Source organism: Trematomus bernacchii, unplaced genomic scaffold, assembly GCF_902827165.1.
Source record: "Trematomus bernacchii unplaced genomic scaffold, fTreBer1.1, whole genome shotgun sequence".
NCBI classification, from domain to species: domain Eukaryota; kingdom Metazoa; phylum Chordata; class Actinopteri; order Perciformes; family Nototheniidae; genus Trematomus; species Trematomus bernacchii.
In genome coordinates, this window is record NW_022987592.1 from 269,843 (window position 1) to 330,790 (window position 60,948).

At 42.6% G+C, this 60,948-nt stretch overlaps 1 protein-coding gene across 2 annotated transcripts; it reads left to right on the forward strand.

Moving 5' to 3' along the window:
* The first annotated feature begins 41,772 nt into the window (after nucleotides 1-41,772).
* Nucleotides 41,773-42,943, forward strand: nppb (natriuretic peptide B). Of its 2 annotated transcripts, XM_034129201.1 has the most exons (3): nucleotides 41,773-41,939; nucleotides 42,469-42,742; nucleotides 42,851-42,943. In XM_034129201.1, exons 1-3 carry the CDS (start codon nucleotides 41,826-41,828, stop codon nucleotides 42,859-42,861), a joined length of 399 nt encoding a protein of 132 aa, XP_033985092.1. In that variant the 5' UTR covers nucleotides 41,773-41,825; the 3' UTR covers nucleotides 42,862-42,943. The 2 variants fall into 2 exon arrangements, with proteins under 2 accessions (XP_033985092.1, XP_033985091.1); XM_034129200.1 differs by lacking the exon at nucleotides 42,851-42,943 and having other exon boundaries at nucleotides 42,469-42,756.
* Nucleotides 42,944-60,948: the final 18,005 nt, after the last annotated feature.

Sequence of the window (60,948 nt, forward strand, 5' to 3'; positions counted from 1 at the left end):
AAGCCCCCCAACTGAATAGCCCTCGACCTGAACGCACTCCTTAGGCTCTTGGGCACAAAGGAGGGGTTCGGTCTGAGTGTCGCCCCGCTCCGGTCACCCCGGATCAACAAGCAACTCGGGTGCACCGATAGAGCGGTTAACGTGGACACTCTCTTGGCTGACGTTAAGGCAAGTAGCAATGCTGTCTTCCACGACAGTGCTTTCAGGGAGGAAAGCTCCAGAGGCTCAAATGGTTCTGTGACCAAAGCCTCGAGCACCAGCGGCAGGTCCCACTGTGGGGCGGAGGCGTGCACCACTGGGCACAGCCTCCTGACCCCCTGTAAAAACCGCAACATTAGTGGCTGACTAAAGGCTGACCTGCCGTCAAATCCCTCATGGCAGGACGAGATGGCTTCTGCATACACTTTCACTGTGGAATGAGCCAGCCCTCTGTCCACCAATAACAGTAAGTACGACAAAATAGATCCCAACTCACAAGATAGGGGCTCTATTTTCCGCTCCTCACACCATCGCTGGAATCCCAGCCACTTCGGCCTGTAACAGGCTGTGATGGATCCAGCTCTAGCTGCCTGGATAGACTGAATAACACTATCAGACAATCCACCCTGTCAGCCTGTCCCTCTCAGGAGCCAAGCCTGGAGAGGTTGGCCGAGAGTGGGTAACGCCCCGATTGCACCTGCCTCTTGAGACATCCCCCCCCAGAACTGGTGAAGCGCCCAGGGCTGGCCCACTTTCATCTGTGTCATCTCTGAGTACCACGGAGCCCCGACGTGATCCGGCGCTACTAGGATGATTGACAGACGTTCTCGCCTCACCCCAGGAGAGGGAGAATGAGACACAGCGGTGGAAAGGCGTAGAGCAGCTTTCTTGGCCATGGCTCGTGTGCAAACGCGTCCACCCCCAAGGGCGGGTCGTCGCTCAGAGCCATGGAGAACCACAGGGCACAGTGGCTGTTGCGCTATTGTGCTGTCCCGAACTGGACCCAGATCTAGAGCATTTCAAACCCTTAATTCGGGGGAGACATGTAATGGTCAGGAGCGACAAAAGCACCACAGTGTCATATATCAACAGGCAGGGCGGAGTCCGCTCCACCGCTTTGTTGACCACAGCGGAGAAACTTTGGTTATGGGCTTCAGAGGTGGTGTTATCTCTGAGAGCCCTCCACCTTCCGGGTCTGGAGAACAGGGGGGCCGCCCCTCGCATGGTAAAGACACTCTCCTGTGTCCCCACGCCGGCCACCTCTGCTCCTTAAAATGAAATAAAGGGGGGAGGTGCGCTAGTGACCAAGCTAGTGAGCATGCTAGCTAGTGAGCATGCTAGTATCGGCCGATACCGATCGCCGATCCGATCGAGTAGGCGGGGCCTATGGGGATCTTCCATTTAAAGTGATGTTTAAAACTCAGTTAATGGGGCTCATTCACTGGCGCTTCCACAAACCAACCAACCAACATAATTATTACATTCAAATGAAGTACATTATTCAAGTTTACATTAACTTGGGATAATAACACGGGAGAAATTAGCGGAAGCGCTCTCTTTTCCTCTCTCCCCCTCTCTCTCTCTCCTGACAGCCCGTCAGTATCTCCTGCAGCTCACTGATCCAGTAATGAGTGACCCGACAGTGAAGAATAAATATATTTATAACTAGTTTAGCTTGTTCCAGAGGTAGATCAAATAGCTAAGTGTGTTAGGTCTAACTCTTAATGTGTGTTCTGCTCCGCTCACCGGTCCGTCACAGCGGGTGGAGCTGCAGCATTTCTGCTTCACACACACGTTGCATACCGCTATTTTATTGTCATTTTCGGACACTTAAAATACTGCCAGACTAGTGAAGCCATTTTGGCGAGCTTGTTTTGCCGCGCACAGAGAAAAATGTCATGTATTTTACATGCAACGATAGCCTAATCTAAAATGCTCTACTATGGCGTACCTTTCGTGTGGTGTGTGGCTCGTCAGCGCAGACTCTCGCATCGTTATTGTTGCACACTTTGCAGGAGGCTACTCTTGGGCTTCGATTGACCCTCGTCTTAGCCATGGCTTGTATTTGTCTTCTGCTAGCCAACGCTCGTTGAAACGGCAACCTCCTGGCATACTGTCATCTATCACTCTCATCAGAATGCCCAGGTCACACACGTAACAAAAACACTTGCCGGTCACACGCATTGCGCGGGAAGGCCGGAGCGGAGCTGTTTTATGTAAAAGCGAAGCAATTAAGCGCGCTCCGACTTGTTTATTTTCTTTTAATCTAAAAAGCGAAGTAAAGCATTTACAATTTCAAGCACTTTATCCCAAATTCAAGCACCATTCCCAAAATTCAAGCACTTTTCAAACCTTGAAAACACCTCGTACAATTTCAAGCATTTTCAAGGATTTCCAGCACCCGTACGCACCCTGATTATTAAAAGCATGTACTACATCATCACCTTGGTCCCATCATATACTCTGGGAAGAGAATATTTACTGTGCTTGAAAACTGGTATCACATCATCATGCGAGGTTGACTTTGTGACCTGGAGAACATTTCAGCTGCAACATTAGCTTGTTGATAAGCTTGGGATATGAGATCTTTTTGTAGCCATTCGTGGTGAAGGCATCTGTGCTATTATATATGCATTATTTTTGACCCAACATTTCTACAGGCATGGCAGAATATGGCACTATTTTTACATGAATATTCTAGCCATTGTCTATTTTTATACCACGAGCTGCAAAATGACCGCCTTACCCCACTGTGCAGGCGGGTACTTGTTTAGATATGCCTGGGGAGGCTCTGTTTTGCCGTGGTATCCTGGCACCAGCGGGCCGCAGAGGGGCGGCGTAGTTTCGGGCGACAAAAACTGCTGCTCCGGGGGCGAGGGCGGCGAGTCAGGCGGGAGTAAGCTAGTGTCCACAACAGTATGAGGTGTGATTTTTGCCAAAGAACAGACAACTAAGCTGACTGAGCGGAGAACGAACGTGTCAACGTGCGCCAACGTGCGCCAACGCCTCCATCAATTTTGAATGGGTTGACGTAGAATACAGGCAACGTCACAACGATGTCAGACGTCACGGCGACGTATCATAGGTGCGCTCAAAGTACGCGCTCAAAGTACGCGCTCAAAGTACGCGCTCAAAGTACGCGCTCAAAGTACGCGCTCACGTGGCGGCGGCGTAGCTTAGAAAGCGCTATCTTAGATATGCGTGTTGATAACGTACGTGTGGATATGCGCGTGAATAACGTACGTGTGGATAAGCGTGTGAATAACGTACGTCTCGCCTCCGTTAGCATTGTATAGCATTATCCTAGCATTATATTTTTCGAATGATTCCGCTCCTACAGTAGTTTGGAGAGTGTTACAGGTAAACGTTTTAATCGGCACAGTATTTTTCTATCAGAAGAGAGAGAGGGAATAATAATTAATAATCATTAGTATGAGAATATTTGCTGGTGTTGTAGTAGGCTACTCGAGACCGGTCTCCAGACCACTTTTTAACGGTATTGGTCTTGTCTCGGAATCGACTGCATTTGGTTTCGTATTGTCTCTGTATCGGACCTATCTATACTCGAGATGTTATGTCAAGACCGATCAAGACCACGGCTGTGGCTGGGGATGTGATGAGGGTCGGGAACCGAAAGCATGTTTTCAATTGCCAGTTTGTGGCTTGTATGTCTTGTGAACGCAACGCTGGCATGATGTGGCCTGCTAAACACACAGGACTAAAATAATACGTGTTTAATTCAGCCCAGATGCGGTGACTGCAGGCCAAATCCATTAATGCGGCATATATTGAAGTTGTTCAAAGTTGCACCGGTATGAAGTGCAGTGAGAACCACGCATCTCACGAGACCAGCGCGCTGCTGTTTACATTAGTGTGGACTGGACCGACTGAAACTGACGGCAAGGTTAATTATTGTGGAAGGATGGACCCCCATCCTGCAACAAAAAAGGCAGCGAAATGTGCTAAAATCAATGATTTATTCAGAATCCCCCGTATGGTACAGAATGACGAAGCAGGAAGTAAGTTAGCGAACATTATGAACCACATTTCTTTCTATATTGTAGCCTGATGTGCACATCGACTGTCAACAAAACAGTTGATCAGTCCAATGCTAAGTTAGTGGCAGGCCCTGTGTGGCTGGAGACTATAAGGCTACACAAAACCCAAACATGTCCTTAATGTTACTCAAGGCAAATATATGTAATATAACCGTTAGACTGCAGCTAACTGTGGGGCTAAAAACCCCTCATACTGTGAGGGAATAACTTGAGATGGTTATGTTGTCTGTGCAACAAAGGGGAGACAATAATTCTGGTATTAGGCCAGGCAAATACAGGGTCAACTAAGTGATAAAATAAGTGTTGTATAATATATGTTCTTGAATAATGTTATTTCATAAATAGTTGTTAATGTAATGATTACATGTTCTCCTTATTCAGTTCCACTATCAGATGATGCTGATGGCGATGACCCTGAGGGAGAGATGCAGACAAGACAAGTCAAGATTCAGGGTCCAGCACAAGGGAAATTGCAACTGGGGAGAAAGACAGCGAAAGAGTAGAGATGGCAAATCCGGATCCTTTTACGGACTCAGGGTCTTCTGAGTCAGTCATTGAAGAGATCCGGATCATACGATGTCATTTGAGTCATATGAGTCAGCATCACCAAGACCGTAGAAATCCTATCGGTGAAACCGAAAAGTTGTTGCATTTCACGAGCATATTATTATTCCATATATTTTGAATATATATATATTTGTATATATATATATATATATATATATATATATGTAATATCTGCATGTATATTTTCTATTTCGACATGTATATTTTATATTTTATATTTTATTTTATTTTTCTTTCTATTCTTGTATATTTTGTAGTTTTGTTTTATTGTAAAATGCCTTATGCTGCCGTAACAACAACAATTTCCCAATTTGGGATCAATAAAGTACTATCTATCTATCTATCTATTAAACTGACGTTATATTAACCTCCGCTACACAGTGTATTTTGCTTTAATAAAAAATGTTGATCACAAAAAAAAGGGTTATTTTGCGATTTGGCAAATCTGAGTCTGCTGTTGACTCGTGCATGAGGACGAGTCTGCTGGATCTCTGGATCTGCTGCTATATGGTTACGGCTCCGAGTCCGCACGAGTCTGCTCTGCTGTGTGTTGCACAGCGAGTCAGGATTTGCGAATCTGCAAATCTGCGAGTCTGCTGTTGATAGCGCGGGAGCCGGGTGCTGGAGGAGGGGCTATGCTCGTGCACATGACGAGTATGGATCTCTGGATCTGCTATGCTATTACGGTTAGGAGCCGTCGGCTCCTCTGAGTCCCCACGAGTCTGCAGGAAGTTTCACTGATCTGCGTCCCCTCCCCTGAGCCAAACGATAACTTCTGGCAGGCAGCTATCCTACTTGCTAAAGGGTAGGCAGATGGACTGGGGTACGTTGTAATGTGATTTTACATGTTATAAAGAGAGTAGCGAGTGACGCAATTTATAGTTTTAATTTGTACGTCACACCAAGTGTGGGACTCAAGGACTCGGGTTAATGGAGAGGGGAGACTCGTCACGACCAGCTCATTTCTAGGATCCGGGTTAATGATCCGGATGAATTAGGACTCGCCCATCTCTACGAAAGAGACGCACAGGAAGTTGACACAGAGAGGCCATTTCATTATTTTGCTCGCCCTCAGCCAACCACCCACAACAAACTTCCAAGAAAGCCATTCCCAAAGTATTCCACAGCAAGGATGGGACAAATAGAAAATGGTTAACTTACTGTGAATCATCACACTCTCTATATTGCTCGCTGTTTTTCATGTTTGCCAGGCCTGCCAGTGACAATGCTTTTGTTAAAGGAGGCATGCAGGCATGGAAGCATGTTCACCAAAGAATTGAAGAGCCTGAAAGAAGTGGGTTGCATCGAGATAGTGCAGATGCATATTTTCCTGAGAGCAAGCAGAGCTGAAGTGCACCAGATTGATGCATTTAACTCCAAAATAAAAAAACAAATCTTCCCGGGGGAGCATGCCCCCGGACCCCCCTATAGGATTTGAGAGGTCCACCCCCAAATAAAACATGTTTACATGGAAAGGCTCCCAAATACATATGCACACTTTTTTTAACAATATCCTATGTCCATATGTTTCTATTTGTGTCACGATCTGTCTGTGTTTTGTCTTGTCTTTTTCTGTCTTTGGTTTCCTGTTTTATTTTGAAAAGTGTTCATCCCCTGTCTTGCCTGTTGCTTTCTGTCTGTTTTCCCTCCTACCTGATTACCCGATTGTGTTCACCTGGTGCCCCTGTGTTTTCTCCTCCCTCCTCACCTGTGTCTTGTTTGTGTGATTAGTCTTGTGTGTATTTTAGTTCTGGTTTTTCTGTCTGTCATTGTTAGTTCCTTGTTTGTCTTTGACTGTGTCACGGGGTAGTGTTCTGTTTTCTACTTTGTTACCTTGGATTAAAGGAATTATCTTGGAAATCTGCATTTGGGTCCTGCCTGCTTCACTCAACCCTGACAGAAGGAACTAACCAGAAATGGGCCCAGCAGATCCATTTGAGGTGGATTTACTCAATTTTACCTTTTCTTTGGCTAGCTGCTATGGTAGGTGGAGGGGAGCGTCCAGTGTTCAGCAGAAAGAGGCTGCTCTGGTAGAGGCTCACCAGGTGGCAACAGTGGATCCATGTTTAGTTAAGTTCTTACCTGACTGGATTTTGGACTTCCGTTGCCGTTGGGGGTTCCGCTGAGGTTCCTGCCAACTCCACGTCCAGTATCGTTAGGGGTCCTGCCGACACCTGTTCCGCTGAGGGGCCTGCCAACCCCATGTCCTGTCCCGTTGGGGGCCCCGCCGACTAGTGCTCCGCCAGATTTCCTGCCAACACCAGATCCTGTCCTGTTGGGGGTCCCGCCGACACCTGCTCCGCCGGATTTCCTGCCAACACCAGATCCTGTCCTGTTGGGGGTCCCGCTGACACCATATCCTTCGAGCCCGGCCCCCTGAGTTCCCCAGCCGCGGCCTTCGCCCTCGAGCCCGGCCCCCTGAGTTCCCCAGCCGCGGTCTTCGCCCTCGAGCCCGGCCTCCTGACTCTTCCAGCCGCTGCCTTCGCTCTCATGCCCGGCCCCCTGAGTTCGCCCGCTGTGGCCTTCGCCCCTTTTTGAACTCTGCCTTGCCCCCGGGCCGTCCGCCCGAGATCCCCTCCTTGATCTCTGCCTTGCCCCCGGGACGTCCGCCCGAGACCCCTTCCGGGTCCTCCGCTGTGCCCCTGGGCTGTCAGCCCAAACCCGTCCTCCAGACCCCCTCCACCCACCCTTTTGGCCCTAGTTATGTGTCCCTCCTCCGGTCCCCCTCCACCCACCCTGCTGGACTTTTTTGGGACGTCTGGGATCCGTCCCTTGAGGGGGGGGTAATGTCACGATCTGTCTGTGTTGTGTTTTGTCTTGTCTTTTTCTGTCTTTGGTTTCCTGTTTTATTTTGAAAAGTGTTCCACCCTGTCTTGCCTGTTGCTTTCTGTCTGTGTTTCCTCCTGCCTGATTGCCCGATTGTGTTCACCTGGTGCCCCTGTGTTTTCTCCTCCCTCCTCACCTGTGTCTTGTTTGTGTGATTAGTCTTGTGTGTATTTTAGTTCTGGTTTTTCTGTCTGTCATTGTTAGTTCCTTGTTTGTCTGTGACTGTGTTCACGGGGTAGTGTTCTGTTTGTCACCGCTTTAACCTTGAAATAAAGGTATTTTCTTTGTTATCTGCATTTGGGTCCTGCCTGCTTCACTCAACCCTGACAATTTGGGTAGTAGATTTAAACTGTAGGGCTATCACTACGGGCAGCAACGTTGTAAATATTGACGATACATCCAGCAAAACGCCCCCAAAAAAAACTGGTAGTGGCCTGGCTGGGTGTATAATTCCCGGCCTGACCTATGGTCCCAGTCCGGCCCTGCTGACACATCACACACCCATACACTACACACATTACTGATTAACTGATATCACAATTGAGTTACTCTCTTTAAATAAATATACTGTAATTGGAAAATAATCATGTGTGGTGTCCTTGTGTTGTCCGTCCTTGAGCCAGGGCTCCCTATTGTTGTAGGTTATTCTTGGTTTTAGAATTAATTCAGTAATGGTGTGTGTGTAACACAGAAATAATACATCATTGGATAGTGTTTCTCAAATGAAGGGGGGAAATAATGAAATAAAGTAATGTATCAAGACTCAGTGCGAGTTATTACTTTATTCCTTTATTTTGCATTCTTCAACAATACACAGACATTGCAGCACATCGTTTCACGTCTTTGTACAGCCTTTCTCAGCAGTAGAGCAATGTGTTGGCGAACCTTTGTTTCCTCCTGACAGAAGCACTCACTTAAAGGTATACTCCCCCTTGTGGCCAAAGGGGGACACAACTCTTGTCTTCAGATGTATGCTTGAGTGCTGGAAAATGTAGCACAGTGACTATTTTGTCAACTAAACATCATAAAAACAATACATATTTTAGTAAACGGGACATTATAATCTCTGCACATTAACTCTATATTTGCCTCTGCCATGGTGCCAAAATGATAAAATAAACAATATAGGGGTTGCTTCTTCTCTGAACTTCTATGTATACTGCATCCCTCCAAATCAAATAAACCATAAACAAATACATAAAGTCGTGTTCACTGCAGCGATCTATTTCACACACAAAACTATATGAAAACTTGGTGATATACAGTGGCGTTTTCTCCTGGAGACCAAGGGAAGACAGGCTTCTCCTGTTTTTTCAGCCTTTGTTGTCATTTTGATAATTAAAAATATATATTCTTGTCTGTGGCTGTTTTAGCGTTCAGGGCATACAAGAGGTGTAACATTATTTTAATACCAAAACTATATTGAAATAGAGTCTCGCTTGAACAGCAACTAAGTAGCTGTAACATTACTGGGTTATTTGGTGATAACTACCAAAGTAAAGTAACTTCAGATGCAGACGTCACGTAGCTTCTCAGACGAGAGGGGTGGCGACGTGAGTGTAACGCTACTTCTCTCGCGGCATAGTTCACGGCATGGTAGGCGACGATCGACACGATTGGCTGCTCAGTTAGTTAGTTCTTTGGCACAAATCACACCTCATACAACAGAGGGTAACGTGATGTCCCCATCTGACCTGTTGCTATTGTCTGCAGTAGATGCAGTGTTGCTGGCGTTTAGTTATGGTTGCGAACCATTTTCGTATACATGATTATCCACAGATGTGTTAGCACCAGAGGTGGGACCAAGTCATTGTTTTGCAAGTCCGAGTCAAGTCTCAAGTCTTTGCGCTCAAGTCCGAGTCAAGTCTCAAGTCAGAATGGGCAAGTTCAAGTCAAGTCCAAGTCAAGTCCAAGTCCTAAACTTTGACAAAACGAGTCTTAAACAAGTCCTTGCTTTTCAACAAATGTAATGACACCCATCAACAGAATAATACTTAATGATCAAACTGCTCTTTATTAGTCACATTAATAATTTAATAATCCATTTTCTCTCTGCTGGTAAAGTAACGTGTTTTTCTTCTATTTTAAGAGGGATAAGTAAGGTAAGGCTACCGTGACGGTTTGATTCAGAAGGAGTTTAATGTATAAGATCCCTGATGTTAAGGTAACCAGAATGATTATTTCCACTGTGTACAACATGTTATAAGGGACCCACGATCTATCTTTATGCAAGGGATAATGTGCAGTGAGGCGTCTCTAAGGGGAAAAGAACACCTGAATCTAGATCCCTCTGCAGGTGGTACTTTAACTATATTTTGATGATAATACTTTTCTACTTTTACTTGTAACATTTTGAATGCAGGACTTTTTATTGTAACAGAGTATTCCTACACTCTGGTACTTTTACTCAAGTACAAGATCTGAACTTCTCCCACCTCTGACAATAAATCCTGAGTGGTTACCAAAAAAAACCCTGCTCTGAAGGTTATTTTCATTTTACAAATCCTGCACTCAGCTTTGCTTTCTCCAATATCATTGAAATGCAGCCAGATGCTGCTTATTTTTCGGTTTTCGCTCATTTCATGACTTTTTCCGACACGCTTGCATTTAAATCCGTCTCCCCGTCGCTCTGTGTAGCTGGCCTGTACCACTACACCTGCTGTCTTTGGAGCGTCTGCCCCCCACCCTTCTTTTACATAATGGTACGATCCTAGTGTGTCCTCGCATATGATTGGCCGCATGGTGGCTCAGCAAAATAAAGTCCCGCCCCTGCCTGCATGGATTCACAGCAAGAGTATGAGCGGCTGAAGATTCTGCTCTCCCCGACTGGAGTCTGCTCTTCTAGCGGCATCTCGCGATCGGCGTGTTGGAGACCCCTGAATTAAAGTATCAAGTCACCTGAAGTCAGAAGGCTCAAGTCCAAGTCAAGTCCCGAGTCATTGGTGTTCAAGTCCAAGTCGAGTCGCAAGTGTTTTGTGATTTTGGTGACTCGAGTCTGACTCGAGTCCAAGTCATGTGACTCGAGTCCACACCTCTGGTTAGCACTATGGAAATGATGCACGCGCAGCGGAGCAGGGGCCTCATTTATAAAGGGATATACGCTCAAAAAATGGCGTACGCCAGTTTCTATGCAATGTTTGCGATTTATAAAATACTAACTTGACGGGAAAATGTGCGGTCCTCCACGCAAACTCTAACCCATGCGTACGCACTAAGCACACAAACGGGAGAGACGAGAAACTGCGACACCGTTGGCAGAAGGAAGAATGGAGAGAAATATGTGGAAATAATACCATAAATAAAATGTTACCTCTCATTTATCAAATATGAAGAATTCATTTTCAAACATTGATTAAAGCCAATCTTAAAATGATTAAACAAATGCCTGTTTGAGACTCCTCAGTGCACACAAAAACATAACTTGGAGAAATAAATAAATACGGATGTGTTATTTAAAACCACCTCGAATATGTTGTGTTTATAGGTGCGTTCACACCGGAGTACTTTGGTGTACTTTCCCCACAATAGTTCATCAGAACTACGATATATTTGCGTTCACACCAAAAAGCCCCAGGAACTAAAGTAGCTCAAATTAGTTTGTCCGACCCGCTTTTCAGTCCCTGCTAGAGAGCAGGGACTGTTGTGGGAGAAAATAGTTCGTACGTCTGATTGGCTGTGCGGAATGCAAACCACGCCCGTTTGACTCTGAATTTTTTTTTGGAAGCGGCCATTGTATTTGCTCGCAGCGTACCCGAAGAGATTACTTTTGTGAAAGCAGTTATTATAGCAACACTAAATAAATCATCGGAGCGGTGGAATTGATGAGGATGTCTCGGTGCTTCTGGCGATTTACTCGGAGGACGCGAAGCGCCGCATTCAGAAGCTTCTACTGAATGCAGTTTCCGTGGCTCAGCAAAGTTAGCAGACCTGGCAAAGTCATGTCGGGACGACTACCAAGGTAAAATAAAATACATGCACTACACTGTTTTAATCTGCACAATACTGGTCTTAGATGTACTTTTATTTGCTCAGTAGATCGAGCTAGCCATGCTAGAACTTGCTAACGTTAGGTCCAAGCTGGCTAACAACATCTAGCTAGCTAGCTATTCTCATCCATGCCCGCTATGAACACGTTTTGACTTGTGAATAAGTGTGCAATGTTCTGTAATTTGCTTCACTAACTCATGGCACTAATCGTGTGTTTCAGGCGAGGTGTTTCTCTCAGGATTAGAAACTAGTTTTCCCCTCCGGGATAAAACGATAATATAACGTTAGCAATTAGCATGCTAGCTGGACATAATGCTACCTCTGTATTCTTACCTCTCACAATACATTAGTTGCTATAATTTCAAGTAATTTGCAACATTCATTCTACATGTTAATGGTAAAAGCTTGAACAGTTGATTACCTGCATGCCACAAAGACTGATGTTCTAATATTTTTGCACATTTAAGTAGAAATGTAATTGAAATTCTATTTATTTTTCCTTTTTTTTGTATTGATTGTTATAATTGTACTCAGCCATGTTATGTTAGATGTCAATCCACTTACACTGTAACTACTCTGGCCTTGAAAGAAGAAGAAAGTGATATAACTATTAATAAGTAAAAGTAAATCGAAATATGTATTGCATCACCGCTGCTTAGAGTTCATGCACAAGTCATTTGCTTGATAATGAATTGATGCATTGTAGCAATAATTGTAGTCAATATCAAAGAGAGATGTAATTTCGATATTTCAGTCCAAGCTTGATTGGCCCAGCTACCTCAGTATATGTGATGTATAAATAAAAGGATTACATGAAAACGGTTTGATCTTCTATCTCAGAGTAAACTGGACTATTAATCAACATTTTGCCTCGTTGTTGCGATTAAACTGATCTTGTATCTTGCATATTTCACCTTAGGAAAGTGGGCACGCGATGACAGCTTCCTTGACACCATCATGGCGATGGACCGCCGTGCCATGGTCAGCAAGGAGAATGAGGACCTGCGTGCCAAGGAGATGCACGACGAACGGCTGCTGCATTCACACAAGGCCCAGGAATCAAGGTGGAGCAACACAATACCTTTCAGGCTGGGCTTCTGGCAGTGCTAAGCGAGCTGATTAAATCCAACAGGCCTTCAATACAAAAATTAAGAAAAACTTGTCGTCGTTGATAAACTGTACAATGACTTGTTGGGAGGCGTGTGGTGCAGTGGTCTGGTGCGTTGGTGTTCGGATCAGGGGAGCACAGGTTCAAACCCCACTGCAGTCAGGATGTCGTTGTGTCCCTGGGCAAGACACTTCACCCCAAATTGCCTACACCTGGGACAGTTAATTTTGTATTATTGTGATTATATATATATATGCCACTGTTATTAATACTGACACCTAACTTTGCACTAAGGTGTGTCTGCTGCTTGTTATTATATATATATATATATATCTATATATATATATCTATCTATATATATATATATATATATATATATCTATCTATGCCACTGTTATTATATTGTTTTGATACTACTGACACTTATTGATCTGCTGCTGATAAATAAAAGAGAACCTACATGCACGGCACTAGCATCATGACTGTCTTTGTTTAAACCAGCAGCAGTGCAGCGGTACACAGACTAATCTGTGTGTGTGTAACGTAGTTCTTCAGGTGTGTATGCTTAACATGTATGTATTTATCACAGTAAAGATGGTATACAACAGTTTTTAAAGAGCTTTCAACCTCATCCCATTGTCTTTAACACACATTTAACATAATAATATACTCATTAATATACAAATATACAGTATGAGTACTGTTTTGATACTGACATTTAATCTTTGCACTAAGGTGTGTCTGCACTATTGTAATTGTGTCTGTTGACTGGTAAATAAAAGAGAGAACCAAATGCACTGTACAAAAGATCAGCTTTATTGTCAATTTACAATTTCCATGCTGTTCAGATGCCTCTCCCCAACGTTGCTTCCAGGCGAATACAGAGGAGTTGAAAAGAGCCCTTGGACATTCGGAAATCTTTGATCCACTGCACATTGTTGTACGTTGGCACCACCTCCCACCAAGCCGATGTTCTATTGTTCACCCAGAGAGAGCGCGGGACACGACGCGTTCCGTAGTATTCGCATATCTGGAAACACATACAAAGACACAAATTAGCCCTACATAACTCCATAAATCCAACATTAGATAGTATTAATGTAATTTAATGAACGTACCATTGCTGTTCTTTGGGCGTGATAACGGTCATCATGCTCAGCTGTCCTACGGCGAAACATGTCCATAGCGTGTGCTTTTCGTGGTCCAATCCTTTTATTAAGGCTTCTTAACCGCCTTCGCCTCCGACTCAGCATTTCTATTGCATTTGAATGGTCGATCTGTATTTGTATTTGTGGTTATTGGCTTAAATAACTCAGTTACGAAGCTGTATAACACGACCACCAAAACGTCAACTCCATACCGTGCCTGAGGTCGGAAGGTAAACAGAAGCATACAGCGGAAGCGGAAGTTTTGGCGGATTGCAACTTTAAGGTGCATACCGCCACCTACTGTACTCGCCGTGAAGTTGCCAGTAAACCCAAAGCAGAAGAAGAAGAAGTGACGTCAGCGGCTCATTTGCCTAATCCACCCCCAGGAACTCATTTTGGTGTGAACGCGATCTGCTTTAGTTCATCAGAACTAAAGAGCTCTCATGAACTAAAGTTCTCATGAACTACTGTGGGAAAAGTACTTGGTGTGAACGCCCCTTATGTTATGAAATGTTTTCTCATAAATGATGCGGTAAGCAGGAGGACAGAATTACGTCTAAACTGACGGGGTTTTGCATTTCTATAGGTTGTAGATACGAGCATGGTTTTATATACTATCACGTTTAATCGTGTTTTATGCCGTTTGCCAAGACTTGATAAGTCGCTCGTAAAACACAGGAGGTATGGAAACTAAGAACACCATATGTGGTAAATTGTACAGCTAATATAAGACAACACATTAGTTGTATTTCCTTTAACTGGTGGATTATGGATATATAGTTGCTGATCGACAGCTGGAACACAAACCACCAAATACAACAACATAATTCAGATCCAGTCGTCATGACTCCACTCCGGAGGGATTCCCCGATCATTTCTTACAGTGTCTCATCAAGGGGGTGTCTCCTGTCCCCGGTACAAACACACTGCCTGAGGAAGGTTATGTGTATTTTTTTCGTCATTAACTTTTTTCGGACCACTTATTTATTTATTTTGGTGACGATCCGACCTCCATGCTGCTACTCTGGTTCAAACTGCATCCACCAAACAATATGATTTATCTCGAACTCCCCAAAATAACCAAAATCTGACACAGTGTGAGATGTCTTTTTTAGCTGTTCTGTCGTAATTTCCTGCGATCTTCTTCATGCAGTCAGTCAAAATGAATGAATGGGCGTTTCTTTGACTATTTATAGGCAAATATGGGCGTTACGTGAAGCCTGCAAAAGCTGCGCCGCATTTCGAGTCGATTGTGATTTATAAAGGGAAACAGGCGTAGGAAGTGCCGTACGCACTTCCCTCGCCGGTACGCAATGTTTTGTGAATCGGAAAATGTCGGAAAATGTCTGTACCAATTTTTTTGCTTTGTACTACGTAAGCAACCTTCCCACATCATACGCAAGGCGTTATAAATGAGGCCCCTGGTCACGCGCACCTGACACAATTTGTTGTTTGTATTTTTCGCTCCGTTCTCTTTTTTGAATAGAGGGTGCATAACATTCAACTGGGGATGCAATGCATGCCTATGCACCCCCGAAGATCCCGACGCGAAGCCTGAAGGGTAAACACCAGGTTTACTAATCTACCCGCACAATTTTTCTCTGGTGTCGGAATGTCTCGTGATGTTGGTACATTCTTAAAAAACAAAACACCATTTCATTTCGAGTTAAAATGTGTTGTAACGGCGTTACTGAGAATTGTAACGGGGAATATATTACCCATATTTCATTAGTAATGCGTTACATTACTTCGTTACAGCAAAAAGTAATATATTACTGTAACTCCGTTACTTTTGTAACGCGTTACACCCAACACTGCCATTGACACAGTGCTAACTGGGCTAACTAAGTTGCTAGCGTTTCCATATATCAACTCCAATGTCAGCAGATTGGATGTTCCGGTCCGAGCGAGCCGAAAAAAGCACTGTTAGACATGGGCGGAGCCTCTCTGGTGGTTGACTAATCAGAACAGAGTGGCCGAGCTGACCAATCGGAGCACACTGGGCTCACAGGGAGGGGGGGGCAGGAGCTCCAACAAGCCGTTTAGGACAGAGAGTGAATACACATGCTATACAGAGATGCTGTATGAGAAATCAATGTGAGTTTGGAAAATTGCACAGTATAAATCTTTTTTAGTATACCTCAACAATGGAATTATAATCAGTAGAAATGGCCATGACATGGGACCTTTAAGGAAAGGATAAACATAAGATCAGATGCTATAACAAAGCCCAGTGAAAGACAGAAGGCATGGAATCAAATAGAGGAACGGTTTAATCAGTGGCAAACGAGAGGATTGATTCCAGCAGATGATCAACCGGGACCAACGAAAGCCCATAGAAGAGCTGTAATTGAATATGAGAATGGAGAATACCTACAACAGGAAAATGCATGGATGAAAGCCGGACGACCCTCTTGGTATGGATCTGTTAAAAACGCTATGAACAAAGCTGAAAAAATAAAAACAAGAGTTACAAGTCTAGTACTCGATCTAAAAAATGTCAGTCTAGAAACCTCAAGCAGCATATATGTGGTTCAAGCAGCAGATCTACCAGTAAAGGAAGACACAGCAGAAAAAACAGAAGAGGCTCCAGTTATCCAAACTCCGAAGCAGTATCAAAGCCTGACCGAAGTGCCTCCTCCCTACATATCAAAGAACAACCCTTTTCACCAAGCTTCAATTCAAGCCCCAAATGTTGGAGTTCTAGGAGGAGAATTGGATTTGGATGGAGTCCCCACAGCTAGACGTGTCAAAGAATTGGAGTATGAGATGAAAATCCTATCCAGTAAAGTCGACCAGCTGATTGAGGAAAATAAACGCAACAAAGAAATGAATGATTTGGCGGCAGCAATGAGAGACCCCCAACTTCGGCAAGTGGGTTCAGAAGCGCTAGAAACACCCATGTCATTCCAGTCACTCAGGAGGAACCAGTCCAGAGGAGATTTAGGACCACTGACAGATCATACAAGTCCAGCCAGGCTATCTACGTCTGATCTCCAAAGAAAAGAAGAGAGACAAAGAGGAGAAGAAGAATGTTTCACATAAACACATTTATTCACAAACGCATAAAAAAGGACCAAATTTAAAGAACTTGAATTGACTTGATAAATAAGTAAAGACAAAACGTTTTATTACCCATGAATTAATCAGTTGGTAAATAATAATAGCAGGAAAGAGGAAACTATTAAAGTAAAATGAGAAAATAAACCTAAAACACACTGAAGGTACTGTGGGATAAAAGGGGGAGACACATACGACGCTGAAGTTGGCTTCCGATTCAGAGCTTCCGATTCGGCAGTTAAGGGGAAAGTTAAAGTGGACCTATCATGCTATATTTGAATAATATATTGTAGGGCCATACCTATATAAAACATGTCTGTGAAGTTTATTTTCAAAATAACAAACAGATCATGCATTTTAGCCATGCCTCATTTTGCTCTATTTTGCTCTCCTCCAGCCCTGTCTTTGCATGCGCTGCAGCTGACTGGCACGAGCGTCATGTTACCATGCTGTTACCATGCCACGGCAACCTCTCATTCCCCTGATAGGTGGAGAGTTGGCCATATAGGCGGAGCGCCTCGTTCCTGACGTCAGAGAATTTTAAAATCTGTATCAGTCTGTATCAGATCCGTTGCAGCCCCGTTTTTAGAGATTTGGGTATGGAGGAAAAGAGAGAGGGTTGTGTTTTCTGACACTTGGCGAGTTCCCTGGAACACCGGGGACACATATTCATGTATAAAAGACGTGCAAAAGTGCATTTTGCATGATAGGTCCCCTTTAAGGGAAATTTAATTTACAGCGCTGAGCGAACAATCCTCCGTGTTTGTACCTCTTAAATCGCTGCATAGCCGATTTATTTGGACTGGATTATCCCAGAGAGTCTAAACATTCTCTATAACACAGTTTTAGGTTTGTGAAACCTTTATTCTATTTGTGAAAATACTAAAAAGGGAGATTTCAGTGTTGTTTTCGCATCTAGACCACATTAGACCAGGTCCTGATCTAAAACCACTATACCTAGACTCATCAAATCTGGACTGGATTATCCCAGAGAGTCTAAAGATTCTTTATAACACCGTTTTAGATTTGTGAAACCTTTATTCTATTTGTGAAAATACAAAAAAGGGAGATTTTGCTATCTAGACCATATTAGACCAGGTCCTGATCTAAAACCCTAAACATCTAAAGATGTTTGGTTTTTGTGACCAGTTAGACTCATTAAGGCCATTGTTTCCCTTTATTATGCTATACTCTGCTATGACAAGTGCAACTACGGAAGTGGATTGGAGTCTTTCAGAGCCTCTCACAGTTCCAGATCATACCAGTGTAAAGCTATATGTACATTAGTAATCATAGTTTTTCTATGTCAAAAAAAGTATAAACAGCATGCAACAATATCAAAACTTGCTAAACATGCTCATATCTTTATTATATTTGTGTTGCAAAGGTCATGCCACAGTCTGACAAGCATAACTTGTTTAAGAATTCAAAATGCAGCCCCCACTTCAATCAATAAAGCATTCCAAATATATATATCATGTGCAGTGCTCATTAGTAGCCGTCATCCCATGCAGTTTAAATATACTGGGACCACAGCAAGGCAGTGTTACACTGGTGAGTACATGTGAAAGGATTTCAGGAGCCTTTTGCTTTATTTACATTATTTTAGTGGTTTGAGTAAGAGTACTTTTTAGAAATTCTAACAATGTATTTTTGAAAATGTATGAAACTAAAAAAAGTCTCCATACCTGTTAAATAACAAACTAACTTTCTACGAATAAATTCAAGATGTTTTTTAAGATAGACTGTATACATGTTCTGAAGCCACTGTGGCCTCAGGATGCTTCCGACACAACATTCAATAGCTTTAGCCAACGAGCTGCTGGGTCAGGTGAGGCTGCAGCAGCTCTGTGCCCTGATGTGAGCTACATAATCTGTCTTTTGGAGTATGTGGTGTTCTAAGACCAGTGGCGAGCCGTCAGGGCCCTCTAGGCCCTCTGTGAGGGCCTAAGATATTCCAAAAAATAATATTTAAAAACATTAAAAAAATATATATTTTTTTAAAATATATATTTTTTTAATATTATTTTTGTTATATTTTTAATTAGTTTTACCGAAAAAAAACTTGATTTAATAAAATAACATTTCCAAAGAAATAAATCCTTCGAATCTGCCTGTTCAGTCTCTGTTTGAATGTCAGTTACTATAGCGGGCCTCTCTGCGATTCACAGAGGGCCCGCTATAGTAACTGAACGAGAGAGTAATGTCAAATGACAGTACAATTGACCAATCATATCTTCCCTCTAAATGGGTGGGTTTTATTATCGCGGACTTTATGACGAGTTCCGCCCGCTGTGAAACTTTTCTTGTTTCCATAGCAACAACAACTTCCTGTCAACAGCGTGAACTCGCCTTCAAAATAAAAGCATGCCAAATTACACTTAAGACATACAACTGCAATGAAAGTAACAAACACAATGCAATATCATTTTCAATGTCAAAGAACACAAATTGGGTTCACAGGTGTTGTTTTGTGTGATAGAGGGTCGCTGTCATTGATGCGTTTTGCACCCTGGGCCGTTGTTTTGATATTCCGCTGAAGTATACGCTGTGACGTAATAACGTCTTTTTTTCGAAGGAATGGGTGGGGGTCAGAGGGCCTAGGTATAAAGCTCACGGCTCGCCACTGTCTAATGCCGCGTTTCCACTACACAGCCTCGCTCGGCCCCGCTCGGCCTCCTTTGGCCGCGCCCGGCCTCGTTAGGACCAGCTCACTTTGTGGCGCGTTTCCATTACAGTTTAGGAACCGGGTCAGTATCTATAGTAACACAGTGTAGGCGGAGCGACGCTGCTTAAAACTGCCGTGACGTCATCTTCAATGCGACACAACAATGGAGATGTGAAAGCGATCGTTTGCTTGTTTTTTGCTGTGTGGTTTATTATCACAAGAAATAGACAAGAGTTGTTTCGAAAGAGGCGACGTATAGCAAGACGAGGTATAGAAGAAGCTGACGCGAGAGTTCGGGCAGTCCTCCTACGCCGCAGAGACTACAGGACGACTCGAATCACTACTAACTACAATGCTACTTGGTAAGCTAACGTTCGCTAACTAGCAATGTGTTTAGGCTCACGCTCCCTATACGACCAAAGTATTTCAAGTATTTAATTAATTGTAGCTACCACTTTTACGTATTAAAATATGTATGCTTTTGTTTGTATATTTCAGAAGTTACCGACCGAGCTACCGAGTGGTGGAATGTGATTGTTCCATCTTTCACACACTCAGTGGGTGGAGAACTTCAGGATGCCTGAGGAAAACCTACGTGTAATACCTAAATATTCATTGTATTGTATTGAACATAAATACATCTTTTCTTTTTCACATACATGTGTTTGTCAAATTATTTAAACCAAAAAAATGTTATCAGAATTGACTATTTAGTAAATATTTGAATTTCAAGCACCAGTACTGCCCCCATAATAATAATCTAATAAATTAAGCAAATATCAAAGCAAACTATAAACATAAATACAAAAGTGTAAAACACAACAGAACTATATTCATAAATGCAAGTGTAAAAAATTGTTAACATGGATGGAGGCTAAAGTATCCACAGCATAAAATAATATGATTATGATGGTTTGTCTGAAAGACACAGCCTCAAGGTTCAAGGTTTTTTATTTTGTCATACGAACATAGCTAGTGTAGTTATGACAATGAACATCTTAGGTCACAGGCTCCTCCAACAGTGCAACACAATAACCCAGATCAACAGAAATATAGTGCAAGTAAATATTAAGCGCTGTGCACCGCTCTCTTTGTATAGGTGTTTTCTTTTGTTCTCTTCTCTTTGAAATATATAAGCAATGTGTTTGAGTCTAGCACAACGAGGGTATTACAATTGAGTAATTTTTCTACATGTATTTATCATGTATTCTTAATACCATTACAAAATATGTAATGTTATGTTTTAGAGGAGGACCTCAAGCTAGCAAACTCAATTTCAAACAGTATGCAGAGTTGTCCTGCTAAAGAGTTAAAATGTATTATTTAACCAAGTATTTATTCTCTTATTTGCTTTAATTGCAACAGATGATAAAGGTTTCACTGTGATAAGTATTCTCTTAAATCCATAAACCCCTGTACAGTGCTTTGTGGACGATGGTGTTTATGATATTTCTGACTGCAGAGGGACGCCTAGATGATGCCATCTTTCTGTGCGATCGCTGGTGGGTGCAATTATTTATCAACAAGCAATAAGATAAGACATGGCATTGATTCTGCTGGGCCAGTTGCCGTTCCTGCAGGGCCAGATCCTCTCCTCCTCGGTTTGTGCTGTTGATGCAGAGGACGTTGTTCGGAACTGTTCCTCCTCGCTAGTCCCAATGTAATCATCTAGAACAGAAACATGACTTGTAAATTCCACAAACTACTGCAGCACAATACTATAAATAGCAACAACAACTATAGAAAAGACAAACTGAACGTAAACAATGGCACATATGGTGTTAGCAAACAATAGCTCTCGCTAATGCTATCTGCCTAGCTAGCCTTCGGGGCTCCATCGGGGTTGTCGAACATGAATGTAAGGATAAAATAGACTTATTTGTTAGAAGTGAGCTTTAAAACAGATAGGGACACAAAGCAGGGACACAAAGCTTTCAAGCAAATAACAGCGTTAGCAAAAACGTACCATGCAGACTCCAGTAACGCCGTTGGAGAGTCCAGTGTCTGTGTAGAGACCTCCTGAAAGACTTTGATATTGCGAGTTGTCCCGTCGAGCACCCGCTGGACCTTATCATCTGCAATATAATGGACGTCGTCACTTCCTCGACCGACCATGGTGTGCTTTTCTTTGCCATTGTTGTAGCTCCTCTGTTAACAAAAATGCTGTTTGTAAAAATGGATTATCTCGCGCGCAGATTGTGACGATTCTCTCCGACCAATCAGCAGCCGAGAGCGTTGACGTCACAAACACAGCCCGGTTGTCTCGGCCCTGGCCCCACGATTTTATGAGGCCAGAAAAACTGAGAATTAGGACCAGCCGGCCGGTACTAGGCCAAGTGGAAACGCAACCACAAACGGGCCGCTGACGTCACAGCCCTCTTAAACCGGGCTGCGCGCTGTAGTGGAAACGCGCCATTTGTTAGCATGTTAGCCTAGCTCCTGCTGGGTGACAGACCCTGCAGTTTGTGATGGACTCTTACCGCTGATGCACTGGCAGAAAGAACATAATTGCGAGGCCTGGTCTCCTGAAAAGCAGGTGCAGCCTACAAACAAGAGCAGGGAGGAGGAGACACATGTTGGCACAGTCATGCATTACAATCATAAAGCAGAACAACAAAAACAGTTAGCCAAAAGCAAAGCAGCATGAGCAGAACACTGACCGTGTTGTGTCATGTCTATTTATACTGTTCATGCCAAGCGGCAAACTCTGGGGAAGAGCCGGGACGCCAATGCGGAAGTGCCACAAACTGCAGTTCATATATTGGCCGATAGGCGCTGACTGCAGAAAGGAGCAATTTCCATAGAGCCCCATGTTAAAATGCCCAATTTCACAGCCTAAAAAAACATGTTTCTACCTATGGATCCAATAAATATTATTATGAATATAGTTAGATTCCACCTTCATGATTATGGATCTGTGAGTGAATTGTTTTCTAACACGACCCTTTTATTTATATTAGGTCTTAAAGTTTTTGCATAAATTAGGGCGTGGTCACATTGAGTGACAGCTCTGTCAGGTGACTGCTGCTGTTAGCTTTTTGTCTCTCTGCTAGCTGCTCCGTCCGTGAAGCTACAGGGACTCTGCCTGCCCAGTTCATCCAGGGAACACAACTTGATCCCGGCCGTGTTTGTTTGTTCTTCATGCTTATATATCGGACTATTGTGACTCGCTCTGCGGTTAAAACAGACGGTGCATGAATGCCGTTTTGCGGTAAGTGAAATTCGAGTACTTTATTTATGTGTTTATGATTTTAATCAGCTACGTAATGAATGTGTTAGCGTGTAAGCGAGTGGTAGCTACATCGGTGCTAACGATGCTAATCGTATCCTCCAAGTTAACTTAAAACCATAGACTGTATATATAAAGGTTAAAATGAAATAGACAAGTGTTAAGCGTTAAGTGAGATAGTACTGTAGAACAAAAAGCTTCTGTTTGAGGTTGATAAAATAAGGTCATCCTTGTAACTTAGAGAGATATTTTATTATGTAGGTAGGAACTGTATGCATCGCTAAAGTTAATTTAAATTGGCTATGCTCAAGTATGTAGACAAGCTAACGTCGAAGTAGTGTATGTGAAATCAACCTCACAATAAGATGTGTGTATATTACAATTATTAATGTCATATTTCAAGATGATTACTTAGATATTACAATATGGTTGGTTGAGCTGGAGTTCATTATTGAGCTTACACGTTAACGTCACAGTCATCTGAAGAACGAACCCAAACGTTGTTGTTTTTATTAATTGCATTACCAAATTGGTATCAAATAAACAGTAACACAACAGCATTGGTAACACAACTTCCAAAGTTACAGTAAAATAAAAAGAACCCTGACTCGGACAATACACAATCCAACATGTTCAACAGAAGAGAATAAGTTATATTGTTTGTACACATGGTTCTTTACATATATATCTGTTTGTTTAAAGTTTCCAGGTGATGCAGACAGGATGGACCAGAGAGTGAGAGACAGAACTGGACTCCTCACAGCAGTGAACTTCAGCACAGGTACAAATACTCTTTTTTCATACTGTACAAAGAATCAAGAAAGATATTGGTTTAAATAAATGAAGTATTGACTTTAATACACTGATATACATTCCATTAAACAATACTAAATACTAGATCACCTACACATCAGTGAAGTTGAGGGTTTTTTCCATGCAAAGGGTTACATTTAGATGTTAACAAGCAATATGACTGTCAGCTTTCTAATTTAAGGTATTGAAGGCAAAGCTATTTAACGCATAGTGACAACTGCTATTTATCTCTCAATATTGTCTGTAAAAAACGTGGTAAAAGTTATGATTTCAGTGAGACAACAGAGCAAGCTTCTACAGTTGCACTAAGTTTTGATAACAGTTAAATATTATTTTGATAATAAAATATATTTCAATGTTGATGAATGTCATACTGTTCATTCATAATCTGATTGTCTTTGTAGCTCACTGTTGAAATAAAATAAAACATTACAATTACAAAATAATTATATCTACAGCCCCTAAACACACAAACACACCTCTTTCATAAATAACACAATAATAATATGTTTTATGTTTCCTGTAATTTTTGTTAGGAAAGGACATGCCTGAAAGACACGACTCAACATTTTCTCCTTCTCTGAGGGTCAAGAAGAACATCCAAGAGGAAAATTAAAAGCTGATGTTATGAGATTTTAAGACCAGTACAGGACATTCACTAAGAAACTACTTTTATTGTGAAGTCAGCTGATCGAATGCACCTATTTCCACATCTACACTCCATCAGCTGATTATTTCTATTTACCTCACTTTATGAGCTTCACAACATGTACCTTGTACCGCAGAGTTTGCAACGCAAATAAATGGGGCCAATCTTCAGTCGGATGTGAATGTGTAATCTAACATTTTCAGTAAGAATAATGGACAAAAGGAGTGCAAATACAAATTCAATTTATTGAAATCTGAACCAAAAGTTAATCAAACATGTTTTAAATAAAAAAGCACATATGGACAGAAGGTGTAAACCTATTAAATGTATAAGTAAACACATTTAGTCAAATAAAGTGACAGACAAGGCCTGTGCAGTTGGTATCAGCTATGCCCAGCATGGGCTCCTCCATCAGGCCTGGTTCTTCTCGCAGAGGAACGACCCTCAGTCCTCTCCAAACCAACAGACAGGACGTCCATCACACGGAGGTTTCTCCCTGAAGTCTCTGCAGCTCTCGGGACACCACGCTGTCTCAATCCGTCCACACTGAATATGAGAGGGGAAAATGAAAATAATAAATGCTTTAGACAATAAGAAATATAAAGTTGACTGTTGAGTTGCTCAGTTTTTTTAGATTGTCAATACTATTACTGTATAACTAATATCCCAGGTTAAGAGGCACCTTCAAATAAAGATTGGTCTTTAAATACATTTTGTCTTTTGAATTGTTTGTCTAAAGTCAAGGATCTAGAACTGGTACTTATAGTTTTAATGATACAGTCTGGTTATAATGCTGTTTGGAGGAGGCCTCACAGGTAAGAGCACTAACTAGCAACCATCACATGCACCTTAGCTTAACTTAAATGTATTAAACGTATAATTAAGTGATAGCAAAATATAAATAACTAATGTCATGCAAACATATTAATATTTGCTTGATTCGAGTGTTGCATTTAGCACATTGCATACAAACGTTAAGGGATTTTAAGATTCTGAAGTATTATGCTAAAAACTCAATAACTTAGATTATTATTTATAGTTTTGCTGAATAGTTTCATGTCCGCTTACCTTAGAAACGTAAAATGTGACGGCAGTGTGCTGATGGGGAAGCATGTTAGCTTAGCTTCTTAGCTTGAGCTAGCTCTGTTACTTCCCAGCTGGAGGCAGAAGGTCCCGCCTCGGCTCCGCCTCTTTGCCCTTATTTGGAGCAGGCTGGAGCAGGCGGGAGTTAGACTCAGACGTCACTGTCGAGCCGTTAGTGGCCGACTCGGCCTACTAAGGGCTTCTCGGCAACTCTGCAGAATCCTATGGGTGACGTCACGGACCCTACGTCCATTTATATATACAGTCTATGGTTCATGCTCACTGCTTGTAGCACTTCGGGATTTGAATTCGAATATGAAGTGCTTTATAAATGGAACCCATTATTATTATTATTATTATGAGAACACGCTGTGGTGTCTCATAGCAACGCGGTGCAAATTATTTATGACTGGATCATTTATTAATTGCTGTTAAAGCATAAACAGTTAGAATGCTTTAGTAAGTTTTGCTTTAACTTTAATAAAATGATCCTGTGAGGATAATAAGTTAATTTGAAGCAGACTCAGTCCAGTATGCAGCTGTGAGAGGGTCTCCATCCTTTACTGTACGGAGCAGAGGCCTGTTTTGCCTCAAAACATGGTTAATGAGGAATCAGCTCTGAAACACTGACACAATCTTCTGGTCCTTACAACCCACTGTCTATGTTTTAACCAAGCGGCAAACTCTGGGGCAGAGCCGGGACGCCAATAAGGAAGTGCCACAAACTGCAGTTCATCTATTGGCCGATAGGCGCAGTGGCGTTTTTATATGTACAAAAGTGGTGGGGCCCAAAAAAGTAGATGTCTATATATAAGCTTCTGCAGTGACGTGCAGTGAGGTTCATGGCTGGTGAGGCACTGGCACTGACTCTTCAGGTTTACAAATATTATATTTAGACCTAAACCAAAATATAATATTATTTTCAAAAGCTTTTTTTGTCTGATGCTTCGATTAATTTTAAACAGACAGTTCAACAAAAGGATATCCAAAAAATGTAATTTTATCATTTAAATATTGAATTGTTCTAAGTAAGATCCCATTTTCAATAAAATGGTGGTCTTACCTTGACTTGAAGATGAAGTCCATTTGCCTATCCTTCTGGACAAAAATCTCTATTACTTTTTTGTAAAAGTCCTCCTTATCTTCTTGTAGTTTCAAAAGTCTATCATAAATCTAATCGATAGATTTATGATTCAAAAATTATAAAAGTAGGGTAGACATGTGGATGTTATCCGGCTGAACAAAACGTGCATTTATCTAACAGGTACGTTTCCCACAGATCTTATTTCGAGCTATTTTCTAAAATCCTATGGAGAAATCTCATTGCTTTTTTGTCGAGGGAAGCCATGCGCAGCTTACTTCCGGGTTTTAGGACGCGTCACTGCAGCTCTCTCGTCTCCTCTTCACACACCACACTTTTCGCGGCACACGTACTTACAGCCAATCAGCTCTGAATTATGTGAGATGATGTATGGTGGGGATGGCAGCTCAGTGCCCCTATGATCAGGTTTTGTCCCACATGGCTCTAAACAGCTCAATAGGCACACACTGTAGACACTAATTAGAAGAACACAGACTAAAACAGCAATGTACAGACGAATCAGATGATTAAACATGATCTTAAAATATATTTTATATATATATATATTTTTTTTTTGCATTTTTTGTAATCATTTTTTGTAATACTTTCTGCTGACACTAGGTGGGGCTGTGCCACCTGCCCCTAATGACCAGTCGCCACTGGATAGGCGATGACTGCAGAAAGGAGGAATTTCCAAAGACCCCCATGTTAAAATGCCCAACTTTACAGCAGAAATAAACATGTTTCTACCCCTGGATGCAATAAAAATTATTCGGGATATAGTTAGATTCCACCTTAATGATTATTAATTGTTGAGTGAAATGTTTTATAACACGACCCTTTTATTTATATTAGGTCTTAACGTTTTTGCATAAATTAGGGCGTGGTCACTTTTGATGGACAGGTACGTGCCTCACTGTCAGCTAACAGCAACTTGTCCACTCTGCTAGGCTACAACGTTAGCTAGTTGTAGTTACTGTACTTGACCCTTTAGCCGTGTTCGTGGTGATTGTGCCTTTTATGGAATGTTGTTACAAATACCAGACAATTAAAATGTCGTGCTATGCGGTTGAATGTACTAACAGAACTTCCAAGAAGTCTACTCTCAGCTTTTTTTCGTTGAGTAAAATGATAATATTATACATGTTAGCAGGTGTTTGTGTGCTTGTTAGCTTAGCTTGTTATATAGCTTATTAGCCAGCTAAGGACGTACATGTAAACCTTTATACATGTATATATATATATACAGTGTAGTTTATGATTCAGCCTTGGGTAAGACTTTTATAGTCTATGGCTATGACGCCCATAATGCTAAACGGGAGCAAATGTTAAAAGGGGACCCAATTATCCCAGTGGTGGCCGCCGGAGTCCGCCGGCCGGAGCTAACGGAGCCGCAGGGAGCTAGCTAGCCCCCTGCAGCTCCGTTGTGTAATAATGACAAAAATACATTTCACAGTAATTATAATAAAAAATAAAAACGATTTCCTTAAAAAATTATGATTCGTCATCACGCTCGTGACCCCGCGGCGAGCTGGGGGTGTGTCACTGATGGCAGGCAAACATTTTTTACTTGACTTCTTTTCTAAAAAGAATATAATTCATAAGAAGAAAGAGGCTAGCAGCATCAAAACTGCAAGTGAAGCTGCTACTAGTACCACATCATCAGAAGAGCCGCCTAAAGATGTGGATAATGCTAGCACTAACGTTAACGTTAGCTGCGCTAGCAACATTCCCCTGGCTAGCTCCCTGTGGATAGACTGCAAAGCTGAGAAAACTGGGTTGCAAAGTTTGTTCATCCATTTCGGATTTATCAGTCTTCAATCAGTGTGTGTGTGTGTGTGTGTGTGTGTGTGTGTGTGTGTGTGTGTGTGTGTGTGGTGTGTGTGTGTGTGTGTGTGTGTGTGTGTGTGTGTGTGTGTGTGTGTGTGTGTGTGTGTGTGTGTGTGGTGTGTGAAGCAGCGCTGTCTGCTTATTTGCAATGTAGGCGAGGCCTAATCAGAATAATTTCAAGTCCAGATTCAATGTTGTTTGCATAAGTAGGCTATATTTTTCGTTTCGTTTATTTAATAAGTTAATTTCAGGACAACTTTGGGAATTTTGTTTGTTTGTTATGAGTTTTAAATAGATTTTGAAAGAGAGAGAGAGAGAGAGACAGAGAGAGAGAAGCAGAGAGAGAGAGAGGCAGAGGCAGAGAGAGAGAGAGAGAGAGAGAGAGGCAGAGAGAGAGAGAGAGGGGCAGAGAGAGAGAGGCAGAGAGAGAGAGGCAGAGAGAGAGAGGCAGCAGCGCTGTCTGCTTAGTTGCAATACTGTAGCTTATGCAATTTAGGCCTATAAATTGTTTATGTAACTTATGTGCCAGTGTGTCCATGGTTTTGAGTCTGTGTGTGTGTGTGTTGAGCGCAGCGCCGTCTGCTTTTTGCAGTACAGTAACTAAAATAGGACTAAGCATACCGGTAGTTTCTGTGGACCTGTCTGCCCGTTTTGTGAGTGCACTGCGCGCTTGCGTGGCATTGTTTGGGATGACCTAATTAAAATAGCGTCCCCCCAGTAAAAAAATCCCCACTACACCACTGCACATCATGTAGACAGCCAGTCACCCTGTGTGAGGCAGGCCACTTAACAGGCCAGGCCATCGGGAAACCCCCGGTCCTCCCGATGGCCAGTCCGGGACTGGGTACAGGAGGCGTAGAGCGAGGGATCATTGTCCACAAGTCAATCGATCGCAGATGGCGTCGTGATCACGGACGAAAAAAAAAAAAAAAAAAAAAACGGGTCGCGAAATATACTTGGGCGGCCGTTAATATACCTGGGCGGCCTGCCCAAGTAAAGTCTATGTGTGGGAAACCCTGCCATGATTGTCCATTGAATTTGGCTATTGTGTTCAGCCACAGCAGCTTTCCCTGTGACCACTCCCTTAGTTCCTAAGCCTATGGACTTGCAGCAGGGTAGACATCCATGAGTCAAGATTAGCATTTTTTGACAAATCATTTTTAATGCCTGGTCTCCTTTTTATTGCGAGATGCAGGGTGTACAGGAGGTTGTCCACTGTACAAGTGTTTGTCATTGACACTGTTTGCTGTCCAATTGTTCCCTCTCCTCCCCAATGTGGACAGCATCCCTTTTGCTTTTCTCTTGCATCTGACAATGTTTCAGACAGTTTAGACTTTTTTTCTCTGAGCAGTTGGAGTAGGGGGGCTGAAGTACTTCGACTTTCTTTTCTGGGTTTTACTTCGCTTCCTCCATGTCTCCTCTTATTTCCACAAGTGTCTCACAATAATGAGGATTTGACTGGCATGCTCCGTTTGCATCATCCTCTTTCCCTGCTTCCTCCTGTGCTTGTGTGACCACCTCTTTGATAGGAGCAAAGAAAGGGGATGATTTTGCGAGAGATCTGTGCATGTCTTCAAAATCAGCAGGTGTGTGGTCTTCATCTTCATTTTTTAAATTGATATTTTCAGACTTTTGTGTCCGTATGGCATCCTGCAGTGCTGAGATGTTTCTTACACCCATTAGTGTCAGTCTTTGATGAAAAAACATGTACCATACACCTTGAAATTGACAATACCTGGCCAAATACAGTAGCATTTTGAAGGACGGCAAAACAGTATAAAAACAATTGTTTTGTCTCCTTTCTGCACTGAACCTTGGACAACTTCATACTGATCAACTTCAGCATGTGAGCAGCACAGAGGTGTATTACTGTCAGCTGCACTGACCGCTGCCCTTGGCACACCTGAAAGCAAAGCTTGAGATATTCCTGAACACTGGTGATGTTAAATGCCTGAACTACTGCATGGATCATGGCCCAACTGAAATCAGTTTCGACTTTTTGGGGCTTGAAGTGTTTCGAAAACCACTTGTAGTAGTCGCGACCCAGGCAAGTCAACCAGTGCAGGATTGTTGCAGTACTCTGATCAGATGTTAGCATTTCTGCCACAGGAACCACAGTTTTTGTTGTTGACTGGCATGACATACAAAGTGCATAGTAAAGTACTGATTGACTGGATGGCTGAGGTTTTTACAAGAAACAACGCTGATTCTTTTGTAGGTCTTGCTAAATATGAAGCTGGGTCTCAGAATAGGAGTGAACAACAAAAGGAGACATTGCAACATACTGCATTGTACTGTGCTTGATTTTTGAGCTGGGATTTTCCACATCCTGCTTTTTTTGAATTTCCAAGCACATTTCCAAACACATCCCTATCCAAGCAAGTCTCAAGATTTTTTTCACTTGATATTTTCTGCAGAACTCTGACAGACTTTACATCGGTGTGGTTCCCTGCCAAAAGTTTGTCTTCATCTGCTCTTGCAAGTTTTTTTGTGTGGACAAACATGGGAGAAAATTCTCCAAGTTGCCTTTGAGGTCTTCACGCTCAGGTTGACGACAATGTCGCGTGTGTTGTTCCTCACAACTATGGCAGACCTTGCCCTGCACTGTGACATGTACATTTATATCACCTGTTGTAAGATTAGGATCTTCTGCAATTGTAAGAAAATAAGTGGTACAACCTGTGAATTTACACACAGCCTTACCCCGCCAAAAGTTCCCTTTAGCTTTCCGACTCTTTATAGATTTGATTTTATTGCTTTTGAATGAAAGGACACAAAGTTTGTTGACAGTGACTATTTTACGGCTGATAATGTCAGTCCAACCTTTCTTCAACACTCTGTATGCTTCCCTATCATCAGGTTGAATTGCAGACCATTCCGGCCCGTCCACACAGCAGCGTTAAAAAAATCTTCCAACGCTTCTGCCCATTCACTTTGAATGGGGTGACGTCACTTTGCCTCACTTTTCGCCGAATTGCATTGTGGGAAGCAAAGCGGAGATTTCCAGGCATCTCAGGATTCAAAGTTGAGCAATGTTCAACGTTTGAAGCTGAGGTGGAAGCGTCAGCCAATCAAATCCCGTTTATGCAAATCTGACAGTTCAAGCGCGAGCCAATCAAACCGCGTGTATGCTGGGAGAGACATACCGCAGGTCATTTCCTCATATTCCAAAAAATGGAGGAGAAATTAGCGGTAGGGAATCACCCGGTGCTTTATGACCAGTCCCTATTTACCTACCGGGATATAAACCGGAGGAGCCAGGCATGGAGGGAGGTGGCAGAGACAGTGGTAGGTTTTCGCCTGTTTGGGGAGTTTATATCCAGTTTACTTCGGGCTTTTTTGCTTTGTATGTCGGGGGCGGGAGATTCATGTGATTGGTTGTTGGTCGTGTTGCTCGCAAAAAATCCCCAAGCTTCAGATACGCCCACCTCCAAGATGTTTTTAACGCTGCTGTGTGGACGCTCCGTTACTCCCTCGTCAGGGTTACAGAAAAATATGGGGGACAAGATAGCAGTTATCTTCCAAAGGATAACCTCCTTTTTATGTTGTCCTTTTGTCCAGAGTCTGTTGCCTTGGCATCTGTGCTACAGGAAGGACAGTGCCATGGGGATATGGCAGCAATGTCCTCCACACTTTGGTAGCCAATGCAAACAGGATGAAACCAGTCCTTGCAGATGCTACACTGAGCATATGGCTCACTGGCATTATTTGGTTGTTTACAAACACAAAATAAGGTGTCATCTGGATACTCAATGCTATTTGCCTCAATGCAGTCAGCCATTTCATCTCCACTGGCTTTAGCCATCGTAATCACTTCATCCTCATGTGTCTTTTTTACCACGTCTTTCATGCATTGCAATGTTTTTTCCTCTGCTTTAGAAACATTCATGTATTCACCATCATCACCATTAACCCTGGTATCATTTGCACTGTTCCTACTCATAACACTTTGTTCATCTTCATTTTCTTTATCATGTTCAACTTTCTTCCACTGATGCAATCTGTCCTTGCACATAGTAATATTTCCAGCCCCACTATTTTCTGCCCCTTGGACTCTGTCCCTGGTCTGAGCATTGTCTTCAGAATCAACACTGTCTGCTTTGGGGCTTCTGTTTCTTGGGTCTCTGGTTATGTGATTATCACCACTTTCTGCAATGTTTTCTGCAGTACTGCGATCCATTGTGTCTTTTTCAACTATTTCTGTTTCATCTTGGCCCTTATCCTGATCTGCGTCCTTAATCTCAGACCTGGTGTCTCCGTTTTCCTCATCCTCAGTTTTTCTGGGTCCTTCCTTAACATTTATTTCCAAAGTGTCACTTTGTCACTGTCACTTTTCCACTCTTACTCCACAGTCACTCTCCCTCTTATTGACATTATTTTTCTTCTGCCTCAACAGTGCTCTTGTTCTGATACACTTTCTGTCACAGTTCCATAAAGTGTACAGCCACTTCTTTTTATTAACAGCCTTGTCATCAAATATTTTCCCAGCCAAGGTTTCCCACATGGGGCTGTTCCAAGGGATTTCTTTTTTAAGATGAACAAAAGCTGACAGTTCAGCAACTATCTTGTCCTCTCCTCCTGACTGTGTCCATACATCTGGACAGCCATGTCTTTGCCCTCTTCTTAACTTATCCATTTTTTAAACCTCACAAATCAAAGAAAAACATGAATTTCTTGTGATAGCTTCCAGTAGTAATGAATGCGTGCACCCAAACAGTTTGTTTTAGCAATTAATGAATCTGTAAATGTGTTTAATTAACAAAAATGTTTGTAAATAACACTTGTCAGGGTTCGATTTGCAAGGGGGATGAGGGGCTCTTAATATCCCTGCCTCAGATTAATTATTTAACGGCACGTTGTGTCATTTCCTTTTGAAATATGTTCTGTTAAATATTGAAGTTTATAAATAGGCTATGTGTTTTGGCACGCCTGGCCAAATGGTGCTTTCCATGGTACTTAAATGGGCAAGACAGTCTGGCTGTAGACCTCCACTGTCAGGCTCTTCTTTATCAGGCTCCACTGTCAGGCCGGAAAGTGCTGCAATAGCATTTTACCGCGCAGTTCCTTATTTCCGTCACACCAAGGGCTTCTTCGAGGCTGCAGCGGGATATTATTGAACGGATCGAGCCTGACAGTGGAGGTCTGCAGTCAGACCCCTCTTGAAATGGGGATTACATTATTGCATGTTTAGTTTAGTTTTGTAGCAGTGTTGCCCCTACCATTGTCTTGCAGGGGCGCTGCGCCCCGCCAATGGAGCCCCGCCAACGGAGCCCCGCCAACGGAGCCCAACGGAGTCCCGCGCCCCCCCAGAAATTCAAGGTGTTTAAAAATGTAAACACCTTGAACATTTTTTTTCCTTTTTTTGTTATTATTTGAATAAGCGGCAGCATTAGGGCAATATCTGTGAATTACTCTCACACCCTACACACTACTGAAACCACAATCAGGTCATCTACGATCTACGGAGGCCTGCTCCCACCTGTAGAGTGGCTCCACGCTGCGGGCTAGGGGCCTGCTTTCACCGGGCGTGTGCTGCCTGCGGAGGAGGATCTGCCGCGGCTGGGGCCTGCTCTCCACCTGTCCTGGTTCTGCTGTTACGGAGGCCTGCTCCCACCTGTCGTGTGTTCCAGTGTCGTGTGCTGCTTGCTGAGGAGACCTCTTACCCCGGGGATACCACGGAGAGACCGGTGCGCTTCCTCGCTGCTGCTTTCGCCTGTCCTTTGCTGCTGTGAGGAGGAGGATTTTTGCCCCGGGAACATCGCGGATATTGTGTGCTGATCTGGGAGGATGGCCCATATCGTGATTCTGCTGTGCCTGTTAACTGTTCTGGACTATGAGAAGATCTCTAGTCATCCTGAGAAGCCTACTGGATTCAGGTCTGTTCTGCCACCCGCAGTAGGCATCCCCTGCAAAGGGTCGGATGTGTTACACAAACAATTACCGGTTGCCTTGTCACAGACAATCTGCTCGACAAAATATGTTTGTCTTTTTTGTTTGCCTGCGATGATGGTACTTCAGGACTGCTTCTTAAGCTCAAATCACACTCTCGCAGACTTTTCCGGTGATTCTAAAGTAGATGACAATGTGTGTGTGTCGATTAAGAGGAAAAGATGCCTGTTTTTTTTGTTGTTATTACTGTCAGGAAATGTTCAACCTAACCCTGGTCCGCCCAGTAGTAGTAGTCAGATCGCTACTCCTGCTGATTTTAAAGCTAGATCTGGGTTGGGTTTCATCCACTTGAATGTGCGCAGTCTGTTAGGTAAACTAGATTTTGTCCGCATTTGGGCGAGCTCGACTGACGCTGATGTCATTGTGTTATCAGAAACATGGCTAAATAAATCTATTTTGGCCTCTGACATATCCTTAAATGGCTATAATGTGTATCGTACCGACCGGCCTAATAAAGGTGGTGGCGTTGCCATTTATGTTAAAAATAAGTTCAGTGTAACCACATTGATCTCCAAATCTGTCAGTAAGCAATTCGAATTTTTAGCCTTAAATATAGAAGTGGCAAAGGGGCAACAAGTCATGGTGGTGGGGTGTTACAGACCCCCCTCAGCTGTCAAGGACTCCTTGTCTTCACTAGCAAAACTTATATCACAACTAGACTACAAGGAAATAGTGCTACTTGGAGATTTTAACTGGGACTGGTTAACTGCAGTATCAGAGGATTTTAAAAACCTTTGTATCTCTCTGAATGTTACTCAGATTGTTGACAGTCCTACTCGCCCTAACGTTAAGTCCCCAAATAAATCCTCCCTAATTGATCTCATTCTAACTAATGTTCCCTATAAATACCCATCTGTGGGAGTATTTGCAAATGATGTGAGTGACCACTGTGTTGTAGCCACAATTAGGGACACTAAGGTCCAAAAGGCTAAACCCTGTATTATTATTAAGAGACACATAAAACATTTTGTGGAGCAGGGTTTTGTTCATGATCTGTTTGGGTTTGATTGGGGAAAAATCGATCTGTGTGCTGATGTTGAAACTGCATGGTCTTATTTTTATCTTGGTTTTATGGAAATTATAGATAGACATGCACCCCTACGTACTTTTAGAGTAAAGGGACGAGACAATCCTTGGTTTTCTGCTGAACTGTCCAGTCTCCTGCATGAGAGAAACAAGGCCTGGGCAAAGGCTAGGAAATCAGGCTCAGAGGTAGAATGGCTGCGTTTTAGGCAGCTAAGAAATAGCTTCACTTCACATGTCAAAAGTGCTAAGTCGAAGTACTATTTGTCAGTTACTACAGAAAACCTAAATAATCCTAGGAAATTTTGGAAAGCCATAAAATCGCTATCCACCGGTGAGATCCGAAATGAGCTACCTCCGTGCATTACCACAGCATCTGGCTCTATATCGGACAGGGCTACTATGTTAAATTGTTTTAATGAGCATTTTGTGTCCTGCGGTTCTATGTTTGATTCTGTGACTAACTCTGCTTCTGTGAACACCACAGTCGGTGACTCTGAACAATGTGGTCTGGAAAACCCTTTCAGTTTTACTCCTTTTACTGTTGATGTTGTTCGTGAAGCTTTAACCAAGTTAGATCCTAAGAAACCGGCTGGCCCGGACAACGTGGAACCTTTCTTTTTAAAGATAGCTGCAGATTTTATTGCTCCACCTCTCACTACTCTTTTTAACCTCTCCCTCAGCACAAACACAATTCCAAAACTGTGGAAGTCAGCGTATGTCCTGCCTTTGCTGAAAGGAGGGGAGGCAACTGTTTTAAATAATTATAGGCCCATCTCTAAATTGTCAGTTCTGGCTAAGGTTCTTGAACGCCTAGTGAGTGAACAGGTAAAGGTGTTTTTATGTACAAATGACATCCTGTCTAAACATCAGTCAGGCTTCAGAAAGCAACATAGCACCATCACTGCCACAATGAAAGTGGTGAATGATGTGGCGAGTTTTTTAGATAATAAGCAGAGTTGTGCAGCTCTATTTATTGACCTTTCCAAAGCGTTTGATACCGTCGATCATCGCATCTTAAAGCAGAGGCTACTCAGTATTGGCTTATCCAGCCATGCAGTGGGGTGGTTTGTGAACTACCTCTCTGAAAGGTCCCAATGTGTTCATTTTGATGGGCTGTCTTCTGAGTGGTTAAACATTACTAATGGTGTTCCTCAAGGTTCTGTTTTAGGTCCACTTTTATTCTCCATCTACATCAATAGTTTCGGTGAAAATGTCGATGGAGCAACCTTACATTTTTATGCGGACGATACCGTTATGTACTGTGCATGTCCCTCCATTAAGGAGGCTGTTGTTGAATTGCAAACTGCTTTTAACATTATTCAGACTCAGCTCTCTGAACTAAAGCTTCTTTTAAATGTGGATAAAACCAAGGTAATGCTCTTTTCAAAAGCCAAAAAGACACCAGAGCCTGTTTTAGATATTTTAACTACGCAAGGAATAAAACTTGAAGTGGTTGCCTGTTACAAATACCTTGGTATCTGGCTTGATGATTGTCTCACTTTTAAATGTCATGTCAATATCCTGCTTAAAAAACTGAGGGTTAGACTAGGTTTCTTCTACAGGAACAAGTCCTGTTTCTCGCTCGAGGCCAGAAAAAGGCTAGTCACTGTGACCTTTTTACCTGTGCTGGACTATGGTGATCTGATTTATATGAATGCACCTGCCCATTACCTGGTCAAGTTAGATGCTGCGTATCACAGTGCACTGAGATTTGTGACAAACTGTAAAGCATTAACTCATCACTGTACCCTGTATGCAAGGGCTGGTCTGCCTTCACTAACTGCACGGAGGCTCAGTCACTGGTACATTTTTATATATAAAGCCATGTTAGGGAAACTTCCATCCTCCATCTGGTCCCTGATCTCACGGTGAATTGTAAGTGGCTACTGCCTGAGATCGCATGCTGTGGTTTTATTAAATGTGCCAACTGCTAGGACTGTCTTAGGGAAAATAGCATTTAGATGCGCAGCTCCACTGTCCTGGAATAGTCTGCAATTAAAATGGAAACTGAGCAATCTGTTGCCACTAAATGTTTTTAAAGCTCGGTTAGATGCTACTGAATCGGAAGCTGTTGGTACCTGTGCATGTGGATAGTATGTAATTTGTAATCCCTGTAATGCTACTGTATGATGTCCTTTTGTTGTTCTGTTTATGTTTTTAATGTTTCATGTGGAACCTACTTGAGCAGGTCTCCCTTGAAAAAGAGGTCAATGATCTCAATGGGATACAACCTGAATAAATAAAGGTTTGAAATGAAATGAAATGATTTATTTTTTTATATATATATATTAGGGCTGTCAAGTTAACGCGTTAATAACGCGTTAACGCAAAAAAAGATTGGATCGGGAGGACCAATATATATATATATCTATATATATAGCACCAAATTGCAACCAATCTATATCTACTGTCACTTTTCACATTGAACATGTGCTCTTTTATTAAATAAACTAAACGCTTTTATTTTAAAGTAAATTCAGATTGAACATAGTAAAAAAATGTAAATTATAATGTCCGTCCAAAAAAGAAACATTACTTATAGTGAAAACCACCCTTGAATGATGGGATAGTAGACTAAAAGCTTTAGGAATCCAGACTATAACATATAATAAGTACCCTGTATCAAGATTGATGCAAAACAAGTGACATTTGACCTTTTTAGAGAGGTTTAGCAAAAGGAAAACCACCTTTGGGGTCATTTGGGTGGATTTGCCGTTTCTCTGGAACCCATTGGTCGATTTTGGTGATTGACACCTCTTTTGAACCGTTAGAGCCAATAGAATCGATGGGGACGCTCCACATACACACACACGTTACCATTGAGGAGTGAGACTTAAGGCCCCTACACACCAATCTGACACCAAAGAACACGTCCCGACGGACCCGACTGTTGTGTCTCCTGCGTCTTGACCAACAGTCGCACTAGAATCTTTTCGCTCAGGGCTCATTTAGACGCTTCTTGTGAGACTTGTGTTTTGTTTCGGTAAAAATGGTTCGTATCGTCAGTTAGCTGAGTTTCTTCCCGTTAAGTGAGTATGGAACATTAATAGTTTCATAAATGTTAAGAAGTCCTGAGACACAATTTTGTGAAGAAAAAAAAAGCTTAACAGGTTAACAGTAGGCCTATGTTAGCGTTTGCTAATGTTAATCTATCAAAACACACAGTCGATAGCGTTAATGTTAGCTATTAAGCTACCTGTTTAAGTATAATATGATACACCCAAGGCTATAAATTAGCTACTTACTTAAAACGGAGAGCCGTGGAGAACGTTCACCTCACGACAGTGGAGCTACGCAGGCAGTCCTTCCGAATGTAAAAGGGGAAAAGGGAGGGGAAAGTGGCGGGCTGCTTGTGTATGCACATGCGCAGACAGGACAGTATATGTGGCAATTGAATTGTACATATTTTTTTCTAATTACTTTTAAATGAATGAAATGAACTTGTTTTAAACAGTGACAATATATGTTAAGATGAATTAAAAAAGATAAGAAGGATGCAATAACACATTCAAATCTATTAAAAAAAAAAAAAAGGCTAGATTAAAACATGTAACATCTAAAAGGGGTCAGAATCAGTTTTTTCAGTGTATTGGACGTTGCAGGATATAAAATAACGTTACCAGTCAAATAAAACATACAAATAGACACACTCATTCATTCTGCCCCAGATCAAATTTAATACCTCCCCTCCTAAAATTCCAGACTTTTAAAGACATTTTTAGACCTTAAATATCAAAAAATAAATGTAAGACTTTTTAAGGATCCGCGGGGACCCTGGGCATAGTTTGGACTTCCAGATTGTAGAAAAGCTACAAAGTGCGCAGTGTGCACGTAGGTCTGTGTCATAATAAGCATAAATGAACATTTCTGAAAAGGGAGAAAACAATCAGATATGGTTGCACTTTTTACATTGTTTCGGGAACCATTAATGATATCAATTCCACCTCCCACGCAGGAATATAATGCCTGTAAAAACTAGATTGTATTAAGCTGGGTTTGAGGTTTGCCTAAAGTCTTTCTGCCTTGGCATACCAGTCAAAGTATGAGGACGAGATGAGAGCAGTTTAACAATTTATTTCCTTCACAACATTTGTTGACTGTCACAGTTAAAGATGATTTAGAGGCTAGAATATAAACACAAAAATAGCAATCAGGAAGAGCAAAACACTAGGGTACAATAAAATAAAATGTTGCTTTAACATAATTAGCATAAACCAAATATCAATAACTTTAAAACATATTAACGACTTACTCAAATAATGCATCAAACAGTCAACTGGTGAGGAGAGCACATGTGAATCGGCTGCTTCAGACTAGAGATGGGCGAGTCCTGATTCATCCGGATCATTAACCCGGATCCTAGAAATGAGCTGGTCGTGACGAGTCTCCCCTCTCCATTAACCCGAGTCCTTTGATCCTACACCTGGTGACGTACAAATTAAAACTATAAATTGCGTCACTCGCTACTCTCCTTATAACATGTAAAATCACATTACAACGTACCCCAGTCCATCTACCTAGCCTTTAGCAAGTAGGATAGCTGCCAGAAGTTATCGTTTGGCTCAGGGGAGTGGACGCGGATCAGTGAAACTTCCTGCAGACTCATGCGGACTCAGAGCCGTAACCGTAGCAGATCCAGAGATCCAGAGATCCAGGCAGACTCATCAAGCACGAGTCAACAGCAGACTCAGATTCGCAAATCCTAACTCACTGAATCAAGGGAACTTCCTTCACTTCCTGCAGACTCGTGGGGACTCAGAGCCGTAACCGTAGCAGATCCAGAGATCCAGACTCCTCATGCACGAGCATAGCCGCGGGAACTGGGAAGTCATTTAGGGGGTGCGGCCAATAGTGGGGAGAGATTTCAACAACAGTGATATGAAGTTTTTCAAATGTACACCATTCACAGCCCCGCCTCCAGCACCCCTACTTCCCGCGGCTATTGTGCACGAGTCAACAGCAGACTCAGAGATTCGCAAATCCTGACTCACTGTGCAAAACATAGCAGACTCGTGCGGACTCAGAGCCGTAACCATATAGCAGCAGATCCAGAGATCCAGCAGACTCGTCCTCATGCACGAGTCAACAGCAGACTCAGATTCGCCAAATCGCAAAATAACCCTTTTTTTTTGTGATCAACATTTTTTATTAAAGCAAAAGACACTGTGTAGCGGAGGTTAATGTAACGTCAGTTTAATATGCTCGTGAAATGCAACAAGTTTTCGGTTTCACCGATAGGATTTCTACGCTCTTGGTGATGCTGACTCATATGACTCAAAGGACTCGTATGATCCGGATCTCTTCAATGACTGACTCAGAAGACCCTGAGTCCGTAAAAGGATCCGGATTTGCCATCTCTACAAGGAACCTCTGTGGGGGTCCTTGGGGATAAAAGGGAGAGGAGGACAGGGACCAGAGACAAGAGGGATAAGAGAGAGTTTGATCGCCTCCGTTGTCTTTTATCTGTCTGAAGGAGGGGGCGGGGCTTTCCTAAAATGAAACTTTCCTATATGAAATAAATAGTAATTGTTTCAAATGTTTAACTCTCCCATAACAATGATTCTCTGATCCATGCATTCATCACATCCAGAATTGACTCCTGCAACAGTATCCTTATGGCTCATCTTCCAAAGTCGTAAATAAATGCAGATCATCCAGAGCTATTCTGCTCCTCTGCCGCCCAAAGACTTTCTCCGTGAACACCCCACCCACCCTGTCCTGCAGAACCTCTACTGGCTCCCTGTCCCTCAACACATCATTTTTAAAGTCCTTCCCCTCACTCACAAAGCTTGTTGGTATATACATGGAGTACTCAAACTTTTTTCTGAGGTCAAGCTATTGACTACAAATATTAAAACTATTAATACAGCGCAGTAAAAGTCCTGTATTCGAGTGTTTACTACAAGTGTTTACTACAAGAACCCACTAACACCAGAGAGAAATACAAAAAGATTCCTAGTTATTTCTCGTAATACGAATAGCAATTATTGCGTGCTATTATTTAATGTTGTATCCATTACGTGTAAGCTTCAATCAATTATTCATTTTTCTTTTTCTTTCTCCTCTTTTCCTGATTTGTGAATTGTTTTGTAGTTATTTGATGTATCTAAGTGTTTTGTTTTGTCATGTATGCCTTTGTTATATAATTTCTTTAAAATAAAAAAGGAGTGTGTAGGAGCATACCACAGGGTAGTATTTCTTATCACAGCAAAGACAAACTGCAATATCTATGTTATGTGAGGTTTCACATTGTCCTTGCTTCCTGCTACAGGGAGGTCAGAGTTCACAGTACGCCAGACCAGTGGTTCCCAACCTTTTTTTTCTCGTGTCCCCCTTCATCTGCCCCTGAGGAGCCTTTAGAGAGGCTCTGCGTTGTTCCTCCCAGTGAAGGCCAATCTCTCAAACCAGCAGGCCACAATCACGTACACACCTCCATTTAGAAACTCTGTCACACTGTCTGTGGGTTTACTACTTCCCGTGTGCAGGGGGGGGAGTGGGTTTCTGAGACAAAGTAGCAAATGGAAGCAGCTATGTCATAAGAATGCATCATATCTAAGGGACAATGCTTTAAAAGGAGCCGTTTCCGACAGCTCCTGTTATCAGAGGCAGGTGTCAGGAATGCCAGTCCAATTCTTGGCATACCTCTGTGTGCCAAGCTCCCGTATAAAAGTGAGAGCTACTGCTGCTGGCCCAGCATCCAAACAGCTTCCAGGAAAACAAGATCTTTCATCCATTGATACCATCAACAGGAACTCACAGGAAACATGTGTCTGTCTTCCATTCCCCTCTGTGGCTTCCTCCTCATCTTAAACCTACAGCTGTTCTGCACATCTCCCATCAGCCCCGGCCTCTCTGACGCTGACATAGACTTCTTTAAGGTGAGGCTCTGATTGGTCCTGAAAACTGGGGTGGTAGTTTGTATGAGATCAAGGGAACAGGGACAACACTTTCAACACTTGCAGAGACTGCATTTTATTTAACCGATTTATGTTTAGTTATAGATCGTAATGTATAAACATCATATCCTACATTATTTGGACCCTTGGGACCATATATGATATAATTGGACTTTGATGTGATCAGATATGAGTTACTGAAGTTAAATATGTGCTCTAAGCAAATAACTGAAAGTGTCATGATAACGTGACAAATAATGCTACGGTTGTAGAGTCAACCACATTGAATTAAGGGCTGAAAATGTGAATATTTGGCGATTACCCTGTAGATTAGAAGAATATCACAAATGCTTCTAATGGTCTTAACATCTGCTTCCGATTACTATGTCTAAAGGTGCTGACATCATTGTTTGAAGGCCCTTCCTTGAATGTATGTCCTTAATCCAAATTTGAAATGTTTCTGTCTAGTATGCAAGACATGGCATAACCTGTGTATATGTGGATGTTGCAGGAGCTCCTTAGCAGACTCGAGGAGTCCGTTTCCGAAGTGGAGCAGAGTGTCACTGCAGAGAGGAACCTGGAGAGCCTGAGCACAGAGGAGGCGGCAGACGGACAGCAGCCCCCCCCAACTCTGGATGAGGCAGCAATCAGGGAGTTTCTCTCAGCAAAGAACCTGAAGAGCGTCCGCAGCGACTCGACCAGGAAGTCGTCCAGCTGCTTCGGCCGGCGGATGGACCGGATCGGCTCCATGAGCTCTCTGGGCTGCAACACAGTCGGCAAATACAGTAAGTTACAGTGACCACATGTTTGTAATCATATTAAATAATAACATGTGTACCAATATTAAAATATAATAGTCCTAACAGAGCTGTTGTTATCTGTTTCTCTTGCAGATCCAAAGTAAAGAGAAAGTTTTACCAGCACAATCCTGGAACTGCAATGTCTCTACTAAAATATGATTTTATTTGAAAGCTATTTATTTACTCATATTTATTAAATATTGTTAGTTGCTAACGTGTATTTATTTAAATTGAATATAAGAATGTTCTTTATGTACTGTTTAATGTTTTAATACATGTTTACAACTGCACATCATTGAGCCTAGTGTTTCTAAAGCAGGGGTCTCCAACCTTTCTTCATTACATTACATGTCACTTGTTAGACGCTTTTATCCAAAGCGACTTACATACTCAATACTGTGGACAATCACCACAGGAGCAATTTGGGGTGAAGTGTCTTGCCCAGGGACACAACGACATGCTGACTGCAGTGGGGTTTGAACCTGTGACCCCCCTAATCCGAACACCAACGCCACACGCCTCCTCTTCATCTGAGAGCTACTTTGAAAAAATGAAAGTGGCCAAGAGCTTCTTGCATCACATCGCTTACATTTATTCACATAGCACTCATCAGTTGAATTAAGCTACTTTTCTACACGTGTGAAATTGCAATACCTAAAGCTTATCAAAAATCTTAACTTCACATCAAGGTCCAAGAAAACGACAATTTCTCACATATTATTATGGCCCACATAGTAAGTACATCACTGAACATTCACATAAATGTCCAAGAAAAAAAGAAACATTGTTCACTTCTTATTATGGCCCACGTAGTAAATACATCACCTTAACACTAGAACCGCCAGAGGTCGCTGTATACTGAGCTCAACGTGAGCTCAGTCATCCAAGATCTTGTATTCTCCAAGATGTTACACTATCTATAACTATCTATCTGTCTATCTCTCTCTCTCTATCTATCAATATATCTATCTATCTATCTCTCTCTCTCTCAATCTATCTCTCTATCTATAAGGAACCGCAGTAGACAAAAGGCGTTGTTATAGCAACACGTCATGTTTACGCTGCATTTTCTATGAGGTAAATATTACCCGCTGGTGGATATAGGTATAAATGGCAATTTTTTGGGCGATCTTTTCAATCTGACTTCATATTGACAATTTTTAACAACAGAGGGTGCTACATAACACACTCTCAGGAAAAGTCACGGACTGGGAGACTTTAATATTTTATTGAAAAAAAGTTACATAGGCCTACAATCAAAAAACATCTGCGGGTAAAATGTACCCGTTGGCGGTTCTAGTGTTAATCACCATCTTACAAGCATCTTATGGCACATGTGTAAAATAAGTGCATTCACTCTTTTTTACAGTTAGTGAGATGACTGGCACTGCATGTAGTCCACCATAGAGGTGTATGCTGGAGTGTACCCACTTAGGTTCACTCTAATAGTCATTTAAATTGTCATAAGTCAGTCTTGTTCTGAAGATTTCATGACATTCATGTCAGAAAAAGCTGCTTCACAAAGGTATGTAGAGCCAAATAAAGCAGACATGTTCAGTGCTGCTTGGTGAATGTTCTTATAGTTTTCTGGGTCTACAAGGCTCCAGAAATGTTGTGAGTTTTGCTGAGACTTAAGCTGAACATGATTTTGGAGATTTATAACCTCCATCTCCACAGGATTGACACTGAATAGTTCAGCCATCTTATTCTTCTTCTTCGTCTTGACATTAAATTATAAATCATAATAAATCAACTGTATAGGTCTAGCCTCCCTATATCTGTGTGTGAAATTGTTCCATCCTCAAAAACAAATAACTAATGCTTCTGCAGTCTAGCTGCAGCTTCTAGCAACGGTCTTCTGTTAAAAAAAGGACACTGAATGTCTTGAAGGTGGCATCACACACATGACTTGAGTCTGAACACAGCAGACAACAGGAGTATTTACAACAGCATATAAAAACAAAAATACTGCATGTGGGTGCACACTTACATTCTCTGTCTCACTGTTACATAAATCCCATGAATGTATGAGATTAAGTTAGCTTCATCATATCTCAATCAGAGATCAACATTTGTTTAAGTGAATAATAAAGTTTCTATCAGCCTGTTACTCATTATCTTCAGGGAGGGGGCGGGGTTTGGAGGAACAGACGAGACGGTGATCGCGGAAGCTTTCCTCCTGCCTTCACAAACTTTACACACGTATTTATCAACTGAAAATAGCAAGAGGACATTCATACTCGCAATCCAAGGCTTGATTAAATCCACCAAAAACCTGACATGATTGTAAAGCAAGTATTTTTTAAAACATAAATCCCTGTGTGTCTCTGAGCCGCAGCGACACAGCCTGATTCAGAGCGGATTGTTCTGGGACTGGTGTTGCATGTGTGGAGTCTATTTTTATATAACATTACAAGAGGGATTCTTATTATTACATTATATGCTTATTGTGCTCATGAGATTGCTATGACTATAAAATAAATAGACAAGATCACCAATCCCAAGGTGAAATGGATTGGATAGGAAAACAAAGGGAAAAGTCTCATAAGAAAGTTTTAGCCTGCAATAACAGAGTAGCAAGGTCAGGTGCAGACACTGGCAGAAAACAAAGAGTTATTCATAAACAGGACATCGCTCCGGCCTTGAGTTGCTCCCACACACAGCTAGGAAGCAGCATTATGAAGATTCCACTATATCTGCAGAAAGCTTCAGTAAAAACAAATTACGTATGATGGCGCCAGAGTAGGGAGGGACTTCCACAGGCCGGCCGAATGCTGATTGGAAGGTCGTGTTGCCAAGAGACTCTATCTGAGTCTGCGCACCAACCAGTCAGCCGCCTAGAGGAGGAGAGAGTCCAGCTTAGCCGCATGCTATCGCTGGCTCCTCCTCAGGCTCCGCTACGTGACCCCCTCGCATGCCATGCAGAGGAGGGAGCGTAGTACGACAGTGAAGCGGAGGGAGAGGCGCCGGCACGGGGGTCCCGTAGCTGCAGCGCCCTCCACCTCTACGGCCCATCCCGTGGCACCGGCATACCGGCAATCACGGGGAGGGGCTGCCCAACCGAGGCAGGCTCCGCAACAGCAGAGCACCCGGGTGGGGAACTCCATCTTCGCGGAGTTATCTGTCTATTTAATGCCCAGATCTCTGTCAACATTTTTAAAATAAAGATGGTGTTGATCTGTATCCAAGTCTGAGTGTCCTTTGTTTCCACAATACACTTGCACATGTTGATGACTGTACAAATTCCCCACTCGCCGCCCCAGCTATAGCTCCCGTTAGGGAGGAGGCTAGTGGGATTGCGCAGGTGAGAGTGATAAACCACAGGCAGCACTGTTATAGTGCGGTGCGGGTACAGGGACATTATGACCGACGTTTTTCTGTTAGAAAACATTCTATGCCTGAGGCTAAGACTCCAAATAATGCTGTTTACTATAGTGACAGGGGCTGCATTATAGCAACGCCCGCACTCGTAAAGAGGCGCGTGGCGGTGCGTTCAGGGGCCTTAGTAAAACACACTACGCCTGTAAGAACTCCGGTTAAATGCTGTTTTCCATAGTGAGGGAAATAGCATTATGACGGCCCCCCCCCTCGAGAGCGGGCCACGGTGCGTTCATGGACAGAAGGACCCCACCCGGAGGTGGTGAAGCAGATCTGGGCCCAGTTCGGGAGAGCAAAAGTGGACCTGTTCGCCAGCCGGCGCAACAGCCACTGTGCCCTGTGGTTCTCCATGGCCCTGAGCGACGACCCGGCCTTGGGGGTGGACGCGTTTGCACACGAGCCATGGCCAAGTAAGCTGCTATACGCCTTTCCACCGCTGCGTCTCATTCTCCCTCTCCTGGGGAGAGTGAGGCGAGAACGTCTGGCAGTCATTCTGGTAGCACCGAATCGCGTTGGGGCTCCGTGGTACTCAGAAATGACACAGATGAAGGTGGGCCAGCCCTGGGCGATCCCCCAGTTCTGGGGGGCGATGTCTCAAGGGGCAGGTGCAATCGGGGCGTTACCCACTCTGGGCCGTCCTCTTCAGGCTTGGCTCCTGAGAGGGACAGGCTGAGACAGGGTGGATTGTCTGACAGCGTTATTCAGTCTATCCAGGCAGCTAGAGCAGAATCCACCACAGCCTGTTACAGGCCAAAGTGGCTGAGATTCCAGCATTGGTGTGAGGAGCGGGGAATAGAGCCCCTATCTTGTGAGTTGGGCTCTATTTTATCCTTCTTACACTTACTGGTGGACAGAGGGCTGGCGCATTTCACAGTGAAAGTGTATGCAGCAGCCATCTCGTCCTGTCGTGAGGGTTTTTGGTGGCAGGTCAGCCTTTAATCAACCACTGATGTTGCGGTTTTTACAGGGGGTTAGGAGACTGCGCCCTGTAGTGCACGTCTTCACCCCACAGTGGGACCTGCCCCTAGTGCTCGAGGCTCTGGCCTCGGGACCATTGAGCCTCTGGAGCTCTCCCCTCTGAAAGCATTGTTGTGGAAAACAGCTTTGCTTCTTGCCTTAACGTCAGCCAAAAGAGTGTCCGAGTTAACTGCTCTGTCGGTGCACCCGAGTTGTTTACTAGTTCGGGGTGGCCGGAGCGGCGCGACACTTAGACCGAACCCCTCCTTTGTGTCTAAAGACCTAAGGAGTGCGTTCAGGTCGAGGGCTATTCAGTTAGGGGGTTTTAGTCTCCCCCTCCATGGGGGGCCAGGGAGGATAAACTGCACCTCCTCTGCCCGGTGCGTGCGCTAGCATGTTATGTGGAGCACACGGCTGCCCTTAGACGCACCGAACAGCTGTTCGTGTGCTTCGGGGGCGGGGTGATCGGGAAAGCTCTGTCCAAGAAACGCCTGGCAGGCTGGCTCTGCGAGTGCATTGCACATGCCTACGGTCAGGCAGAGAGAGCCTGCCCCACGGGGATGCATGCGCACTCCACACGGGCTGTAGCTGTGTCAACAGCCTTATTCAACAGTGTGGAGGATTTATGCACAGCGGCGTCTTGGTCGACGCCAGGCCCCTTTATAAGGTTTTATCTCTTGGACATGTCTGGCTCTTTCTCCTCGTCTGTGCTTGCTGGGGCAACACAGAATTTGTAGGGGAGGGGGGGGTTGTGGGTCAGTTGGCATCTGACCCCCTCCCCGGACGTGATGCGCCTTCACCTTTCCTGGGCCCTCTGAGGGTCCCGGGATGGGCAAGAGGCGCGCTGGCCCGTTACGGGCGGAGGGGCTGCCCCCCTCCTGCCGAGAGGCAGGGGGAGGATAGCCCCCCCACATTTGTTGTCCTCTCACACTCTGCACGGGGTCAGTGCTTGAGTGTGAGGCAGGGGCGCTGGCGCTCTCCCTGTTATCCTCAGGGATTCAGGAAGGCAGGTGCGTAGTAAGCCCATACGGGGCCGAGGGGGCTCTCCCCATCCGTCTAGGGGCGGGGGGGGGGAGGGTCCCCCGGCACTGTGTTTTGAGCACACTTTCTGCGAGGCAAGCGCAGCAGGGTGTGCTCTGTCAGCCGCAGCCCAGATTTTTCCTCGGTCACAACCGGGTTAAAGGAGAGGGGGGGGCAGCAGCTGCTGACCAGAAAAGCCGGTCAGGGGCAATAGGGTGGATTGGTGTTGGACGACAGTGCGCGTATACATCAGGGCTCCACCCACTGTACCCATAGAGTCCAGTAGAGGGCGGAGCCTGTGAGAGATATAACGGGGGGTTACGTATTGTAACCCTAGTTATATAAACACAGGCAGAGCCCTCTACTCAGGGCACTGTCTGTCCTGTTGCGCTCGCTGAAGAGAGGTATAGGATGGCAGTCAGGAGGCGAGGGCTCCTTTTATACGGTGTGATGCGCGCGCATTCAGGTAGGCCCGCCCTGGGCCGGCTACGTCTATAGAAGTCTCAGTGGGAGAATGCACGCGGGATAAGGTAGTACCCATAGAGTCCAGTAGAGGGCTCCGCCTGTGTTTATATAACTAGGGTTACAATACGTAACCCCCCGTTATGGTTGAAGCTCGGTGATTGGATGTTTTAGCCGCAATGCACGTTGGGATATGGTGTTAATGCGATATGAAATCCAAAAAACATTTCAGAGTTTAGGATGGCCCGAAGACACCTCACTACCCATAATCCTCAGCTATCGTTTGGGACTACAGTCCCGTTGCTTGACAAACCCCGTGATTAATCTTCAAGCTCTGGGATTGGATGTTGGAGTGGCAGTGTGCCAAGGTTCTGCCGAGCGTCAGACAGCTCTTTGAAATGGAATGAAACCCACGGCAGACTATCCAAAACTGGACTCGAACGGGACCAGCCCCCCCCCCCAGAATTACACATGCTGGCTATTGTGTTTCGCAACATGTTCTATGGCACGTTTCTACTGGGAATTGTAGTTTTAAAATACGTTTTTCCCACAATTAGAAGTTGCCAGTATTAAACTGTGTACATCCCTGGAGGTTTAGGGGATAGGAAACACATTGGTGTTATCAAATTTAAAACATATAATTAATAAATGGGTGAAAATTGCTTGTGTCCATAATGGGGAGCATTAATATATACCCACATGACAGCTCGTTGTTTCTTTGTAATTCTACTCCACTACAATTCAGAGGTTGACCTGGTATTTTTACTCCACTAAATTTATTTTAGTTACTTTGCAATTCTGATTAATGATGTGAAATATAAACAACCCTTAAATCAGACTTTAGTTACACCTGAGTAAAATTCAGGGAAGGTGATTGTCAAATGCCAACAATCAGGCGAGATATTTGATAGTTGGTGCTATCAAGATTTCAAGATTTTCTAAGGTTTATTGACATATCATATACACAACTACGGTGTAGTTATGCAATGAATGAAAAACTTGGGTCACAGGTTCCTCAACAGTGCATTACAAGACATCTATCAATATGTGTGTATACCTCCACCATTAAACTGTCATATTCTGCACATTTCTTATACTATCTACATACATAAGAGTATAATTAATATGTATACTATCAGTTAAAATAAGTGCTTCAACATAGTTAACATTGCAGGAAAGCAATATATTAGACGTTAAGTACTTTGTCAGGTTTAATATTTATCTGTAAATACCCCCAAAGTTTTTTTCTTATGTAAAAGAAGACCTTAACCTAAAGTATTCTTTAATGTTTAAATAAAGGTTAATTCGTTTTTCTGTTTTGCACATCCTCCTATTAATATCTTTGTACATCCGGCACTAAACTGTTTTATTGTAGAGATCACTACAGTATCTTCTTGATTTTTTATATTCTATATTTCTATCATTGATCTTCTACTTTCCCCCTATTTTGTATGTAAATATAACATATTCAACAAAAAAATTAAATAACGTGCTTTAACCTCTTAAGGACGACGGTCCCCCCATTGGACCCCTCCCACCGTTTTTTTTTCGAGACAATGTCTCAGGGCTTCTTAACATTTATGAAACTATTAATGTGTAGCACCAGATTAACGGGAAGAATCTCAGCTAACTGAATATGAACCATTTTTACCAAAACAAAACACAAGGGTAATACCAAGCCAACCTGGTCTCACCAGAATGCGTGACTCCACCACGACTCCTTAACACCGCAGTGTGTGGTGGAGTCACAAACTTTGCTACATTTAACTCACGGGAGGCTTCTTTTATTTTATTTGTATTCATAATAATTTTTATTTTTCGTCAGAATGCATTATGGTGCATTATTCACCGATTTTTGTACTCAAAAAACAGTGCATTGTGTGTAATACAACTGTGATTTTTATTAAATTAGTTAGTTTTTAACCTCTTAAGCCCTGAGCCTGTTTTTCAGGTCTCAGGCTCGAAAATGACATTCCCAGAACAAATTACCATATCTTCCCTTCTAAAAGGGTTAAATTAATAATCTTTATTCTCAAAGTAATGATAAACCTGTGAGTTGGATGTAGAAAAGTCAGAATCAATATAGATGTTTTTTATTTTAAAGAAAATTCAGATTTTACATAGTAAAAAACTGTAAATTATAATATTCTTTTTTACTTATAGTGAAAACCACCCTTGGATGATGGGTTAGTAGACTAAAAGCTTTATGAATCCAAAGTACAACATATAATAAGTACCCTGTATCAAGATTGATGCAAAACAAGTGAAATTTGACCTTTTTAGAGAGATTTATCCAAAAAAAACCACTTCTGGGGTCATTTGGGTGGATTTGACCTATCTCTGGCCCCCCTTGGTCGATTTTGATGAATGAAATCTCTTTATAACCGCTAGAGCCAATGTAATCGAGGGAAAGTTCTATACACACCAACACGTTAACAAATAAGGAGTGAGAGTGACGCGTTACCAAAACCGGAAGCTGCATACACTCTGGTGGCTACCATTAGCAGCTAACTTTTCCGCTCCGATTTTTACATAAAAAATGGAATTATGGATTATAAATAATTTCTTCAAAGGCACAGGTACATTATCAACCTATGGATCAACAGTTGTAGCATTTTTCTTTTTCGTTTTAATGCCATTGAACACATCTTTTGACCTAATTGACAGCTACGGTGAGACGATCTGCCGTAAAAGCTCCGTAAAGGTACGTGTTGTGATGTCTGTGTTTGCTTCCCCTGTCGCAAGTTCGGATCGCTCAGTGATGATACTATACCTAAATAATCAGTGGAGTCTCAGCTTTAATCGGCTCTATTGTATGTGCAGCTACGATGAGTAATAAGGGTATTTTTATCTTGAATTGTGTGCCGCAGTGCGTTAGAATTTTTTCGCTCAGGGGTCATTTAGACGCTTCTTATGAGACTTGTGTTTTGTTTTGGTAAAAATGGTTCATATCTTCAGTTAGCTGAGATTCTTCCCGTTAATCTGGTGCCAGACATTAATAGTTTCATAAATGTTAAGAAGCCCTGAGACATTATCTCGAAAAAAAATGGGGGGACCGCCATGCTTAAGAGGTTAAGGAAGGCCAGAGCTTCAGCTGTGTCAAATAGATTGTTCCCTTTAGTTAACGTTATTTAAAAGATAATTATATTCCTATTTGATCAAGTCCCCTTTATTGTATTACGGACCCAAAGAGCAATGTGAGCGTCCATTCCCATTGGATAACGGAGGATTTTACACCCGGAAGTAAGTATTCTCCTTACTGTCGATTGATTTTATTTACAGTGATATCTGCATTACTCATCAACTTGTTCAACAGATTATCCTTGTTAATTACACAACATTGATTGGTTTAAATTGTGTACAATGCTTTTGTATTTTCCCCTTTCGATTCGGAGAAACAAATATTTTTTCGGAGTGTCTGGATGGCAGAAGACACTACACTACCCAGAATCCTCAGCTATGGGACTACACCATGTGCTTAGAACGTGTCCTAAGTTCAGGTGTTTAATAGTCTTCTGGCCTGTGGGATGAAACTGTCCCTGAGTCTGGTGGTTTTAGTCCGGATGCTGCGGTACCGCCTGCCAGACGGCAGCAGACAGAACAGTTTGTGGCTGGGGTGATGGGGGTCTTTTATAATCCTGAGGGCTTTCTTTAAGGTTAACCTGGTATTTTTACTCCACTACATTTATTTTAGTTACTTTACAGATTTGGATTAATTATGTGAAATATAAACAACCCTTAAATCAGACTTTAGTTACACCTGAGTAAAATTCAGTGAATTCAGCCAACAATCAGGCGAGATATTTGGTAGTGGGTGCCTGAGAAGACTAAATATTTATCTGCAGATCCCTATAAAGCATATTCATTACTCGTTATTCTCTACTAATATTTAATTAAAAACTGTATATAATGCTATTTTGCACATCCCATTCAAGATTTCAAGATTTTCTAAGGTTTATTGACATATCATATACACAACTACGGTGTAGTTATGCAATGAATGAAAAACTTGGGTCACAGGTTCCTCAACAGTGCATTACAAGACATCTATCGATATCTGTGTACCTCCACCATTAAACATATTCTGCACATTTCTTATACTATCTACATACATCTTATAAGAGTATAATTAATATGTATAATATCAGTTAAAATAAGTGCTTCAACATAGTTAACATTGCAGGAAAGTTGATTGTCAAGTTCCAAAACAAACCATGCAATATATTAGACGTTAAGTACTTTGTCAGCTTTTTTCTTATTTAAAAGAAGACCTTAATCTAAAGTATTCTTTAATGTTTAAATAAAGCCTTATTAGTTTGTCTGTTTTGCACATCCTCCTATCAGGCACTAAACTGTTTTATTGTAGAGATCACTTACAGTATCTTCTTGATATTTTCTATTCTATATTATTTATATCATTGACCTTCCACTTTCCCACTATATTAAGAATATGTACTCTTAATATTTAAATGTTTTCATCAAATATAACACATTCAAAAGTGCTTTACAAAAATGAAAGACATTAAGAAAAAGGCATTTTAAAACAGTCATTAAAAAGCAACACAATCTACCTGCATTGCAATTACTCTAAACGTGTAATAACGTGCTTTAACCAGTAGGAGGTGCGGGTTAAAAAGCTGTCAAGTTTACAGTGTTAACAAAATAAAATATACTGCTGTTTCTGGTTTAGTTTACGACGGATATATTCTGTTATTGTTTTGATATTTGTAACACAAAAGCGATGTAAAAAACCCACAGCAACACAGAAAAGATGGTCTTAACATGACCCAGCGGTCTAGTAGTTAATAAAAAACAATAATATCAAAACAAATTATTACTACTAACTTTATTGTGAAATTAAAACAGAACGGTAAAAGAATAGTTTCCGGTCTATTCTGAGGCCCGATCTCTGTAGATAAATAAAGAACTGCGACAGATGTGTAATGTTTAATGCAGCCAAACCATTCATTACAATGCATTCATGTGATGACTTTCAAAGAGTAAAGCAAGCACTGCTGAATAAAGTATGATTTTATCTTTTACGAAACGTTTTTTTTCATATGGAGGTCAACCAATCACAGAGCTTGAGGCAAAGCGGAACAATAGCTGAGGATTCTGGGTAGTGTAGTGTCTTCGGCCATCCTAAACTCTGAACAAATATTTGTTTCTCCGAATCGAAGGGGAAAATTACAAAAGCATTGTACACAATTTAAACCAATCAATGTTGTGTAATTAACAAGGATAATCTGGTGTTTTTGAGTTGATGAGTAGTGCAGATATCACTGTAAAATCAATCGACAGTAAGGAGAATACTTACTTCCGGGTGTAAAATCCTCCGTTATCCAATGGGAATGGACGCTCACATTGCTCTCTGCGTCCGTAATACAATAAAGGGGACTTGATCAAATAGGAATATAATTATCTTTTAAATAACGTTAACTAAAGGGAACAATCTATTTGACACAGCTGAAGCTCTGGCCTTCCTTAAAAACTAACTAATTTAATAAAAATCACAGTTGTATTACACACAATGCACTGTTTTTTTAGAACAAAAATTCGTAACTAATGCACCATAATACATTCTGACGAAAAATAAAAATTATTATGAATACAAATAAAATAAAAAAAGCCTCCCGTGAGTTACTACAAGCTATAAAGTAGATTTTAAAAACGTTTTATAGAATAAAAGCTCACTGCTGGACGTTGTAGAAATGCGTGTGTGCACCACGACAAAGGAGCCTCATTCACTTTACATTGGGGTTGTTTGCGTGGTGCAGACACGTAAATGTAGCAAAGTTCGTGACTCCACCACGCACTGCGGTTTTAAGGAGTCGTGGTGGAGTCACGCATTCTGGTGAGACCAGGTTGTACCAAGCCTCTGAATTAGCACTAAGCGAAAGAATGCTAACGCACTTTAGCACACAACACAAGATAAAGATACCCTTATTACTTATCGTAGCTGCACATACAATATATCCGATTAAAGCTGAGACTCCACAGATTATTTAGTTATAGTATCATCACTGAGCGATCCGAACTTGCGACAGGGGAAGCAAACACAGACATCACAACACGTACCTTTACTGAGCTTTTACGGGAGATCGTCTCACCGTAGCTGTCAATCTGATCAAAAGACGTGTTCAATGGCATTAAAACGAAAGAAAAAAAAGGCTACAACTGTTGATCCATAGGTTAATAATGTATCTGTGCCTTTGAAAAAATTATTTATAATCCATAATTCCATTTTTATGTAAAAATCGGAGCGAAAAAGTTAGCTGCTAATGGTAGCCAGTGTATGCAGCTTCTGGTTTTGGTCACGCGTCACTCTCACTCCTTATTTGTTAACGTGTTGGTGTGTATAGAACTTTCCCTCGATTCCATTGGCTCAAATCCACCCAAATGACCCCAGAAGTGTTTTTTTAATTTGTTTTGCATCAATCTTGATACAGGGTACTTATTATATGTTGTACTTTGGATTCATAAAGCTTTTAGTCTACTAACCCATCATCCAAGGGTAGTTTTTACTATAACGGGCCGTCTCCACGGCAGCGTTAAAAAAATCTTGGAGGTGGGCTTATCTGAAGCTTGGGGATTTTTTTGCGATCAACCAATCACATGAATCTCCCGCCCGCGACATACGAAGCCAAAAAGCCCGAAGTAAACTGGATATAAACTCCCCAAAACAGGCGAAAACATACCACTGTCTCTGCCACCTCCCTCCATGCCTGGCTCCTCCGGTTTATATCCCGGTAGGTCTGGTCATAAAGCACCGGGTGATTGATTCGCTACCGCTAATTTCTCCTCCATTTTTTGGAATATGAGGAAATGATCTGCGGTATGTCTCTCCCAGCATACACGCCGTTTGATTGGCTAGAGCTTGAACTGTCATATTTGCGTACACGGGATTTGATTGGCTGACGCTTCCTCCTCAGCTTCAAAAGTTGAACATTGTTCAACTTTGGATCTTGAAAATCCTGAGAATCTCCGCTCGCCTGCCCACAATGCATTTCGGCGAAAGCGAAAAAAAGTGACGTCACCCCATTCAAAGTGAATGGGCAGAAGCGTTTCAAGATTTTTTAACGCTGCCGTGGAGACGGCCCGTAAGTAAAAAAGAATCTTTGGACGGACACTATAATTTACAGTTTTTTACTATGTAAAATCTGAATTTTCTTTAAAATAAAAAACATCTATATTGATTCTGACTTTTCTACATCCAACTCACAGGTTTATCATTACTTTGAGAATAAAGATTATTAATGTAACCCTTTTAGAAGGGAAGATATGGTCATTTGTTCTGGGAATGTCATTTTCGAGCCTGAGACCTGAAAAACAGGCTCAGTGCAGGTTAACCACTAGGCGGTGCGGGTTAAAAAACTGTCAAGTTTACAGTGTTAACACAATAAATTATACTTTCCAGTATAAGTTTCCAGCTTAGTTCATGACGGATGTATTTTGTTATCATTGGCTGAGATAAGTCTGGCCGTGTGTCACGACTCTTTTAAACATCACTGTTTCCGGAAATACATCCGCGGATGATCTGCGGAGGACCCATCAGTGTATCCTCGATTATAGCTCCTCCAGAGAGCCTCCTCGATCCTCGGTCCTCGAAGTGCATTTAGAGAAATTAGATGTCCTTCAACATGGCGCGCTGAAATCCATTTCCGGGTCATTACCAAAGGACCGAGGAGTCGAGGAGGGGAAATTTGTGAAATGAGAAAGGGCCATGGTCTGCGGCGGCGACTTTGCAAATGGTATAACTTCTGAAATACACATAAAAAAGCATACATATTTTAATACGTAAAAGTGGTAATGATCCGGATGAATCAGGACTCACCCATCTCTAGACCGTACTAAGTCCTGCCATGGAAAAGCGCCATTAGAGTAAACTTTCCCGGGAAGGCTGAGTAGTGTAATGCTTCTATAATTGGCACACACCCTCTGATCCCCCTTTTTGAAAAGGGGAACCACCACCCCGGTCTGCCACTCCTTCGGTACTGTTTCCGACTTCCACGCAACGTTGATGAGACCATGACAGTCCCTCAACACCCAGAGCCTTCAGCATTTCTGGGCGGATCTCATCGACCCCCGGGGCTTTGCCAGTGTGGAGTTGTTTGACTACCTCAGTGACCTCCCCCCGGGAGATTGGTGTTGATCCCCCGTCATACTCCAGCTCTGCCTCTACCATAGAGGTCGGAGTTGTCGGGTTCAGGAGTTCCTCAAAGTCTTCCTTCCAACGCCCTAACACCATATCAGTTGAGGTCAACAGCGTCCCATCCTTACTGTACACAGCTTGGATGGTTCCCTGCTTCCCGCTCCTGAGGTGTCGGACAGTTTTCCAGAACAACTTTGTTTGCCCAAGGGAGGCGACCCTCTCGTCCACTGGGGTAAACTCCAACAAAGAGGCACCTGCCCGGAGGCTTGTGAGTATCACCTTGGGCAACTCCGGAGAAGAATAGAGTCCAACCCCTATCCAGAAGTAAGGTTCCAGAGCCGACGCTGTGCGTAGAGGTGAGCCCAACCAGATCCAACTGGTAACGCTCCACCTCCCGCACAAGCTCCTTCCCCCCCAGAGAGGTGACGTTCCACGTCCCCAAAGCCAGCTTCTGTCGCCCGGGTCTGGTCCGTCGAGACCCTCTGCTTTCACTGCCACCCTTCTGGCAGCGCACCCGACCCCATCGCTGTTTCCCGCAGGTGGTGGGCCCCGGGATGGAGAAGTGGAGGTGTTGCCCACGTTGCCTTTTCGGGCTGTGCCCGGCCGGGCTCCGTGGCAAGCCCGGCCACCAGACGCTCACCGATGAGTCCTCCTTCTGGGCCTGGCTCCAGAAGGGGACCCCTGGCTTCCTCCGGGCCGGGTATCCTCACTTCTTGTGTCGTCTTTCATGAGGTCTTTGAACAAATCTTAGTCTGGCCCCTTGCCTGAGACCAATTTGCCATGGGAGACCCAACCAGGAACACAAGGTTCCAGACAACACAGCCCCCAGGTTCATCAGGGCAGACGAACCAGCACCTTACCGTGGTGGAGAGGTAAGGTGCTGGTTCTTCAGAGGTGAACTTCTGAAAAAACTACGGGTGATTGTATATATATTTTAACTGTCTTTTTTTTCCAAAAGTCGTAAATAAAGCAAGTGAAGTACATTTAATAAAGCCGTGGAGGGCGGGAGTTTATAAACCTGGTTAAAGACTAACCTCCCTTATAGTAGCCTACGCTCTAATAAGTAAAGCGAACGCGCCCGCAAGGAGAAAATACTTCACCTGGCCTCCTATTGGTTGAGGGATTTTGACAGGGTTGTTGCACAAAAAAATCCAAGAGCAGAGCAGAAATCTGAGAGCAGACATTTGACGAGCACACAGAAGCAGCCTGAGTTGCTTTTTTTTTTTTTGCTGGAGAAGGTTTTAAACTTGAAAACAGGAAATCTGTGAAAGCAGCAATATATCTGAGTGCAAGCGTACAGTTTGAGCAGAAGCAGAGCAAATCTAAGCGCAAGCAGGCGCTATTTGAGTGCGAGGACAGGGTTTGAGGGAAAGAAATACAAAATATGAACGTGAAATCAATCAATTATGCTCTCAAATTGAAAGAACACGCTCTTGAATAAAGGTAGGGAATAACCTCCATACACAAGTAGACCGGGTATGCAGGGCCGAGCGGCCTACGAAATGAGACGGTCTAGCCTACGGAACACTTCGTCTTTACGTCACGTGATACACGCTGTTCTGTTGTGCTGCTCCATTAGCCTGCTAGCAAATTAGCTTACAAGCTAACTCAGCTGAAAAGGATCCAGAAACGTTACTTTTACTTTTACCATTTTTTGGAGATCACCGACGGCGATGAAATAAAGAGAACCATGGCCAGGTAAATAAGATTAAGCTGTTCCTTTAGCCCCCAGTAATGTTATACATTAGTAAGTTAACAAGTGAATTATGTATAGCTGATGTAATTTAATCATATTATTTCATATTTAAAATAAGTCTTAATTTTTCTGTACTAATACAACTATATGTTTTTTTAAATGAACAAAAGCATGTTGTATAGATTGATTCTTAACAATATTAGTTTTCTAATCTTAATATATAGCTGTGGTTTATAACATTTTATATTCTCCTTCTTCCCCTAAACCAGCCCAGATGATGTCCTACCTACACCAGGTCAGCACTTCCAGGTCCAGCACCACCGTGACCCCCTGCTCTGCTGAAATACACAATTAAAAGCAACGTAATAAGTATATACAGTATATGCAAAATGACAAGTACTATAAGGCACACAGATGTAATTTGTTAATTTGAAGTAAAATTATGTAAGGCTAAAGTGACAGCAGTGATGATGTCTACAGTTCTACACTCATACCCGACCAGACCTAAATATGGAGTGTGGACTTCTACTTGGAGAGGTCCCAGTTCACCTCCTGCCCTGCCGTGGTGCCCTTGAGCAAGGCACCGGACACCCCCCTTCCCCCCCCACTCCCATTGCTCCCCGGGCGCTGTACAATAGCTGCCCACTGCTCCTAGTACTAGACTCCTTGTACTAGGATGGGTTAAAAGCAGAGGCCAAATTTCACTGTGTGTGCTGTGTGCTCTGCATGTGTGACCATTAAAGAGGGTTTCATCCCTCCCTATTCAAAAATACGTCTGTAGGACGGCAGTAAGCAGAGGTTTGGGTGGATGATGTCCCTGGTCGCCGTTTTGCTTTCTCCAGCACCTTGGGGTTTCCAGGTCGATGGAAGCTCTGTCCTGCTGATTTGCCGTGCACTTTTCAGATTAGGGGTCCTTCCCCAGCAGATCCATTTCTCTAGAATTGTCCTAATCACAGAGAAAAACAAGAGAAAAATAAAAAAGTTAATTAATCATATTAAACACAGGGTTGCAAAAGTATTATTGCAACATTTAAAGGTGGGGTAGGTAATTTTGGAGAAACCAGTTCGAGTGCGCTAGAATTTGAAAATACACAGCCGGAACAAATCTGCCACTTCCTTACAGAGCCCCTCCTCCAACACACACGAACGCGCACATGACCAATGAGGGCACGAGATAAGTTTGTGCACAGATGGAAGGCTGACAGGCAGGTAGGCAGCCGGGCCGGCTAAAATGATTGGTCGTGCTTTTTACAGTACCACGGCTTCCACAGATGACATTTTTTTATGGATTTTTTGTCAAAGCACTTAACCTGTTAAGCACTGAGCCTGTTTTTTAGGTCTCAGGCTCGAAAATGACATTCCCAGAACAAATGACCATATCTTCACTTCTAAAAGGGTTAAATTAATAATCTTTATTCTCAAAGTAATGATAAACCAGTGAGTTGGATGTAGAAAAGTCAGAATCAATATAGATGTTTTTTATTTTAAAGAAAATTCAGACTTTACATAGTAAAAAACTGTAAATTATAGTGTCCGTCCAAAAAATTAGTTAGCTGAAATTCTTCCCGTTAATCTGGTGCTACACATTAATAGTTTCATAAATGTTAAGAAGCCCTGAGACATTGTCTCGAAAAAAAAACGATGGGAGGGGTCCAATGGGGGGACCGTCGTCCTTAAGAGGTTAAGATATTCATTGCTATCGGGATGTTAAGAGCATTCCATGGAATATAACAAAAAGTGTATCTCGAGCCGGTTTCTCAAATTTACCTACCCCACCTTTAACTCAAAGCATTTCAGAAAAACAATCCCTAAAGGATTATTTAAAATGATGTACTGTTTTGTTTTGTTTTTAAATAAAGAGAAGAAATTACAGTCACACTTGCATCCCTTTGACAGCACTGCAAATACAAGAATCCAGCAAAAGGCTGCTGTCCATTTTTTATTGTTTTATTGTTATGGGATTAGGATGAATTAAAGGGGACCTATCATGCAAAATGCACTCTTGTACGTCTTTTATACATGAATATGTGTCCCCGGTGTGTCAGGGAACTCACCAAGTGTCAGAAAATACAACCCTCTCTCTTTTCCTCTATACCCAAATCTCTAAAAACGGGGCTGCAACGGATCTGATACAGACTGATCCAGATTTGAATTATTTTCTACGTCACAAAAGTGGTGCTCCGCTTAGTGACAGCAGATGACAAACACCCACCTCTCCGCCTCTTCCAAGGAATGAGGGGACCGTGCGGCAGAGTTTCAGTTAGATTTTTTTTCGCCGTTAAAGTTGAAATCTTCCGGACAAAATTAGAAAAGTGCCGGTCAAAGGTCTTCTTTGTTATTTATTGAGCTTTAACCTGTTAAGCCCTGAGCCTGTTTTTCAGGTCTCAGGATCGAAAATGACATTCCCAGAACAAATGACCATATCTTCCCTTCTAAAAGGGTTAAATTAATAATCTTTATTCTCAAAGTAATGATAAACCTGTGAGTTGGATGTAGAAAAGTCAGAATCAATATAGATGTTTTTTA

Excerpts from the sequence above, each read along its gene's own strand:
- nppb (XM_034129200.1), top strand. The coding sequence starts at position 41,826 with ATGTGTCTGTCTTCCATTCCCCTCTGTGGCTTCCTCCTCATCTTAAAC. Across the intron at positions 41,940-42,468 it reads CTGACATAGACTTCTTTAAG|GAGCTCCTTAGCAGACTCGA; the intron begins GTGAGGCTCTGA and ends TGGATGTTGCAG.